Source organism: Colobus angolensis, unplaced genomic scaffold, assembly GCF_000951035.1.
Source record: "Colobus angolensis palliatus isolate OR3802 unplaced genomic scaffold, Cang.pa_1.0 Scaffold19, whole genome shotgun sequence".
Classification (NCBI taxonomy): Eukaryota; Metazoa; Chordata; class Mammalia; order Primates; family Cercopithecidae; genus Colobus; species Colobus angolensis.
Window position 1 is genome coordinate 10,063,408 of NW_012115043.1, and position 72,089 is coordinate 10,135,496.

Genomic DNA, 72,089 nt, shown 5'->3' on the forward strand with positions numbered 1-72,089 from the left:
CAGTGATTCTTCAAAGTCTTTTCACTAATGGCAGACCTAGTTGCTGAAAAATAATGGTTGCATATTAAATTGGTAGCATATATAGCCTTTGCTCTCCTTTCCCTTATTTCTACAGGGAGGCTCATGGAGTCTAATTGAGCCTTCCTTAATGATTTTTTTTCTAACTTAATAGTAATGCTCAGGGCTACCTTTCTCAAATAGCGTTTAGCAAGATGCTGAACCCTTGAGCTGTTCCTTAAGGAAGGGTCTATATTGTCTCCTATCAGTCACAGGCCAGAAAGGCAATGGAAACCTACCAGTCACTTGAACAGAAAGAATTTAATATAAAGGTATAAAATTGTTAACCAAGCAACCGAAGAGGCAGAAGAACACCAAGTTATCACAGAGGTAGCAAATGCAGGAAGGAGTGATCACCCCTAGGGCTAGTATTCCTAAATATACTAGCTGGTGTCCATAGGGCTGATTCTATTAAATCCTATAAGCTTGTGGGAAAGCACCACAGAGCTGAAGCTTAGATCTCTGAGGAGGGGGTGCCACTTGTTGGGTGCTAGACTCTGAGCTCAAAAGAAGAGAGGCACCGAGGGTCTAGGATCCAGACCTCTGAAGAAGGGATGCCAGTCAGCTGGTGCTGGCACCTCTTATGCAAGAGGCTGCTTCTGTAAGTATTGCGAAAGAAGCTATTCAGCTGGGTCTACAGAAGTACTTGCCGCTGCCAATGGGAAGCGCTGCTAGGATGCTTACAGGCAGGAAACAAACAGGAAGTCCCTCCTCCAATTCTCCGCGTCCCCATCCACCAGCACCCCCTAGTGGCTGAGTTTAACAGGGACTCTGGCGGACTGAAATGAGGTTTGCGGAGTTGAGTGGGGGTGGCGTGTAGAGCTAAGACAAAACAGTTTAATAATGGGGCACATGCCACTTGCTGTATCATCCTCTTGGACAGTCACTGTGTATATTAAAGGCTCTGAGCAGTTCTAGAGAAAAATGAGTTTGTGTAACTGGGCATTCCTCACTGTGCCAGGAGTCTTCCCATTCCCCACCCCTTTCCCCAATATAATGAAATGCAAATGTAAAATTGAATGGGCTGGATCTATACATAGTGACATAGAGACCAATTATGAATTACTTTACTTTTGTATGGAAAACAAACACATGTTTATATAAAAAGAAAGGCCAGAGGCTAAACACCAAACCGTAAACAGTGGTTATCATCTGCCAGGGCGGGTATTTGTTATGGGGTTCTGTTCACTTTCTACCTCACTTCTCTCTAGTTAGGGTTTTTCAACATGAATGTATATTGTTACATAATCAGAAAAAAAAGTTAGATCACTTTTGGCAGGGGGAAGGAAAGAATCACCTAGAACCAAACAGTCTTCAAAATGCCATCAGAGTCCCTGTTAAAATGTGGCACCCAAACCTAACAGAATATTTTTGAAGAGAGGAGAAAAAGAAGGTAAGCAGCATCTACTCAATACCTACTACATGCCAAGCTGTTGAGAATGTGACATAAATTATCCCATTTAGTCTCAGCAATCCAATTATTCCCATTTTTCCAGACAAGGAACAAGGCTCAGAAGTGTATGTATTTTGCTTAAGACCTAAAAAAGAGGAGGAGTTACTGCACGCCTATTACACTGCACTGCATCATTATCTGTCTTGTAGATATGTCTTATACTTCTTATGTATCATGTGTTATTTCTCCCTGATAATGTGGGGATTTTTTATGTCTAAGGATCTCTATCTTGGTTTTCTAATATATGTCACTCCTTTTAAGGAATACTATGGCCTAAATTATATCCACCTCCAAAATTCTTAGGATCGTTCCAATCCCCAGGGTCTCACAAGGTATTTGTAGATAGAGCCTTTAAAGAGGTGACTAAGTTAGAATGAGGCCTTTTAGAGGGGACTGTAATCCAATCTGATTGGTGTCCTCAAAAGATGAGGACATTTGTACACAGGCTGAGGGGTGACCATGTGAGGACACAGAGATAAGGTGGTCAACTGTTTGCAAGCCAAGGAGAGGGGCCTCAGAATAAACCAAACCTGCTGACACCTTGATCTTGAACTTCCAGCCTCCAGAACTGTGAGAAACTAAGTTTCTGTTGCTTAAGCCACCTGGTCCGTGGTATTTTGTTATGGCAACCCAAGCAGACTAATATGATTTATACTTGTTTAAATCACCTCCTAGTGCTTCACATACAACAGATGTTTTGTTAGCATTTTGATGATTTATCATTTTGATCCTCTTTCATCCATTTAATCAATCATACCTGAGCAACTCCCTGTGCCAGGCACTGTAATAGATCCTGGGGATAAAACAATGAACAAAATAAGAAAACTAGCTGCCATCATGAAGCTTAGATTCTACTAGGGGAGAAGATAAAAAAGTAAAATAAAAACTGTGTTTACATAGTGATAAATAATTCAAAAACATAATATGGTAAGTGGTGCTAAATGATAAAGAGAAAGAGAAAACAGAGTTAGGAAGAGGATATGGAATGTGGGAGGAGGGTGGGTGTCCAGGGAAGACTTCCTGAGGTATACCACATTAGGATAGACTTTTTAACATTAGACCACCCTCCCCTACATCCCCACAAAAATCACAGGGCCACCTTCAGTAGGTTTCCAGAGGTCATTTTAAACTTCCCCTCAAAGTCAGCAAACATGTACTTCCTACACTCTCCCAAGTCCAAAGCTGCATAGCAACAGGTCATTAACCAGCTAATAGATAAATACACAGGTCAGTCTCAGATCTGTTTTCCCCTATGAAAAACTGATTAGTCCTAGGGTCACTTTTCTAGTTCAGAAACATTCTCTTTCTCCCACTTTCAAAACATGACTGGGCAATCATTCAGGAAAAACATAAAGAGAGAGAATACCTAAAGTTATTTGCATTCAGTCAAAAATGGAAATGGCTTTTAGCATTTGTTTGCATTCCTGCTAGAAAGGACCTGTGATGTTTTGTTTGCTCACACAGCTTCCTATTTAAATGGCAGTAGAAAACAGTGAAGGGAAGTAGTTGGAGAAGAGCAGAGAGACTGAATCATTTCCAGGATTTACTGATTTGCTGGCTGACCCTGACTAAATCTCCTTAACCTCTATTTCTTGAATCCATCATTTCACACAATAGTGGGGATAAAGAAAATTGCGGTTTTGATGTTGTTATCAAATGTTTAGAGTTTGTGGTTAGAAGAGACAAAAGCCGGCTGAGGCTGCCATATTTGCATAATATTTTCCTTTTTCTTCCTCTCTGGTTTGGTTGCTCTTGTAATCAACTCAGAACAGGCAGTTCCGTTCCTCAGCCCTCCCCAGACCCCTGAGGAGACAAACTGCCTGGCTTGCTCACTCTTTGGGGACAGCAGTTGCTCAAACCTGGTGGCTGTGATCTAAGGGTTAAACCTGTGGCTGCCTTGACCTGCAGCATCCCCTTGTTTCAACCACAATTTCAGCTTCATTACACCTATCTGTACCTGCAGGGCAGTCTCCGTGACAGGAAAGGAGCCCGATGGACAGAGAGAACTAAGTGAATTTCATAGGCTCTGGTAAGCCACCCTGATTACCTTGGAATACAGGGCATGCACAAAGGAGGTAGCCTCCCAGGTAAGACCTTCTGTGGTGATGCCTCTCCCCGGTACTAGTCCTGAGAGTGGTGAAAGGAAACCTTCTGTGTTCAATAACTGCAAATGTGACATCTCAGCAGCTGGGAGGAGCTGTTTCCCAGGCTCTTCATAACAGACAAGTAAAGACAGCACAAGGTGAAGAGGCTCTTGGTAATTGAGGCCTGGAGGCTACTAGCAGCATTCCTGACTCTACCCATTCCCAGGACCTCATCTACCCCTGCCAGATTCTCTTAGGATTCCCCCAAGTGACAGATGGCTCTCCCAGATGGCCAATCGGCACAGATGTGATCCCAGCCTTTAGATAAACAATAGCTTTTGCTGGCATGTACAGTAACCTAAATTTGTCCAATTATAAAATCCAGCAAATGCCACAGTCTTGGACAGACCCTGTTTCTAGGCCTCCATGGTCAATTTAAGGACACAGGCACTACACAGAGTGGAAGAAAATGACATAATGTGTAGTTCGGGAAGCCTGAATTCTGGACCCAGCTCCTCCACCAAAGAGCTGAGTGACCTTGGCTAAGTCCCTTCCCTGCTGCAGGCCTCACTGTGCCCATCTGCATTGTTTACAGCTATGGGGCTTGAAGACCCATCATCTTTGGGCCAGGAACATGTCAATTTCATTATCTTGCCCCTTGAAATCTTACCGAAGTTCGTTCAAACTTCATCCCACTTGTGGTGAGACCCCATCCTCCCAGTGTCTGGAATTGAGAAGGAGAGGAGGCGGCTCATGGCTTTGCTCTCACCTCTGCCCCGAGCTCCTGTGTTTGGTGAATTCACTCAGCTTATTGCTCGGGTGTGCTAATTGGGCCTGTGATGATGGCCATGCAGCACTTCACTCCGTCACGGATTGCCACTGGTGAACAGTCACATGGATTTCTCACACATGGCCATTGGGTGGGAGGCAAACTTAAAACATTTAGGAGGAAAAGGAGGGAAACCATAAAGACTTGATTTTAGACACCATAGTCCTTGAAGGACCGTCTCTGCCGATCTGGGTCCCAGGCTCTGGCTATACAAGTCAGACCTCATTCTCCCTCCCCACTCCCTGTTTCCGCTGGGGAATAAAAGCAAATCCTCCAGCTCTCTGTGGAGAACAATTCACTTTTTGTTCTGTCCTTGTCTACTAGCTCTGCTTTTTCCTTCCAGACTATCGAAAGCATTATATTTTCACTCCCAAATATCCCAACAATGTATTTTTCTCCATGTCATTAGTTCCCTTCAAAGAGTAATTCTGGTGCTAGCTGTTACTTTCTCACACACACACACACACGTGCGTGCGCTCACGCGTAATCCCTTCAGACTTACAAGTCCTCGACATTTTGCTTTAATGAGAATTGGTTGAGTACCTACTGTGCTTGGCACAGGGCTGCTCACTATGAGATCTAAAAATGATGTATCCAAATTGGCACCTACTCAGGTGGGAAAACAAGATTAAAACACCCAGAGAACTGATTATAATTAACTGACAAAATGTATGCTGGGGAGGTTAAGAAAAGGAAGAACCAAGTTGATACAGGGAGATCTTCAAAGAGATGATAAAGCTTGCGAGGGCCCCAATGAGTGAGCTGCCTGCCCCAGGTAAACATTTCCAGAAAAATAATCATGTTCAGAGCCTGAGAAGCAGAGCTACCACCCTCTGAGAGGAGGACTGATATTCTCTTCAAACACAAACCCTTTTTGGGAAGTTCATCATTAACCGATGTATGTTTGCTCCAACATAGACTTGAAACTGGTCCTTACCAAGTTTCTCTCTGTTCTATTTGTCGAACATTTGCTATAAACCAGACACTGATCTAGACCCAAATCCCTGCCCTAGATAGCTCAGCCACAGGAGAGGTGGGTTGGTCTTATGTACTGGAATTCATCTCCCTTTGGAATAGGTGCTTCGAGTCGGGTTGTCAGCCTAGGTGCTGGGATCAGTGGCAAGCATCTGTGAGCACGTGACTGGGAGCAGAGTGCAGTCTGTTGAGTGTAGAAACCGGGAAAACTGAAGAGATACATCCGGAACTCCCGACACTGCACACATCCACTCTCATTCACTGTTTCTCTGGTCATGTCTAGCATGCTCAGTATGTGCTGGGGAAAGGAAAGGGTGCAAAACCTATCCTTTACCCTTGGGAACCTGCTGGTCTTTTATATCCTGAGTAATGACTAGTCTGATAGAAATGGGTAATAAGAGCTCAGAAGCACTAAGGAAGAAGAAACTAATCTTTTAGGTCTAAGGGTCTTTGGAGAAGGCTTCATTCACTACGGAGGTAACCTTTGGAGAAACAGTACCAATTCTCTAAGCAGAAATCGGGAATATGGAATCTATAAAAACCTAAAAATACTAATCTAGAATCTTTCAGAAGTAGAAGTTGAGATGGCTGGAGTAAGATTGAGGTAGAGTAAGTGAAAGAGGGCAGTGTCATGAAGCATCAATAGAGGGTGAGGTCTTCCAGTAAACCATGTTTGGCCTTTATCCCATAGCAGTGGGTCCAGCTGGAGCTTTTGAAACATATGGATTCACATTGTCTCTGAGATAACTCTAGTATTGGTGTGGAGGAGGAATGGAACAGGTAGGGCTGGTATACAGTGAGACAGGCAGGAAAGGATTACAATCCTGGTGAGATATGATGAGGGTCTGGACTCGCTGATTATGGTTGAAGAGATCAGAGTTGGCCTCAACCTGCGCTAGCTGTTGCTTTGTAAAATTAAAATGCCATCAGCTTAGGACTGCGGCAATGCTATGTGCTGACTAGGTATTAAAGGTTGTTCCCCATGATTAAAAAGGAAGACATTGATTGCTAGTACCCTCCTTGAAGGTGACCTGTAATAACTTGTCCTCGTAGTTGCTGGGGAGTTGCAAGCTTCTCTATGAGCCCCTCTTGTCTCGCAAAGATAGCCTGAAGATGTATCCGGTTGCTGAATAGAACGTGCCTCTTTTGCTGCCTCTCCTTAATATAATGAAATCCCTAAGCACAAGGGGGAAAGTGGGCCATTCGGCACAGAAGTGATTATAAAAATTGACTTTTATGTTGACTGTAGATTCTCTGACATGCCTCCCACCCCGTGGTATCTGAGAAGAAAAAGTGTGACAGGTCTCACCCCGAAGGCAGAGCCGCAGCACTTGCTGGGAACTTCTGCCAACCTGGCAATCTGGTGCCACGGCCAAAGATGTCCTCCAGAAACATGGACCCGAAGGACGTCGTGGCTAGCCCTTCTCTCCCTCCTTTGAAAGCTGCTATTCCAAAGTTAGCTCTCTCTTTGCTCCCCTAAATATTTTCCTGATGTTGTATCCTTAGGTGTGAAATTGTTTTGTAAGGGACTCTAGCTTTTGCAGCTGGATTTTAGGAGGCTATAGAAAAGGAGTCCCATAAATCCCCCCCTTCTAAGCTACAAACACCAATTAAACAACTGTGCTTCCACCTGGAATGGCAGAAATTGCTTTAAAACCTCAATCTGTAGCTGTAATTGCCAGATCATATGTAGAAATGTGGAATGTGGGAGTCATTATGGATGATAGTGAAATGGCCCATTTATTGCCGTTTCTTGGCTAGAATGTTTCTGGAGTGCGTTGTTTTCTACTTACCGGCTCTGGCTATATAATGCCAAAACATCTGATCAATGGAGCCAAAATTTCAGCCCATTGTTTGCTGAATAATCTGAAAATGAACTTAAATGAAAATAACTGGGTGTGAGGGAGTGGGTGGTACAAGGAGAGAGAAGGAAGAGGGAGGGGCAGGTTGTCTTCACTATTCCAAATATTTAGATTGGCTCCGGTTTTCACTAAATTGAAAAACTCTTTCTCAATGATGTGTTAGGGACACAACTCTTTTGCATATCTGAGTGACTCTTAAGTCTGGTTTCCTGAAAATTCAGTGGTGCCTTTCCTTCCTGTGGGTTGAGCAGTTATTTTGATCTTTCAGCTTGGGGTTTCTGAATATTTGCAGTGTTACTCTGATAGCGTTGTGCTAGCCCCAAACTGTGTTCAATAAAAATTCGGGAAAAAAGGATGTGGATTCTTCTAAGTCATAGTCCAAGAAGAAGAACAAATGAATGTTATGCCTCTTATTAGAAATAACCAGGATTTTTTTTTTTTTTTTTTTTTTTTTTGAGGCAGAATCTCACTCTGTCACCTAGGCTGGTGTGCAGTGGCGTGATCTTGGCTCACTGCAACCTCTGCCTCCAGGGTTCAAGCAGTTCTCCTGTCTCAGCCTCCCGAGTAGCTGGGACTACAGGCACCCATCACAATGCCTGGATAATTGTTTGTATTTTAATAGAGATGGGGTTTCACCATGTTGCCCAGGCTGGTCGCGAACTCCTGAGCTCAGACAGTCCACCTGCCTCGGCCTCCCAAAGTGCTGGGATTACAGGTGTGAGCCACCGAAGCCGGCCATAACCAGGATCTTAAGCAAGTGACATAAGGCAGCAGCTACTGACTTCAGCTGTTTCCCACCAAACGTCATCTGACCTGCATTATCTGTTCCTCTTTCGTCCATGTCCAAATAGCCTATCTTTCAAGGTCAAGTTCTTACTTATTTTTTGTGCTAACATGTAATTGAGCCCTTACTACATTGCCAGATGCTGCTTTACATTTATTATCCGACTTAACCTACAAGGTAGACACTATTGTTATTCCCATTTTACAGATGAGAAAACTGAAGTTTAGGAGGATCAAATAACAGTCTCAAGGACACACAGCTCGTTTGTGTTGGAACAGAATCAGAAAGCAGAGGATATCACTGCAGCTTGCTTTTCCTTAATCATTAAGCTATGTGGCCTCTGATTAAAGGCCCAACTCTTCTGAAAACCTCTCCTAATGACCCCATGCACAATGCAGTCTCTGCCCCTCTGGCTTCACTTTTAACTTACCACTTGTACCACATATCTGGAAATTTCCTCTCAACAAATATACTTTTGACGGTTTTCCTTTATTTTCTGGAATTACGATTATGTTATGAATTTTTTTCTCAAATGTGTCCTAAAATTATGTTAAAGTGCAGGCCATGTCTTAAGTAGCCTTATACTTGTCACAGCCCTCCACACTGCAAGAAGACCTAGGGGGTAACAGAGAGATGGCAGACCTATGGTATTATCGTCATTATCTGGTCACCTGCCACAGTGAAATCAGTCACATGGAGGCTGAGCTCATAGGGAGACCAGCTCCTATAGTCCTCTCCACTTGGGGAATGTGTGAATGGGTGCTCTGAAACTTCGTGCTTCTGCTCAGAAATTTGGAGGTGTGATTTATGGGTGAGATTTACCCACTTCTTAGCAATAGCTGGAACACTAGACCAGTTTTGAAAGCTGGAGGTATTTTTCTGATGTGAGTGTTGGCAAGGATTGGTAAGACCCCCAGCCCCCACTTCCTCAGAGTGTTAAGCGGGGTCTTGAGAAGTGGGTAGGCAGCCAACGTAGAAGTGTATAAGATCTCTTTTCTGGAGATTACACAGAAAATGCAAGCAAAACTTGCAAAGTGGTTTCTGTGTTCTTGGAGTTGTCATTTTTGTCACTTTATTTGGCTGTGAAGCTGATTTTCACACAGGCCTGGTGGTTGTTAAAGTAAACACAAGTATAGTATTAATATCCTCTGCATATATTTAGGTAAAATTGACATCCAGTTGAAGTCAAGAAGTGGTTTGCTTACTCATAGTTCTTGGAAACTGTACACATACTGATTTAATACTTATGTTCCCCACATATACATCCTGACTAACAGTATCTTCTCCTCAACTTTTACAAAATTTTACAAATTTAAGCATACAAAATATGCTTAAAATATCAAGTGAGTAATTTGCAGCCACTATACTTTGAGAATCTGCCAGGCCTACTCAAAGCATGATTCTGAAATATTCTGCTTTGAAGCTTTGGGAATTTGGAAATTCATTCATTCTTTTGAATTCATAGGCCGTGAGCTACTATTAAATAGACATTGCTTCTGATTGATCACCCCAGTTTTGCAAGACTCTTCATTGCCTATTGAATTGGCATCAGCTCCTTATTAGCTCTAGCCTGTTTTAGGAATGAGAGGTGGCCTCCACCAACGTGCTGCTCGGCCATAGTTGCTCTAGCTACAATAAGGCTCTGCTAACTTGCTTGGGACTATGCTTTGGCATTCACATTGCTTTGGCGGCCCCTAAACTTGACTTCCAAACTGTGATTAACTGTATCTTATTTTATTCTATTGTGATGGGCTAATGACAATTTTGTAGTCAGCCATCTCTATTTCATCCCCAGTTCCCTGCAGATGACTAGCATACGTTACACATTTGGTTCAAAGATGCATAAACCTAGTCCTTGACTTCAAGGAGTTTACGAGCTATTTGGGAGAGAACGAGTAAAGTCCCAACAATGTAAATTAATAAATTCAGTGTAAGGTAGAACCTTTGAAAATGTACAGAAATTGCCAAATCTATGGTAATTAGAGGAATCATAGGCATTTAAGGAAGGGAAGTCGCCATGGAATGAGGCTTGAGACCTTTTGCTAAGCAGCAAGTGGAAGTGAGCTGGCATTTATTAAACACCTGTTCCATGCCAGTTCCAGTCTGTTTATTCTCACATCCAATCTTCAAGTGTAATAGAAACCATTTAATTTTTTAAAAATCTACCAGTATGTTTATTGAGATTGCATGAAGGCTGTAAGGAATGTTTCCCAAGTTACCATATTCAGCCCACACTTTTAGAACCATTGTACATCTCTGCATTTATTCAACTCATCTTTTATGTCACCTGGTAAACTATTTTACTTGCCTTCCTATAGACCACAGTTCTCACCAGGTTGTTTCTTGGTGCTTTATATGTTTGGTACTATCATGGAAGGGATTCTTTCTACTATACATTATTATCGGATATTGTTGAAAAACTATTTTGTGTATTGGTTTGTATCCTGAACCCTATTCTTGATTCCAGGAGGGCTGGTCTGAGGGGACGTTTGAAGTGTCTTGCATTTTCTATGTATAGCGAAAGATCGTCTGAAGATAAATTTATTTTCCTCATCTGCAACTATACCTCTTACTTTTGCTTCTTGGCCTTTGAGTTGCTTGGACCTTTTGAAACAATAGGCAACAATTTGGGGATATTTTATAATCTATCTGGTTTCTGATTTTGCTAGGATTGATTTCAAATTTAGCGATTCTCAATTTTTGGTATATATTAGAATCGTCTGAGAGAAGAGCCTCCACGGCTGAAGCTCAGGCATACATGTTTGGGTTTGAGGTTTAGGAGAGAAAAATTTCCACAGGTAAATTCTGAAGTACATCAATTTTACAAGTATCACTACTGTTACTTCTCATCATCATCATCGTAGCACTTAATATAAAAATGTTATTATACCACTGTTACTAAGTTCCAGATAGTAAATGGCTCAAATGGTCTAGAAGGAGGCAAGAGGACTGAGCACCTAATATGAGCCATTTTAATTAGGCTCACACCAGCCCTAGGAGATAAGAAATCATCATGCCCATTTTACAGACAGAACTAAAGCAGAAAGATTAAATAACTTACTGAACGCCTCATGGCCTGAAAATCATGTAGCTGGAATTTAAACACAGGTCAGAATTATTTTTGAGCATATTATTCATAGTCAACATCCCATATGGCTAAGTGTGATGATTATGTTAAGGATCCTTCTATTCCCAGTTTCATAAAATCTTTTAAATTTTACCTACTTCTTGTTTAGTATTTATTGAGACGGTCTTTATTCTTTGCCCCATTGATGCTATTTATTATAGTAATAGTTTTCTGAAGATGTAATCATTCACTTCTAGTATAGTTTATCTAATTGCAGAGGATAACTCTTTTAGATGTTACTGAATGTGATTGGCTAGTATTTCATTTAAGATTTTTTCTATCTACATTGATTAGTGTCATTGTAGGTGAGGGGCATGTGTGCATCTTTACCAACATTGGATTTCAGGGTCCTCCTTCCTTCATTAGCCCCAGCTACTCGGGAGGCTGAGGCAGGAGAATGGCGCGAACCCGGGAGGCGGAGCTTGCGGTGAGCTGAGATCCGGCCACTGCACTCCAGCCTGGGCGACAGAGTGAGACTCCGTCTCAAAAAAAAAAATAAAATAAAATTGTGTAGCTTTTCAGCTTTTCTATGCTCTGGGACAAATTATGTGGCAGCAGAATGATGTGATGCTGCTGCTGAAGCCTCATGGCCTCTGACATGTTTTGTAGATAATTCTTTAATAACTTATAAAATTTCTTCCATTGTGATTGATCTGTGGGAAATCATTTCTTACAGGTGAAAAAGGTGTCATTGTTATTTTCTGCATCTTGCTCATTATTGAAAACTTAGAAAACACAGAAAGTCAAGAGAAGCAGAAAAATAATCACTGGAGTCCCATACCCCAGATTCACCACACTTACCGTTAGTGTATTTTCTTCTGCTTTTCTTTAAACTCAAAGTCTTTGAATTTATACTACACACAAAATTTTGTAGCCTGCTCTTTTCAATTAAGGTGATAGCATGGGAATTTTACTTTTATTCTCAAAGGCTGTTTTAAATTACCTAATGATACTTCCTTATTTTCAGGGGACTCTGTCTGAATTCAAGTTCTCCACACTTGTGGACTGATTGCATGCTGATTCAACTAGCTATAGAGCAAAGGAACAAAAGAATATTAGTGTGTAAATTAATTGTCATTGAAAACTATCCTGATCTGAGATGCTCCGCAGCAGTGAGTGCAAGAGAAGCAGGGAAGAACTTTTCTGTGTCCTCCGATTTAACTCACTTTTATTTTCATGTTAAATAACCAGTTAATTATTAATTGTACTGTTCCACTCTAGGATACAGAAATAATCAGAGTGGTAAATGACTCAAATGGTCTAGAGGGAAGCAAGAGGACTCCTGGAAGAGGAGACAGTTTGAATGTGTTTTAGAGAATGAATAGAAATGTCTAGGACAGTGGCAAATAGAAAAGTCAAAGGCAAAAAGGTATAAAACAAGGAAGGTATGCTAGGGGAATCATAAGGAGTGCCTGAAATGCAAAATGTGTAGGACAAGGGGTGGAAAATAAGCCCAGAGAGGAGGGTAGAGCTGAGCTCAATGAACAGCAGCTTTCAGACAAGTGATCACGGAAGCTGAGGGTAGGCAGACTCTGTAACTTAACTGTGGCTGTCCCCATCACCTCAGCCTGCAAGTGCTGTCACTTGTCAGGTTTTCTTTTTCTAATTATTTTAATTAGATGTCTTTTCAATCCTGATTGCCTCACATTTTGATTTAGCAGGTAATTATTTGCTGCTTAGTTGGCAATAATTGGTTAGTGTCTTATTTCGTGTTCTCTCAGACTCAGACCCTAAGACAAGGATTTGAGTACGAGTAATTTGTGAAGTGATCCCAGGAAGCACAAGTAGGGGACTGGGAAAGAAAGGGAAGGGATGGGAGCCAATATCATTAGCATGGTGGGCAACTAGAGCTTCATCCCACCTGGGAACTCTGGGAGCCCATGGAAAGCCTGCCCCTCAGAATCATCGCTCCTGGAGAGTAGGGGGACTGGGGCTTATTCACCGACTCCTCAGTCATTAGTCAACATTGCTGGGGGACAGTGGGTGGTTAGTTCCCTGCCTTTCTAGCCTACTGTGTTTGGAAGCAGAGTGGACTCTGGAGGCCAGAGGAAGTTCTTAGGTAAAGAAGTGCAGATGTAAGTCAGGCCAACAGGCGCTGAAGTAAGGCTCGGGGGAGTATGGATAGGGTGCTGACAATTTTTGCTACAGCTGAATATTTTGCACCCTAGACATAATATAAAATGAAATGCTTTTAAAGCTCTTTTGTATCTATAGGCCTTTGTTTCTTTTGACAAATACCATAGAATCTTAAAAATCATAGAGTTCAGATACCCATCTTGTCCAAAGCTGTTTGATTTCTTGTCTACAGAATGTTCATGTAACCGTATTTGAATTTCTCGTGACTCAGCATTCCCTCCCTTTCTCCTAAGGCAGCCCATCAAGTCTCTAGAGTACTCTGTGTTTTCAAATGTATCTCCTGATTGTCTGCAAAGACCTTTCTCCTATCCATTGACTTTTGGCTGCGTGCTGAAAAAACTTGATTTCTAATTTGCATGGAAGCTCCCAAACTTGACTGTGTCAAAATAAAAATCACCTAGAGGATTTTTTTTTTTGAGACAGGATCTCACTATGTTGCCAAGGCTGGACTCAAACTCTTGGGCTCAAGCAAGTCTCCCATCTCAGCCACCCAAGTAGCTGTGACTAGAAGCCATGCACCACCATGCTGGGCCCTAGGGAACATTTAAAGTATATATATATCAGGAGGGAGTTCTCCCTCCAGGTCACCTGAGTAAGAATCTCTTAGGAGTGGGAACAAAGAATGTGTAGAATTTTCCCCAGGATATTCTTATGGGGCCACTGCGGCTGTGGTCTACAGAGTAGAGTTTGGGACCAGTGAGCTAAATGGCATCCTTAGTAAATTGCAGGCAGCCATAACATCCGTCCCAAGAGTTCTCTGCTCCAGAGGAAAGCTTCTCATTCCTGCAAACATCCCTAATATAACATGGGTTGGAGTCCCTTCAACATTCTATCTCCTCTTCTGAATATAGTTATGTCTATTTTTACGTTAAAATGTGCCGCCAAGAACTGCATATAATTGTGATCTGACAGTGCGGAGCACAACAAAAATTTCCCCTCACCTTCTAAACACTAAAATGTGATTAAAGCAGCTTCATGTCACATTAACTTTTTTGAGGCCAATTAAACTATGGATTCATGAAGAACTCATCATTGACTACAGCCTCTAAGTTCCGTTCTTTGGAATTTGGACTTTTAGTTTAACTTATATTGACTCAAAGGCAGTACTCTGTTGTTCTCCCTTTTCTTCTTTTCTCTTTATTTTAATTCCAACACCTATCATAGAACAGACACTAATGATATAGAGTCAACAACATTTGCTCATCCATTAGATATTTAGGTGCAATTAACATGAAGGGTCAAAGATGACTCCAAGGGCTCCAGCTTGAAAAGCTATGTGAAGCTTCTGTTTATTAAGAATTACAGGAGGTGAACTAGTTGGAGGGTGGAGTAGAGGTGACAAATTCAGCTTTAGTAGAGTTGAGTTTGGGGTGCCTGCAGGAGCAGCGGGTGGAGATGTCTAGTGAGCAAATGTGGGGCTCAGAAAGCAGGCTAGAGTCATAAATCTGAAGCCTAGAGGTTTCTAGGTGGTAGTTAAAAGCAACAGAACTAGTCCTCCTGGCTTAGGTTATTATACACAGGTTTTACCCATCTGTTTTAGTTACAAGACAGTCCTTAAAGAAAAAAAAAAATACAGGCCAGGCGCCACTGGGCATGGCGGCTCACGCCTGTAATCCCGGCACTTTGGGAGGCTAAGGAGGGCGGATCACAAGGTCAGGAGATCGAGACCATCCTGGCTAACATGGTGAAACCCCATCTCTACTAAAACTACAAAAAATTAGCCTGGCGTGGTGGCAGGCACCTGTAGTCCCAGCTAGTCGGGAGGCTGAGGCAGAGCTTGCAGTAAGCTGAGATCACATCACTGCACCCCAGTCTGGGTGACAGAGCGAGACTCTGTCTCAAAAAAAAAAAAAAAAAAAAAAAGGACTGCAACATGGCTCTAAAGACCTTCCTCAGAAAGCAGGCTAGAGACATAAATTTGAACCCTAGAGGTTTCTAGGTGGTAGTTAAAAGCTATAGAACTGGTCTTCCTAGCTTAGGTTATTATTGACAGATTTTATCCATCTGTTTTAGTTAGAAGACAGTCCTTAAAGAAGATAATACAGGATTGCCACATGGCTTTAAAGACCTTCCTCCAGGTGGCCACTGATTATCCAAAACGTATTTCTGTGTTATATCCATTCAAATAAGAAATCCTGTCAATTTTCTAAATGACTAAATGTCTTGCAGATATATTATTTGTATCTAATTTCCCTGATGTCCCAATATTAATAACCAGGTAAAAAGAGTAAGGTCTGACTTCAGGGACAAACCATTATCAAATTATGTTTATGTTTACAATTCTAGTCACAGTTATTTGTTCATAGTTTAATGCCTTTTGGCTTGAACAAAAGTCTTTGCATATAAATTGCTTGCCAAGCCTGGCTTCCTTTAAGTTTTTGTAAATTTTTAAAACGCATTTGGTGAACCAAACATAGTTTCAATTAATGATGAACACTCTTTCTCCAAGAAGAAACTTTTAAGGAAAACACACACACACATACATACAATGAATTTATTAAATTAGAAAATAAAAGTAAGCAAACAATCTTAATGAAGGTACACACAGTTTCTCTTGCTTAACAGTCAGGTCTCAAGTTACAACATGGTTAAAATGAGAGAAAGTATTTTGAGGTTTCACTGGAGAAATGGTCCTTGGGACTAAATTCTCCTTTGACCTACAACTTCAAACAGAACTGAGCAGCAGTATGGGGTTCTCCGTGCTTTCGATATGTATGTGATCACTTCCTTATTATGAATTGCTTTTAAATTATTCCCTTTGCTCCTGTTTACCTCATTATTCTTTGAGCATAAATCTATCCTCAAATAATTTATGCGTAAAGGAATCTGATAGAGGAACGGAACAGGCTCACCAAGTGTCTCCTGCTCATTACAAGTGAATAAATAAATAGGAAGACCAAACAATCATTCTCATCAAAAGAAAGTGGTACGTTTTTTTCCTAGACATGTCTAATAATTACTGAGGGATTAGGGGACTGTAACCACTGTGAAATTTGGCAGAGGCATATCAAAATCAGCACAAATATCTGAGCTCCAACCCTGATGACATTATTTTCTGCCATAAGAAAGCTCATGATGATTAATCAGAGATTTTAAACTGTTGGGAGCCCAATTCTTTGTAGAGATAGTGTGTGGTTAGGGGTGGGGTATGTTTTATGGGGCAGGGGGTAGAGTTGGTAGTAGGGCACAGTTCAGAGTATCCATATAATTTTTTGCCTGAGATGGTCTAACGCATGCTCACCCCACCATGATGAGCAGAATAATGAATCTCACTGGCCCACACGGGCATTGCACATATACTCTTGGTCTCATTCGTGCATCCCACCGCCCAGCTGTCTATTCTCACCACTGATACCCTTCTTTCTCTGTCAAACCTAGGAGTCAAATGCCCCATCCAGGGTCTCATTTTACTCCCACACATAGGCTGCTCACTCAATTCTCTGGGCTGTGAAAGGTACCAGCTACTGACTCCTCCTTGATGTTTAGAGGAAGAGTTGGTGAGTCTACGGAGGGCAGAGTGCTGAATTTCATCCTTGCCTAAGCATAGTGCTGAAGGAATGCCAGCTATAAGTGAATCACATCTGAAGTTTAAACCCACTATGCCCTTCTGCCCAGATCCCCCCCCTTCAGAAACAAAGGGCTTTGTCCCCTCAGGTGCTGGGAGTGCTCTCAGAAGGTGGGTCTCAGCCATTAACCCTCTTTAGGGATTACCTTGGCTGAAGAAAACTGCCTTGCCAAAGATCATGCCTTTTTCCATAGGCAGCCCACACTCAATGACTGATCAACGCAGTTTTAAAGGCCCAGCCCCCTGCCCCAACTCAGGAAGACACTAGAGAGCCATCCAGCCCCAGAACTCCCCATGGGGTCCCCTGGGGCTTTCACAGGACTTCCTCACAGTTCAGCATCTTCCTCTGCCGGACCCTGGTGCCTTCTCCCTTCCAAAGGTGCTAGTCCGAAGAGTCCCTGATAAAAACACCTGCATGCTAATCTTAGGGTCAGCTTCCTAGGGGCCCACTCTACTTTGAAGTGTGTAAATAATCTTTATTTTATGTTATTTCATTGATGATCCCACAGCTTGTTCCAAAAAAATATTAATTGGGGTTAAACAAAAGCCTGAATAAGCAAAATCCAGAGATTGTTGGTTCTACTTTAGTGACAGGCTTTTGGGCGATATGTATATGGCTGGTCATCAGAATGATTGGGGATGGATGGAAAAGGCTTTTGAAATAGAGGTTTCTGGGCCCTCTTCCTCAAGAAGACTCTCCGGTAGTATAGCCTCAGGATCTGTATTTGTTCCCCTTCCCCCGGTATTCTGATGGACAGTTCCTGTTTGAAAATGACATCTCTAGACCATCTTGGCATCCTGACTTAATATGGAGAACTCCAGATACCAAGCCCCAAAACTGGCTCTTCTGTTCCCCCAAAAGAAATGTGATAGTTATTCATAAGTTCAAAATGGATCACTTGTGTTTTCTTCTTGGCTCCAGGAGAAATGTAGCTCTGGGAATGTTTCCAGGGTGTTTTTAGTTCTGCCCTCTAACAGATATTCAGATCTAGCCAACAACTGATAGGTATTTCAGACTTGGGAACTCTAACATCCACTCAGCTGTGTTGGACTTGGAGGAGGAATGCAGTCCTCAGCACGTTCTCACATATAAGTGGGAGTTAACAAAGGGTAACGTGGACATACAGAGCAGAATAATTGACATGGGAGATTACTAAAGATGGGAGGGTAGGAGGGGCGAGGATTAAGAAATTACCTATTGGGTACAATGTTCACTATTTGGGTGATGGGTAAACTAGAAACCTAGACTCCACCACTGTGTTATTATATGCATGCAAGAAATCTGCATTCATACCCCATAAATAAAAATTTTTCAAAACCACTTTTGTGGTTTTTATCTTATATTTTCCTCCTCATGCTCATCGTTGTAAAAAATCACTTTAACACGTCAATTACGTTTTTTGATTTTTGTTTTTTGAGACAGAGCCTTGCTCTGTCACCAGGCTGCACTGCAGTGGTGTGATCTTGGTTCTCTGCAGTCTTCACCTCCCAGGTTCAAGCAATTGTCCTACTTTAGCCTCCTGAGAGTAGCCAGGATTATAGGTGTGTGCCACCACACGCAGCTAATTTTTGTATTTTTAGTAGAGAGAGGGGTTTCACCATATTGGCCAGGATGGTCTCAAACTCCTGACCTCATGATCCACCTACATTGGCCTCCCAAAGTGCTGGGATTACAGGTGTGAGCCACCCCACCTGGCTGTCAATTATGCTTTTACCAGACCTAATGAGATTACATTCTAGCCATCTTAAACTGTGCCTTGGGAATTAAATCTCGTTTTGTTTTGTTTTGGAGACATAGTTTCACTTCGTCACACTGGCTGGAGTACAGTGGTGTGATCTCGGCTCACTGCAACTTCCACCTCTCAGGTTCAAGACATTCTCGTGCCTCAGCCTCCCAAGTAGCCGGGATTACAGGCATCTGCCACCACACCTGGCTAATATTTGTATTTTTAGTAGAGACAGGGTTTTGCCACGTTGGCCAGGTTGGTCCGAAGTCCTGACTTCAAGTGGTCCGCCTGCCTCGGCCTCCCAAAGTGCCGGGATTACAGGCATGAGTCACCGCACCCAGCCAAATTTTCATTTTTAAACATAAAAAAAAAAAGGAGAAAATGGAAGAACTGATGTTTATGGGGTACCTACTTTGTGCCATGTGTTAGCCTCATATTTTCATAAACATCCACCCAGGTGAACAGATGAGGAAACCAAGGAAATGCAGTGTAATGAATCCAAAGTCATGCTGCGAACAATAAATGGGCCAGTATTCAAACCTAGGATTTTAGGGCCTCAAAATCTGTGCACTGGTCACTTGGAAATAAGAATTCCTACGATTTTAGCTTTTTGACTGCAAGATGGAGACATAGTGTTACAGGCACTAGGACCATTTTTGGTTGTGCAGATAAGCTAAGGGTGACTCTTTTGTACTCTTCTGTTTCTGTGCACCAAACAATTGTGAAAATAGACTCCTAGAGGCTGTAAACAGGAGCAAGTGCTCCAGGCTCCCCATTGAGGAATCGCCAAGACTGATGGTAAAGCCTGGGGAAACAAGGGAAGATGAGGAACTGCCTTCTATATGTATATTTAAGTCCAAGACAAATAAATGAACAGTAAAACCCTTATCTCAAAGGCAAGGCAGAGCTGTATTCTCACTAACAACCAGAGTTGTACATCCTTTAACAGCCCCCCTACTGCTCACCCCATCACTCCTCCTTTTTGTGATTCATGTTCCTTTAACATTGGCCCAGATGCTAGTTTGAATTGATTCAACAAGTTTGCGGTTGGAGGAATTGGGGAAGGTACACAGTATTAATGGCCCCAGGCCTTACTCCATCTTGGGGTGGCTTTGTCTCCCTCAGCTGGTGGAGGGTCTCCTCTAGCCTAGTGGAAAGTTCAATTCCCTGGAGAAACTGGCTTGCAGAGATCTTGGGGAAGTTCAAGTCTCCTTCGCTGATTGAATCTAATTCAAGAGGTAGTCTAGGCACTTAAGAATGACTTGTATACTGTTAGTAGAGCCAAAAGATTTTGCGTTCTGGAATCCTTCCAAGTCCTAGCTATATCTTACCACTGTTGTCTCTAGAGCAGGGATTAACATGCTTTTGAATGTGTATCCCCCAATGTTAAGCAAATTGAGAACAGACCTCCCCTAGTTTTGTCTTTACTTATATGCATATTTATTTATACATTATATAAATATGCCTATTATCATTTGCTAATATTTCAAGGCATGGTAATTGTATCAAGGTCTAGGCAGTAGATATAAATATCTATTTGATAGTCTTTTATCGTGTACAATTTTTTTAGCTGACCTCTTGTTAGATCTGATAGATTGTCATTGTTTGTGTCTTAGTAAAAGGTCTGCTCATTCTTGAAGAAGTGTAAGCTCAGACATTTTCTTGTTTTCATTTGTACTTCGTTAGTGCATAATATCTGCTGTGAGACAGTTCTTCGCAGATCTCTTATTTTTCTGCATGTCTGGTAAGCAGGAGCTCTGACAACTTTGATTCTGGTCTATCTTCTCAAAGATGTTAGTATAGCAAAAAGCCTTGAAACATAGAAACCGGCTCCCTGTGGAGCAGAAAGCAGGTTTGTTTGCTGTCTAACGTTATAAAGATAATGTCTTCCTCTGGAGCAAAGGTTGGGCAGGTTTTCTAGTGTCCCATTACAAAAGATTTGGATTTCCTTCACTCAGGCTTTCAGCTGTGACACAAACACACTGTATGTGCAGCATCTACCTGCACTGTCCACACTGGCCCTGGGAACTTGGGGGGCAAGGCTAGCCAGGGCATACATGAGGTTCACGCTTGTTGTGTTTTAAGTAATAACGTCCTTTGTCTCTGACCCAGGAGTCTTGTGTCTTTTGCCAGCATCCATGAAATGTGGCAGGCTAGCTTGTTAGATTGCAAGTAGTCTGAAATCTCAGACCCTTCATGATTTTTGACAGCATCTTTAATACATTTTTAAAATTAGAGCAGAAATCTTTTTTAGACATTGGTCTATTTTGTGAGGATTAGTTTGGTTAAAACTGGATAATATTGGCAAACCCACAGAACTGCAAGCACGCTAACTCTTCCTAACACACTGACATGAAAACTAGTACAACGGCCCTCATGTCTACTTGTCTTTGTTGTGGTGAGCCCGCACATTTCTCAGGCTACCTTGCTTGCCTCCCAGGTCACTTAGACAATGTGACACACAGATGGAGGGAGGCCGTGAGTCAATCCATAATTAATAAAGCTAACTTTTTTCCTTTGGAGATAAAATATAAATTTCAAAAGAAATCATACTGTCTTCTCATAGTCCCAAAGGATGACCTTGGTATCCCCTTGGAGAACACTGCTGCTGATTATTTTTTACTCCCCATTAGTGGCCTCATTATACTTACTAAGCACATCAAATGAAACCATCACTGAACTAAGCACTTCAAGTAAAGTGGTTTTTTGCTTCATACTACATCTGAGCACAACTATATCTGTTTTACATGTGACTTCACTATAGGTTAAGTGGATTAAGTAAAATTTCACAAAAGATTTTCACAAATCACAGTGAGTAACAGCCTCTGTGACCACAGACTGTGCGCCAATACCATCTAGTTCACAGATGGCAAGACTGAAGACAGAGGTGTCAGATGCACTGAGCCCCTTTCCATCACCAATTCTTATGTACAGCAGTGTTTTCCTTCTCAGGAAAACTTAGGATAGGCCCCCTGTTCTTCTTTAAATTACTTTGTGGTCGTGAGCAAAACTTGATTAATTTCTATTTAATGAATTCTGTCTTGTACTGAAATAATGTTAGAAGAAGAAATTTAAATATGCTCTTTGTATTTGTGTTTGAAATACAAAGATTGAAATGTTGTACCTTATGGATTTCTGGGGAGAGGTGGTGGTGGATTTGGGGTAAGGGAAAGACAGATTAGGAAACAAAAGCAAAGGAAAGCCTGCCAAGTGCAGCTCAGGAAGGTAGTCATGCACGATCAAATGCGTACATGCATGGAGGATTAAACAATTAATCCTACTGGTTCCACAGCTCAGATATGATCAATTTCCCCCCTAAACAGAGACTCCAGCAAGTCAGACACATCGGATCCAAGCACTTGAGCACTGTCACGCTTCACGCCTGCTGGTCTTTAAAAAGATTGATCATCCTGACATGCTCTGAGAAGACCGCCACCACGTTCCACCACTCTGTTCCGTGGTCTAAAAACAATATTACAATTTAACAGAACACAGGGAAAGTTTCAAAAGCTGCCAGGCAATCTCCTCCTCTGAAGTTTTAGAGGGAAAATCATTGACACTTCCAGAAGTCAAGAGAGTGCTTGTGTTTGTGTGAGTGGGGAGCGGGGAGACGAGGGTGGTGGACAAGAGAAAGGGGGTGGGAGGGACAACAGGAACTTAAACAGATGTGGCAATCCACTGCACAACCTAGCCGTAAAACGCTGCTCAGATGCCTCATTGGTATGCTATGGAACGTCCTAGATGGAAATCTTTCTGGGAGTTACTAAATATATATTTGTTGGAGGCTGTGAAGGCGCATGGCAGGAAAGGTTCCAGAGATGGATGGGACAGTTCGGGGAGGGAGGATAGGCAGGAGAGCCAGGACGAGGGGCTGGGCAGCAGCGCTAGGATTTCTGAAATTGTTATTTGTGTCTGTCTTCACTTTCTTTCACATCATTTGGAATCCCGTGACATTTCATTTGCTGGCTGATCCTGACTTTGTCATTCCCAAGATGACCTAGGCTTGTGAGCATTTCCTGGCTCATGACAGTGTTATAAATGCAGAAACACTGGACACCCATCCACCTCCTGAGACTGTGTCTGACAAGAGGATGCCTGCATATTTTTGGGCCTTTTGTGGAGGAGGAAGCAGAAAGTGAGAAAAGATGCCAAGATAAATAAACCAACTCACCTGTAATCCAGGGCAGTATAAGCCAACAATTTGTCATGACCAGTGCTCAAGAAACGTTGAAAATATTTCAATATTTCTAGTTAATATTCACTGTCCTTCTTAGAATAAAGACTTTTTAAAAATCCCTGAAAAAAAAATACATATATCTCAAAATGCTCTAGATTTAAATTAGAAAGAAGCATAATGAAATCATAGAATTGGCATCTAGCCCAATCCCCTCATTTTACAGAAGAACTTAGGCTCAGAGACGTGAAGAGATTTATCTTGGTCACACAGCATACCAGAGCCAAAATCAGATCTGGAACCCAGGAGCCAGTGGTAAGCATCAACTCTTCATTTAAAGCTCAAAATTTCCTGGAAGAGACAAAAATAAGTCTCTAATATCTCACTCCAAATGAATGTTCTCCTTGTCAGGGGAAAGGTAGACAGCTGAAAATCTTTGGGTGCCAGAGAGGTGGAGGTCACAGTAAAGGTCAGCAGAAAATCTGAGAGCAAACTGCTCATCAGTATCATTGTCCAGAGCATGCCGCCCACAAAGCCATTTCCCTAGCACTTGCCTACCATTATGTTACTCTTCTGCTCAAAAAACCTCCACAGGCTCTATCATTGTCTACAGAATAAAAACCAAACTTCTTAATGACACTAAACACAGCCCCTGCTTTCATATCCACTCCGCTCCTGTAATGACTCCATACTTGATCAGGTACCTGCTTTGTGCTGGGCACTGTGTAGACAAGGGGTTGATGGGGGAGGACATAGTGGTAATGGCCAAACAAGTTGCAATGACAAAGAGTAGCTTGTGGTGGTGATGTGGGTGGCAGAAGAGGGTTCCTAACTTTCTAGAAATGACATTTGAGCTGAAATCTGAAGGTCTCAAGGGGCCAGCCCTGTGAAGAGCTAAGGAGAAGAATTTGCAGAGGGGCCAGCCTTGTCAAGAGCGAAAGAAAAAGCTTTGCAGACAGAAGGAATTGCAGTTTCTGCAACTGAGTAGCTGCTAGTGTCTGCCTGCTTCTCCTTCTTTGTTCATGCCATTCCTACTGCTAAAAAGGCCTTTCCTCCATTTGCCTCTACTGACCATTCCTGTCTAAAGCAGTACTTTATAGTGGTTACAAGCAAGTGGGCTCTGGGTTAATGTGGACTTGCTTCCGTTTTTACCACCTACGAGCTGAGTGGACTTGGGCAAGTCATTGTATCTCTGTGAACCTCAGTTTCCGCATCTTTAAGGTGGAGATGATAATAAAGCCTACCTTAGGGGGGATGACTATGAGAATGTAGCAAAATCTTTTATATAAGACACATATTAAAACATATGTAGAGGTCAATAAATGTTGGTTATTAACACTCTTTAAGACTCAGCTCAAATTACATCTTCTCTATAAACTTCCCGGACAATCCCAACTCAAACTGGTGTTTATTTCATTGGACTTGTTGTGTTTCTGGAACTGAATGTTGCTCTGCCTCTGTTTTTTTCATGTGTGCCAATATTCTCTTGCAGTATATATTTTGTGTATCACTTTTATTCATCTCCTGTAATAGATTGTGAGCCCTTCTCACAATAATTATGGCTTACCTTCATGTTTCCTTGATTATAAGAAGTCATGGCCAGGTGCCATGGCTCATGCCTGCAATCCCAGCACTTTGGGAGGCTGAGGCGGGTGGATCACCTGAGGTCAAGAGTTCGACAGGAGTGAAACTCTTTCTCAAAAAGGAAGTCACACTACATGGGTGTTCAAAGTACCTATGCATGGGTGGCTGAGATGGATGGGGAATGAAAGGAGAGGCAGTGCTGAACATAGGCATACGATCGTCATCCGATTGCTCTAGTCAGACTCTATGATGGCCGCAGTGATCCGTTCTCCTGGTATTCATGTCCTCATACAGGTATCCCCCCTTCAGTGCAGGCAGAACCTGTGACTTGCTTCTAATCAACAAAATATGGCAAAGGTGAGAAAATGCTGCCTCCATGATTAGGTTGTTTAGCAGTATTAGTATTTAGCTCGTAGAGACAGTTTTAACTTCCATCTTGCTAGCAGACTGTCCCTTTGATGAAGCAAGTGACCACATTTTGGAGATAGTTGTGTAGCAAGAAACTGAGGGTGGCTTCTGTCCAACAGCAAGCAAAGAAATAAATTCTGCTGACAATCAAGTAAGAAAGCTTGAAATTGGATTTTTCCCCAGTCAAACCTTCAGAGGAGATGCAGCCCTGGCTGATGTCATGTTTGTAGAGACCCTGATGCAGAGGATCCAGATAAGCTGCCCCTGTATTTCTCACCCATAGAAACTGAGATAATTAACATGTGCTGTTCTAAGCCATTGGTGGGATTTTGTGATAAGAGTGTGGTGATTTGTTACGCAGCAATAGGTAACTATACTTGTAGAGTAAACTTGGAAAGATAGCTTTACCTCTGTGAACTGGGGTTTCCTGCTTAAGTACCTTCTTTGTGCTGGTCACAGGAGTGGGTACCAGGTCTACAGTACCAAGTAAGACAGGCAGCATCCCTGCCCCAGTGGAGCTTCTCATCCTGCCTCAGGCCCCAAGGGATACTGCTTTTACCTTGCTGGTTGCACAGGGAACTTACGCAGTTTCAGGCCTTTCTGTTAGAAGGTCAACTGAACCACTAGGTAGAGAGACAAAAGCCAGAGCTGTTCTGAACACTCTTAGGAAGAGAAATCAAATCGAACAGATGGGGGCTTTCAACGTAAGCAGATGCATTTAGGGTTTTTTTTTTTTTTTTTTTTTTAAATACTGTGCTTTTAAAATAAAGACAAATGTGGGGCTTCTAAGAAATGAGTATATGACATGGAAAGGCATTCTGAAACCAAAGCACATTCTGTTATCTCCAGCTCAGACTGGAAGCCCTCCTGATTTTTCAAGAGAGAAACACGATTGCAAGTATCATTTGAGGTGAAGGGTATTAGAAAGTTATCTCTTTCATGGAGTCATTCTGGGCTATAGAAAGGTATCCCTGTAAGAAGACTTACTTCTTTTAACTAACTTCACACAGACTATGAGTCAGTAGGAATGACCCAATGTCCCAACCTTACAGGCCCCTAAGCGCCTCTGTTTCCTTCACACCTCTTCCCCACCTTTCTCCTCTAGGTAATACTCACTGTTTCCATAGACACCACAGAAGTCCTGACCTCCGCTCTTCTTTATTAGTACTCAATGGCCTGTGTGAAAGGAGTCATAGCCCTTGAAAAATAAAACTTGAGCCAGGCATAATGGTATGCTGCTATAGTCCTAGCTACTCAGGAAGTCGAGGTTGGAAGATCTCTTGAGCCCAGGAGTTCGAGTTCAGCCTCGGCAAGTCTATCTTGCCCAGACTAAGCTGGAAGTCCTAAGCTCAAGAGATTTAAAGAGACCTCATCTTTAAAAAAAATCTAAATTTGTTGGTCTTCTTTTAAGGATAAGTAAAGGCCTCAAGAATAAATGGCCTGCTGAGCTTCCCTAGAAAGACAATGCACGGATTTTCCCTCCTTTGAGATGCACATCCACACGCACTCCTAACACTCACAAAGGATGGGCAGAATGTTGTTCTTAAGACAATATGCAGTAGGACTCACTGACTGGGTTCGTAATTCCAGCTCAGCCACTGACAGCCATCGGGCCTTTGGCAAATTATTTAATGTCTCTGGTCTCTGCTTTTAATTTTTTTAATTTTTATTTTATTATTACTATTATTTTTTTAGATGGACTCTCGCTCTGTTGCCCAAGTTGGAGTGCAGTAGCATGAATCTGGGCTCACTGCAGTCTCCGCCTCCCAGGTTCAAACAATTCTCCTGCCTCAGCCTCCCGAGTACCTGGGACTACAGGCATGCACCACCATGCCTGGCTAATTTCTTTGTATTTTTAGTAGAGATGGGGTTTCACCATGTTGGTCAGGCTGATCTTGAATCCCTGGCCTCAAATTATCCACTCTGGCCTCCCAAAGTACTGGGATTACAGGCATGAGCCACTGCACCTGGCCTGGTCTTTACTTTTTAAATGGGGGCAATGATAGCTCCTACTATTAGAGGTGCTCGTAGAGACAGTATAAAGTGCTTAGGGTGGTGCCTGGCACATGACAAGCACTTAGTAAATTTTAGCAACACTCTTAATGTAGCAACAGGAACAAAGAAAACAGGCAGTTTTCATCTCTGATTACATTTAATTTGATCAAGACACACTAGAAAAAACAAGAAAGACTTAAATTCTCCTTGTTTGGGCAGGGAAAGGTTTGAATCTGTCCTCAGAGCCTTTGCATTTGATTCAGATCCTTCTTGACCCCTGTCTTTTCCCAACTCTCCTGCCCAAAGACCCACAGGGCAATACCTGACCTGGGATCACCTCCCCAAGTCTTAGATTTTACTGTCCCACTTCCTTCCCATCACATCTCTCCTCTCTCATGTCCTTGTCCTTAGGGCTTTTGCAAGCATCTGATCAACTAATTTGTGCCAAAATGTTAATCACTCTTCGTTTAAATCAATCGTTCTTAGTTTTTTTGAAAAATATATCTCCACACCATGTATATGAGATGCATAATAAATCCCATTAGTAACAACATCCTTCACCACCCCACTCCAGTGATCTCAGCTTAGTGTGGGGAGGGGAGGTATAGTACAGAAGAGCACTCACACCCCAGCCCTGAGCGGGGTTCTCACACCCAAGCCCCATACCATTCGGAATCACAGAAAGTGCTGCCTCCCAGATTTGCCTTTTGGCAGATACCTTCAATGCCTTAACCCAAACAATATCTGATCATGAATATTTAAGGTTCTACAGCAGCACCATATCTGAGACCTGCAAGGGGTTTTATGGTGGTAGATAGGGAGAAGATACATCTGATTACTTTCTAATTGTACAAGTAACCTATTCTCTCCATCTCTCTCCAGAAAGCCTAAATAACTGTGGTCTCTTAGCCTCATTTTCCTCTGGCTTTCCAATAAAATATTAGACTAAATAATCAAGGCCACTAATCTGCTAGTATGTTCAGAGCTGACCTTGAAAAGAGTGCTGGATCTTTGTTCATAAGTAGGAATGATACAGAAATTCTGCTGTTTATTCAAGGCAGTATATTAACTGTTTAATGGGGGAAGCCTTCTTGCCATGGAGGGCTTGGGCTGGCTGACCTGGAAGGTGAAATTGGCTGGGAAATGCTAGAAGGGTTTTCTACTTCTATTCCTTAGCCAGCCAGGGCAGAGTGACTGCTTACACCCTGGTATTGGTGGCCTATCCCAGGAAGTCCTTGATGTCCCCAAACTCCAATCCTCATTCGACAATCAATATGCAAATTTTCCCCAGAGGAGATACACCTCATTGATAACCTACAGGCCACATTTGACAGGTTTCCAAATTAACCACCTGGGGAAGGTCATGGCTTCCATCCTGTCCTTGAGTAAAGAATTTCACAATAAGTCCCTCAAATCTTATCCTAAGTTCCTCAAACTGTTGTCTTACTGATTAAGATGTAATCTACTGATGCTGAAAAGGACACTGATTTGTTCCTGAATCGTGAAGTCTTCTTGGTTATCTTGCACACAGAACATTTTACCCAGTGTGTTGTCATCTGTAGCCAATGACTGTAACCTCTGTATTGCACTCGCCAATGATAAAGGATGACTCTGATAGGAAGAGCCTCCCCTTGCTTCTCCTAAACTTTCTTACAAAAGTGTTTCCATTTGTCACAGACTTGGGAACATGCCCAACTTTGTTGGTGTGTCTTCCTGGGTCCTCAAATTTGGCCTCCAGTAAACCTTTATTAAGTTATTTCTGCTGCAACACCCTTAATTTCAGTCGATATCATGCTATAGTTCCTGTTTGGGTTGAGTCAGGGAAAAGCATGATTATTGTGTGATATCTGGCTGTGGGGGATGAGTGAAAATCACCAGGTGGATAAGTTCCAATTTCAAGTATTTAATTCTGTCTCCATAAAACCATCTAAGATGCTTAATGTTTTAGCATCAAAATGAAGTCTTTCAATTGTATTCAAGTGGCTACCTGAATGTTGCTTTAAAATATCCTATTAATAGTACAATTACTATATATATGTGTGTGTATGTATATATGGATGGATGGATATATTGGAAATCTACTGAATAGTGGTATTCAAACATTGCTATATTTTAGAATCAGCCTTCATCCAGGCCAGTTAAATGAGATTCCCTCAAGCTTTGGTATTTTTAAAGTTTCCCAACTGATTGCAGCGTGCTGCCAGTTTGAGAACCACGTGCTATAAAAAAGAGCTGTTGAACAAACCAAAGCACAAAACAAATTTCAGCCCCAATGAAGGCTTTATCTGTAAAATCCTTTTCAGCTCTCAGTTTCTATGATTAAATAAATATTTGTTGCTTTACAAAAGAAAAATACATCTACTAGACTCTCTTCTGCACCTGGCAGTTGCAAAAATATCAACAAACAAACAAAAAATCTTTGGGTTCAGAAAACATAGCCCCTAGATGGGAAACTTTGACTCTTGCCAAATACAAGTTCTGTGGATTTCTGGATTTTCCTACAGGGTGTCTCTATCTAGTCTCACACAAACATTCTTAGAGGTAAATTTGATTTATTCCAAGAATACGTCCTAACATGGACGGGCAGAGACTCTCAAAACTGGAGGCCAGGTGGAAACCAAATTCCCTAAGAGCTGGGTCCCGCCTGTTGAATTTGCATAGGTGGGAGGTCTAGGGGCTCAATTTAGGCTGCTGGAGGCATCATTAATTTCAATTAGATGTAAAGTCTTTGCAGTGGGTTGCTCGGTGACAACCATTTCAGGATGTCTCGCTTGTGTATGTGTGTATGTGTGTGTGTATGTGTGTTTCGCAAGGATACTGCTAATGGAGTTTAAGGTCCTTTCATCTCAACAGAGGCTTTATTAAGTCTCCTCACGTCCATAAGTACCTGTAGCTGCCCTGTTCTCTCTTAATTCATTTTCTGTGCTGCATTCAAGAGTATTTGGAATCTCTGCAAGAACAAATAAACCTCTGAACTCTGATACACGTGTAATCTGCCAAGGTCCACCCCACAACTCCAGACTGTCCCCAAACGCGGCTGAAACAACATCAGAAAGCATCAATGTTTCCTGTAATCCATTTGCCAAAGACAATGTACCAGACGTGTCGCATTTCCTATTTCAGCTGTGCCTGGCATTTCTTTCCCTCTGGTAACTGGGGCAAGAGGTCAAGGGAGACTCTCAAGGTGACAGATTTGTTACAGAAAAAATGCAGTTATTTCAGCTTTCAGGGCTCAGCACTAACCACTCACATATTTACCTTTCTTTCTCTTTGTTTTTACTCGGTGGATGAGTGAAGACCTTTTGTGTGATGGAAAGCACAATTAAAAGTTCCTACTTAGCCAGTTGTATGACCATGGGCCTCAGTGACCACCTCTGCAATGTAGATGATAACTCAGCAAGCTTTAAATTTCTATTTTAATATGCATAAGAGGCAAAAATGGGGTTATTTCTGTCACTATAGGCACCCTTCTGACTACACTTCCCTCTTGACAGTGAGATTGTGGTGTTAAAGACACAGCTTTAGTAGACACCTTTCCAAATACTGACAGAGGTGACTGGCTTTATCAGGACCCCCACAGACCAAGAACTTGAGAGATGAGGGCAACACGCTCTTCCCACTTTTTGTGTAAACGATCAGAAACCAGAAACACTGGGGACGCTTCTCCCTCTCGTAATTACTTACGAAGGAATGTCATAGCCTCAAGCGTAATTAACAGCATTTTAATTCACTCTCTTTTTAGGCTGCTCACATACTTGCTGTTGCAAGAATGAGCACAGCATTATGGTGTGTTATCTTTTTAAAATGAGGCCAGAGATGTTGAACTGTAGCCATCCCCATAAGGAACCTTGCTCTCAGCTTAAACACAGGTTGGGGAATGCACAGGGAGGTTGTGATGAAGTGCAGGCAGAGCTGCTATGGTCCTGCGCTCTCCGAATGATATACAAACAGTGTTTAGCTATGCTTATCTGAACAATCACCTGCTCATTATCTGGCCAGCAGGGAAAGATTCCACAAATAAACCACCCACTGACAAAGTTATACAGTTATTCAAGAGACTTTGGGATGGCGCATCCGTGGACTTGCTTCCCTCCCTGGAGTCCTCCTCATCCCTAAGGCCAGCACATCGCCCAACCTATGATGGCAGCCATACTCACCTTCTCTGCCTCAAATGTTAATGAAGAAAAAAGATTCCTGTGTATTTGCTTATGAGAGACACTGAATGTTATTCCATAAAGTGGAAGGTGATGATCTCCTCCCTTAAAACGTTTTCAGCTCCTCTTAATATCTTTCCCTCACTTAAAACACACAAAGACACACCCCACACCCATCTACACACACATGCTCACGTTGACTTCACAGAAGCAACTGGTTCTGTCTGGCTTTTAATTTCATACTTAATGCTAATGTGTTATTTCATACAGGAGCAGTAAAATGTGAAACTGACATTGGTTGAAATTTAGGGCATTCTGCTTTCCTATACATTATTCCTAGCTTCTAAAATATTCATAACCACTTAAAGATGATTTATAGATATATGTCTAGAATTGTGTCCTGATAACAAGTGCTTTACATATTTGTATTTCTCAGAGTATATATAGGTTTGGTAGCAATTGGAGACCAAAATGCAGTAAAATATTTGTATGTGTTAATTATGTAATATAAATATACATGTAATATATATACATATATATTGGCCAAAGCTCTACAGTGAGAGATACCATGTCAAGAAGCAGTAAACGGTCAGGAATCTATGAATATAAATAGTTTTTAGCAATAGCATATTATCAAGGCATTCTTAACTATATTTGGCATTTTTGGAGCAAGAAAAATGCTGGGGTTTCATTAAACTGCAGCACAAAGGAAAGGGAGAATTTGTATCCTTTATGGGAATGTCCTTGAAATGAACAGACTGCATATAAAAACTGAAAGGTATGTTCATGTGAAATCAACCCCTTCCCTAAGAAAAGCCCCTCAATTTATTTTTAAGTACCAAGAAATTAACAGAAAAAAAGTAGTAAATAATTAAGAGTATGTTTAAATGTCATATATAACATTATTCATGATGAAAGTAAAGTTCATAAAAGATTCATTTGTTTTCTTACTCATGTAAAATAGCAAGATCAAATGGAGTGAAAAACTATTTTTGTGATCTATCTCAATAGGGTATATTCTTACTTGATTCTAAGAGAGCAATAATGATGTTTAGTTGTTTACTGCTAGAAAAATATGTTTTTCTCAATTTAAAAAAATGCTAAAGGTATATAGCAAATTGAAATTATAAATGATTCTTATTATGAAACACTCAGGCAATATTTTTGCTGTATATTGGGTGCCAGGATATCACCCCAGGTGCCTCATTTAAGCCAACCAATCTGTGCTGTTCTCAGAAAAGAAGAATGCTTTTCTGGGAAATTCGCCATTTGAAATTCCAATGGTTGCTTATCCCCTTCTGAAGCTAATGGTGCCAGTTGCTAAGAAAACAGCGCTTCTTGGCTGCCCAGAGGACATAGCTCTTTCTCTGTGTTGCTACAGGATCAAGGATCAACTTTGAGACACTCATTGTCCTGGAAAATTAGTGTATTGTGAACCTTCTCAAACTTGGCATCTAAGAGGTATAATCCTTATTGCTTGTTTTTTTGATCCCTGGGAAGGTGCTGATAACAGTTTTGAAGTCAGTGTGTGCTTTCTCCCAAGACACTCATAGTATAAAGGACTTGAGGTCTGGCTAGCTTGTGGGAAGACTTAGGGGAAGAATTTCTCAAGACAGAGCCAAAGAAGAGGCTCTGGCTATGGGATTTTAGTCATATTTTAACCCCTCCAGCCTTCTTTTTCTCCCAACCCTAATAAGGTACATTAATTTGGGGATATGCTCTCTGTCTAGGGACATGTTCTCTTGGGCTCTGTGCTGGACCCCTGAAGATGATGTTGAAAATGCACTGTTAGGAAAGGATCTCCTTACTTTCTGTGCCTGAACAGCATGCCAAGTTCTCTAAACACTTTCTCTAAACCCTTCTAAATGTGAAATTCAAAGCCTTGCAGACAGTATGTTAAATGGAAGAAGTTGAATGGAAAGGTTCTAGAGGAAGACAATGATTTAGCAAGACCTGTGGAGTGAAAAGTGAAGAAATACAATGCAGACCAGAGTTTTCTACCTGAGCAATTGCTATCTACTCCCTGATTAAAAACTCTAACCTGCTTAGTTGCTGCCATTAACCTCCCAGCCCTGTGGCAATGATCTCTGTCTGCTCTACCCACCTTCCTCCTTCACAAAATAATAATACACATTTTATCACTGATTACTGTTTACTAAGTATCTGTTATGTGCCAGGCAACGTATGTATGCTGTCAACAATCCTTGCATAGGTCATTCAAGGAAGGTAAAACTTTCCTCTCTTTACAGACAAAAAATTAAGACTAAAAAAAGTTTAGTAACTTACCCAAGACCACAGAGTTGGAGGTGGTGTAGCTGGTTTCCAATCAAGTCAGTTTCGAATTTAGTCTATCTAATCCCAATCTGCAGTGGTAACCACTACACTATATTTATGCCTCTGTAGTGGTACTTACGAAACTTTATTTATTCTTGCTTCTTCTCTCCAACTCTGTTCAACAGCGACAGCTAAGGACCGCCCCCTGCTCCAACCTGAGACCCCAAATCCAAGTGTATCTGACACCAGAGGCTTAGCATTTTCCATTAAATGCATACTGTCCAATACAGTAGCTATTAGCCACATGTTTTGAGGACTTAAAATGTGACTACTCCAAATTGAGGTCTAAGTGTGAACTATGCACAGATTTGAAGATTTAGTATGAAACAAAGAATATAAAAAATCTCATTTGTAATTTTTATATTGATTTTATGTTGAAATAATATTTTAAATATACTGGATTAAATAAATTGTTAAAATGAATATTACCTGTGGCTTTTTAAACTTTTTAAAATGTGACTCATGGACAATTTTAAATTTACATGTGGTTCATACTATATTTCTACTGGACACTAGGTCATTCAGAGTCTGCAGGGAAGGGCATAGTAAGAAGCTGCTGCCAACCTCCTTCAAGAACTTTACAGTCCTATCACTCTATGTCCTGACTCTCCTGCCTCAATATTTCAAAAAGTTATTGCTTCTCACAAAAAGGTTGGGAGGTCCTTACAAATATCACAGAATTTCAAGGCTAGAAGGATACTTACAAATTGTGTGGCTGAACCCACCCAATTTGCACTGTTACAACCTCTAGTATAGCACTGACATCTTGATAGCTTATGTCACTGTTCCAAAGATTCATTGTCCCTTATTCTTCCCTGCCCCACTGATACCAAGCTTGGGCACAGGACTTGCCTTCCTCTCTCAGGGGGAATTATATATCTCCCCACTTTTTAACTCAGAGTGGCCATGTGACTTGACTTGCTTTACTCAATTAAATACGTGCACAAATGTCACATCTGAACTGTGGCTTTAAGAACCAACTCATGGTTTGCCGTAACTCTCTTTTTGCTCTGATATGAAACCTGCAGTGTCCTGGTAAGGACTACTCTGTTAGCCTGGGACTGTAAGGGAGGATGATGTAAAGGGGATTCACGATTAAACCATGACATATGTATACTATGTAACTTGGGTGACAGATAAGCTTGAGTTGTTGCAAGTTGCTGAGGTTTTGGCTGTCTTTGTTACTGCTCATAACATAGATACTGAGGTCTCCTCACCAAATCATCACACAACTGTATTTGAATCCCTCCAGTGACAAAAATTATTACTACCACCCCAGGCAGATCATCCCATCTTTTCATAGCCCTGACTACTAGAAAAATCTTCCTCATATTGCACCAAGATGCACTTCCTGGGACAAACTTCTTCCTATACAACAGAATGGGTCCCCTTCCAATTGTCAAAACAAGTGAGGAAGTAATTAGCAGAAGACCAGGTTTTGCCTAAGGTCAGATACTAGCCAAAGTAAAAGAGGTCACTGAGGGTGCCTTCATAGGGTAGCAGGAAGCAGACTTGTGGGTGAGCCAAGGGACCACATTCACAGCAGAAGGGGAGAGCACAAAAAGCTGAGCCCAAGAGATAGGGTGAGCTCAGAGCCTATCTTCCACTGCTCAGGGGCAGAGGAAGAAAAGCCGAGGAAAAGAAGACGTCCATACGCAATTGGTTTGCTGGAAGTTGTCAGGATGGCAAGGTGGCATGACAAGCACACTTATGGACACTGTCCCACAGGAGAGGCTCTGGCAGCATGAAAAACCCCATACACTGAATCTGACATTGCCACCCTCAGTCATTTACCTCCTGGTTTCACTTTTGAAGCCATAAGGTTTTCTTCTTCAGCATATATTTGTAGACAGTTTCATTTGTTATCTGAGCAGACTAACATTGATGCTCACTTCGTAATTCAACTAGAAGAACTATGGGGAAGTGGCTCAGAACTTGGATTTTGGAATGGAGTTCTGTCTGGAGTTATACATCAAATTACATTCAAATTATGACCCCCATCAATTGTTAGCTGTGAGACCTTCAGAAATTTTCTAACCTCTGTACGCCTCACTTATCTGTAAAATAAGGATATTCCCAACCTTGTAGGGTTGTGGCTTTGAAGATTAAATGAAATACTATAAAATATTTTCTGCTGTATCTGCCCTTCAATAGGTGGTAGGTATATGTTTTTCTCTGGTAAAAGCAAACAAAAAATTAAAAAGATGGATTTTGAGATAGGAACCATATTGATAGCACATTCTATGCCTCCTGGGACTCATCTGAGATCTTGCAAAGTGCTAGGTAATGATATTGGTCCTTATATTTTAGGACTGAATCATCTGCTATTGAAATTTTGCCACAGGATCCCTTAAAGGTTCATTTGAGGTAACTCAGAAAAGCAATGCATTCCTTATTTCTATTTACACTCTATTTTCTGTTGTATTTCCTTATCTAGTTTCTCCCACTTTCTTCTATGGAAGCCAGTACTGAGAATCAGCACCTTAAAACAGCATTACAGCAAGGGAGTATAGATATTCCAAAGCCAATTTCATATAATTATTTGAAAGTACAAGAAGCAAAAGGTGACAAGAACACTTATCATGTACTGTGCAGTCATAAAACATCAGAGATGCTGCAACAAAACTTGTCTAGCCATCCAGCCAGCCTGGGATTCTGTCCCTGGCACCCAAGGCTGTCCTTTGCCAAGTCACCTTGAAAAGTTTGTCTGCCTCCAACAACTGTGCTTCCAGCTAATAGACTATTAAGCCCATTAATAGAGCCAAATATATTGTTTTAAGAAGCATTCGTGTGTGTGTGTGTGTGTGTGTGTGTGTGTGTGTGTGGAGAGAGAGAGTAAATCTATTGAAATCACTCTGCAGTGTTTGAACTTACACTCTCCTTTCACCAGCTCTACCCAGTCCTGTGAGCAGGAACCCTAGCTGTCCATTTCTCATTCAGTTCAGATGTCCTGCAAACTTCTCCAGGTTGTTATGTTTTATTGAGGCCCAGTGACCAGAACTGCACTGGGTGGTGGGGCACAGTGTGGTATTTGACTACTTCCCTTGCTGATGACTTCTAGCATCCAGATCTCTTTCTGAGCCCTACCATATTCATCTCACAGTTCCAATCTACCGTAATTTGTATGCAAATAATACATATATGCAAATAATATATCTACATAATGCAACCTTGGGTTCTATAGTTCTGGAAGTATACAGAGGATCTTATATTTACATAATTCATTTTGTAGTACATTTCCAAATTTCTAACCCAATTTAAAGTGTCTTAGCTATCACCATTTGTTAACGGAAGTTATTCCCCAATTACATTCTGCTTACCTTCAGGGGGTACAATAAAATAAAGTGCCTACATTTTTGTAAAATTAGGGTTTTTAATTCCCTTGTACCACCTTCAATTAGCCCATTTTCTGTCTTTATTCATTACAGACTTTTAAACTCTGATACATGTATTTCCTGAGTGGGAGATTTGGAGAATGTACATATGACTCTTTACTTCTGAGTTGTCATCGTGATAAATTGAAAGTGCCCAGTAAGTCTTCTCCTAACTTCCTATTTAAATGCTTCAAAAAATATATAAAAACATGGAAACTAGTGACAGTGTTATCAACTACATTTGCCGTGGTTGGGGAATTTACATTAACTGATTCACTGGTGGAAACGGATTGAGAAGCCCATTGTAGGATTACATATAATAAATCACATCCTGCTCTGTGAGAACAGGACAGGTACTGGCTGTGAAGGGTGTAATCACGCCCACTGACCAGGCTTGACTGGCACTGCCCTGCCCAGGAAAACAGGGAGGTGCAACCCAATTAAACACAAGCTGCCAAGTCCAGAATCCTACTCTTCCCCACCCCATCAGCTGTTTTTTTTACATTCAGTGATAGTAACTCAAAGCTCACATTATCCCATGAAGTATTAGCTCTTGGTTGTCTAAGGAAAAATATTGCAGACAGGACTGAAGATGAAAGATTTATGAATGGTGGATGTTGTTTCAAACTGTGACTGATTTTCTATGTCATGTCAAAAAAACAAATGTCAGATCAAGGCTCAACTGAACACGCTAGAAGGAGGCTGTCCATGGCATATTGTGTAAGGGCACTTTATATCAAACTGAACTGAGAAGCAGGCGTGCCAGCCCCCAAGTGGGCAGTAGAAAGGTCTAAGGAGGTCTGAGGACTCAACCTTTACTGTTGATTAGAAACTAGCCCTGGAGAACATTTTCTGTCTTTAAGGATGAGTAAAGAATAGAAGGAAGAAAAGGAGGATAGAAAGGAGGGAAAGAGAGAAGATGGCAAGCTCTGAAAAGCAGAAAACAATAGATACAAGCCTATGGAGTATTAAAGGGTAAAGTTTATGATACATTTCTAAATCCAGAACTCTATATGTGAAAGCAATAGTAAGAAAATTCTAGAGATACCTCAACAAATAAAGTACACCACTTATATCAAAATTAGAAACTCAGGAATCAGGTAGTTATAGAATAGTATGAATAGTGCTAGGCTTTGAAAACACTTAAAGATACGGGGAACAAGTCCTCTCATGCTGAGTATATATTTTTACAATTGTCAAACAGGTTCTTGCTTCCACTTCTGATCTCCTAAATCAGAACCACTGAGAGATGAAGCCTAGACATGTGTGTTTTTCAAAACTCCTCAAAGGATTGTGATGCAGAGCAAGTTTGAGAATCATTGTAATAAATGGACAATATCTCTTCTTGAATTTGAGTTTCTTGACCAATGATAAAGTTAAATTTTTGTATGTTTATTGCAATTTTTGTTTCTTCTTTTGTGAATTATCTTTGTGTCTTTGACTATGTTTCTATGAATGTGCCAGTATTTTTCTTACTGTTTTAAACATTTTTATTGTATGTTAGAATGTTAATAAGCATTTGTCATAAATGTGGCAGTTACTTTCCTATAGTTTGTCATTTGCCTTTGAACTTTATTAAAAAGTCTATGCATTCACATTCATAGTCACGGATTTTAATTATTCTGGGTTTTCTGGGTCGCTATAGTATTTAAAATTCTTACATGTCTTTTCCTACTGTCTGGCCTTCATACAGGAAGAAAGACAAGGGTAATACGCACTTCTATAGGACAGCCATAAGCACTACACATAGGGAAAATGCAGTATATGGTGGAGACATTCAAAAGGAATTGGGACAACAGGAAAATCAATATGCAGACATTAGGACTTCTTTTTTTTTTTTTTTTCTTTTTTGTATTTTTAGTAGAGACAGCCACAGTAGGGGCCACTGTGTTAGCCAGAATGGTCTTGATCTCATGACCTTGTGATCCGCCTGCCTTGGCCTCCCAAAGTGCTGGGATTACAGGCGTGAGCCACTGCACCGGGCCAGACATTAGGACTTCTAAGGCCATTCCTTATTAAAGATATGGAATATCTTGGTCCATTTTCTGTTGCTTATAACAGAGTGCCTGAAACTGGGTAATTTATAAGAAATGAAATTTATTTCTTACAATTCTGGAAGCTGGAAAGTCCAAGGTTGATGAGGTACATTTGGAAGAGTCCTGAGGTAGTGCAGGACATCCCATGGCAAGGGGGCTAAGCATGCTAACCTGCTTACTCAGGTCTTCTTCCTCTTTCTGCAAAGCCACAAGTTCCCCTCCCATGATAACTCATTAATCCATTAATCCACAAATGGATTAATGCATTCATGAGGGCAGAGCTCTCATGATCCAGTCACCTCTTAAAGGCCTCTCTCCATACTGCCACACTAGGGAAGAAATTTCAACATGAGTTTTGGAGGGGACATTCACACCACAGCAAGGAAACATACCAAATCCCTGCTCAAACGTAGAAGAAAAAATAGCAATTTTTAAGGCCATACTCCCACATAGCTTACCCAATTCTGATTGAGAACTTTCTTTCTAAACCCTTGGAGAAAGATCCATTGATCTTTTTTCTCTTTCGTTTCTCCTTTGTTTTCATGTTTAGAAAAGCCTTCTCTAACCAAAGTTCATTTTTAAAAATTCATCTATATTTCTCCTAGCTTTATAGATTGGTTTTTTTCACTTTAACTCATTAATTCATCTTTGCAATTGGTATAGTGTTATTATCCTTTCCATTTTTCAGATGACACCATGAAAGCTCAGAAATGATTTTAAAACTCTGGCTCAAAGTCAGATCTGATTCTGAATCAGTTACCCTAGGATATGAATTTGATTTTCAGCCGTGGTAGCTTCACACAAGTCCTGCCATCATAGGAAGTGGGCTGGCATGGGCCAAAGACAAGAATGGGAATAATGTTTGACACAGCAAATACCCCTCCAGCCAGTGCAGCCACAGTGATTGAGAAATGTTCAGACACTGGCCAGGGAAGTGAGCTGTGTCCCGCCCTAAGGACAAAGTGGGGGCCACCACGTAGGTGTTCAAACTTCAACAGAGCCTTTTCCAGGAGGGATCTGTGGAATCTTCTAAATTTTGCGTCTAATTATTTTTCTATTTAATGCATGCCTTAGCTTTTCAAGAAACTATAGGACTAGTGGTCTTTCAAAGATAAAATCTTTCCATATACAGTGGATACAAAAGAAATGAATCAATCTCAGTTGTATTAATTGATCATTTTATTCCAGTGCTTGTTACAATCTATTCAGTAAAAAAATAATTATTTTCAGCTTTCAGAAATGTGCTCCATTCAATGTTGGGAGTTGTTAGGAAACATTATACCATGAAAAAAATAGGCTAGTGTCGTAAGTTTATTTCTACCTTTTCCAACATCATTTTGCTAACTAGAAATGTGGATACACAAGTATTCTTTGGACTAAGAGTGACTCAATATTAAATGTGTCAATTTGTCAATACAGAGGCTTACAAAAGGACTGAGGAGGGATTTCTTTATGTTGTTTGAAAAGTGGAATTTAAGGTTTTAATCAATAAATCTCTACTTGGTGTATTGGATTTTTATTAAGGAGAAGGAAAGTATTGCTTTAATTAAAACTCAACTGTGCAATTGTTCTTTCTTCTTTGAGAATGGAAACAGAGAGAAGTAGTTAAATAGAAACATTCCATTTTATAGACACCGTCTTGATAGCTCATTCATAAGAATACATGGTTCTTAAGGTATCAACATAGGCTACTCAGTTTTGCTTTGACTGTTTTTAATTTTCTATGGTACAGATAAATTGCAAATTGTTTTGGACACTATCTCTTAACCCATCCCCTGTGAGCAAAGCACATTTTTGTGTAAGATGACTAAGCTAATTAAATTAGTAAAATATAATTTTTTTTTTTTTTTTTTGAGATGGAGTCTCACTCTGTCGCCCGGGCTGGAGTGCAGTGGCCGGATCTCAGCTCACTGCAAGCTCCGCCTCCCGGGTTCACGCCATTCTCCTGCCTCAGCCTCCGGAGTAGCTGGGACTACAGGCGCCCGCCACCTCGCCCGGCTAGATTTTTGTATTTTTTAGTAGAGATGGGGTTTCACTGTATTAGCCAGGCTGGTCTCGATCTCCTGACCTCGTGATCCGCCCGTCTCGGCCTCCCAAAGTGCTGGGATTACAGACTTGAGCCACCGCGCCCGGCCTAGTAAAATATAATTTAACAAACATGGCCAGTGTTCCAAATTCATATGCATGGTCTGCAAATCACTCATTCATTCATTCATCAAACACTTAGTGAACATGTAAATAAGTCAGGCACTCGGCAGGACACGTGGAACAGAAAAATTCAGACAACTGCTCTCCAAAAGCTCACAGCCTAATAAGATACCTTGATGAGTGAGATGCGAGGTGATAACATGCTATAACCGAAGCACATATGAAGTATTAAGACAGAATGGAGGAGGGAGGGGCCAGTCTGTCTGGGGAGAGTCAGGGAAGGCTTCACAGAGAAGATAATATTTGGGTTGAGACATAAAGAAAGAGAGGGAGCTTACCAGTTTTAGCAGCAAAATATGAACTTTCGAGGAACAGAGAGCAATGTATTCAGAACTGAGCATTCTTAAAAGACAGTGGTATGTTTGGAGAATAGTCAGTCTGGTGTTAGAGTATAGTGAACTTACTTTGGGGACAAACAGCAAAGGAGACTGAAAAAGTGAATTGAGGCCTGGATCAGGGTTGTTAAACATTTTCTGTAAAAACAGTAAATGTTTCTGGCTTTGGGGAAACTTACTCAACTCTACCCTTGTAGTATGAAAGCTGTCATAGATAATATACAAATGAATAGGTGTGGCCAGGTTCTAATAAAGCTTTACAAAAGGAGTTGGTGGGTCAGATTTGGTACATAGTCTGTAGTTTGCCAATCCATTGCCTAGAATGTGAAGGGTGTTTTAATGTTATGCTACAAATTTAAGTCCTATCTTGTGGGCATCTTTAAGCACAAGATGATCAAATGTATTCTCTAAGAGCTTAACTGTTGCATCATCATGGAGTCAAAATGGAAGTGGATATGGATGTTAGGACAATGAGTGCTGGGGGAGAGATATGGAGGAGGCAGAAAAAGGGCCCTATGTTTGAAGTATGTAGTTCCAAAGTAAGATGGGCAGGTATTGAAAGTAGAGTGGGGAGGGAAAGGCTGACATTGACTTTCCTCTGAAGACTCCCCATGTGTCTTGACAATCAATACAGAGAGAGTGGGATTTTTCACTCCTACAGCCCAATTATTTTTGAAACTATTTTAAAGGTAAAACCAGTAAATCAGCCCAAAAGGTCTGTATCTAAAATAGGAATTATCTGGGTTTAGGCCTTTGGTCTTATTCCAGCGATTAAGGTCTACGTTAGGAAATTCTTGGAACTGGCCTCAGATGTGGCCAAGCCAAAGACCAGCAGATCAGTTTCCCTGCTGAATCACTGACGATAAACACTGTTTTCTGAAAAGTCCTTGGTGATCTTAGAAGCTAAATAGATGGTGTAAAGAAAAGACAAATTTCACTGGCTTTTTAAAAATGCTTTTATCATTTACATTCTTGTTTTACAATCTTGTCATGGATGTTAAATGTTCCAAATGGCTGTATTTTGACTATGAGATGTCCAGAGTACATTGGAACTTAAAAATAAATCAGTGACATGACTCAGAATTGAAATTAGCATATCATAAATTTCTTAGTAATCTGTCTGTCCCTGGGCACCTGGCCTTGTCATCATCTGTTTAAATCCTATGATTTACTCTTCACCCCTCCTCTGCTATCCCACCTCCACTTTTACTTTAATAGACAACAGTCAACTCTTATAGACAGGACATTTTTATTCACCATTAATGTTTTGCTTTAGTCTTGTAGACATAGATCAACTCAGAGGTTTCCCAAAACTATTTTTATTTATTTATTTATTTATTTTTAGACAGAGTTTCGCTCTTGTCACCCAGGCTGGAGTGCAATGGCGCGATCTCAGCTCACTGCAACCTCTGCCTCCCAGGCTCAAGTGATTCTCCTGGCTCAGCCTCCTGAGTAGCTGGGACTATCAGCACGCACCACCATGTCTGGCTAATTTTTTTGTATTTTTAGTAGAGACGGGGTTTCATCATGTTGGCCAGGCTGGTTTCAAACTCCTAACCTCAGGCGATCCACCCACCTTAGCCTCCCAAAGCACTAAGGTTACAGGCATGTGACACCACGCCTGGCCCTGAAACAACTTTTAAGAACAGAGATGTTTGACTTTGGTCATTGTTTTTAAAATGTGACTCATCAGTCAACCTCACTTGAGCACTTTTCCTATGTTTTTGTCATTACCAATCGCTGGCTTTAGGACTTCAGTCTTCCTTTGTCTTGGGTTCCATTATGGTGGCCATCTTGCTTTGTGGGATTTTTGAGAGCCCAAGTTGTCTTTGTCTCCTGAAGGTATCAACTGGCGACCCTAAGACCCTGAGCTTCACAGAGCTACAGGTGGGTGTGCTTGATTACTTTGTCTTCTGTTCCTTGGAAGGTACAGATCACCTCACAACTTCAACCTAAGTTACAAACACTAAATAATAAGTGAACATAGGTAGAATTTATACATGGAAGTCTTCCCTCTGTAAGTTACCCGCATGTCAGTATGAAAATTGTGGCTTATGCACTTAAGTGTATGCCCTGTTTTCTTGATGAGATAGATACGTAATTCAAGTACTTTTTTCGCAGAGACTTAGCTTTCAAAATTAAGGAAAGAACAAACACATACTAGGCTGTTTTTTTTTTAAATTGTTTAATTTACCTAAAAACCTTATGAAATAGAAAGACTTTTAGGACAATATACTAAAAATATTTTACAGAGAAAGACCCAAATGTAACTAGTGTTAGAAGTTAGAGAAATAGGTTCTTGTTTCAATCACTACCAAAAATTGTGTGTATGGCAAAGTATGTAATTTCTTATTTGCCTGATAATAAGGTTGGAGTCCCAAACAACTCTTAACACTTTATATTTATTTGTGCATATAATTATAGCAACTTTTAAAATTTGATAGTGCACTCAACTGTTCATACTAATTGTGTAGCAAAAGTCATATAAAATGAAGCCTGATTGAGAAAGTCAATATTAGGCTGCAAAATTATTCTAAGATATTTCTGTCTTATGGATAGAAGCATTCTAAAACATAGTGCTATGCAAAAAAGATAGATGGGCCAGTAACTTCTAAGTCTTATGATAGATTATGTTATTCCTTCTTTTCCTATTCCTATGATAAAGAAACAATTCAGACATTCAGATAACTAAGGTAGAGGAGTGAAATTCAGTGTTCCTCAGGGTTATGCTAAGACCACCTGCATTCAAATCACCTATATATTTTTTTCACTGAATACTTCTGGCTCCCATCTTAGATCTACAGAGCTCAAATCTCTAAGAGTAGAGTGTAGGTCTTTGAATTTTAAACAAGAACTCCAGGTGATTTTTGTGCAAGCTCAAGTTCAAGAACCAGCAGTTCGGTTGTAAAGGACTAGAGTTAACTGATTAAGGGCTTTGGAGTCTAGTAGACTCATTGTAAAAATGACAGTAATTAAACTACTAGAAGGAAACATTGGAGAAATGCTTCAGGGCATGGATCTGGGCAAAAATTTCTTGAGTAAGGCTTCAAAAACACAGACGATCAAAGCAAAAATTGGCAAGTGGATTATATCAAGCTAAAAAAGCTGCTGTACAGCAAAGGAAACAATTGACAAAGTGAAGAGGCAACCTACAAAATGGGAGAGAATATTTGCAAACTATTCATCTGACATGGGATTAACAACCAAAATATATAAGGAACTCAACAGCAGTAATAATAATTTGATTGTAAAAAGCACAAAAGATCTGAACAGACATTTCTCAAAAGACATACAAATGGCCAACATGTATATGAAAAAATGCTAAACATCACTAATCATCAGGGAAATATGAATCAAAACCACAGTGAGGTATCATTTTAACCCAGTTAAAATGGGTATCAAAATGACAGAAAATAACAAATGCTGGCAAGGATACAGAGAAAGGGGAATGCAACTATACTGACAGTGAGAGTGCAAATTAGCGCAGCTGCTATGGAAAACGGTATAGGGGGGTCCTTAAAAAACTAAAATTAGAACTACCATATGACCCAGCAATCCCTCTGCTGGGTATATACCAAAAGAAAGGTAAGCAGTATATCAAAGAGATATCTGTACTAATATAATTGTTGCAGCACTCTTCACAATAGCCAAGATTTGGAAGCAACCTAAGTGTCCATCAACAGATGAATAGAAAAAGAAAATGTGGTACATATACACAATGGAATATTATTTAGTCATTCAAAAGGATGAAATCCTGTCATTTGCAACAACATGGACGGAACTGGAAGATATACATACAGGGAAATAAGCCAGGCACAAAAAGACAAATATCAAATGTTAGCATTCTCATGTGGAAGGTAGAAAATTCCATGGAGGTAGAGAATAGAATGGTGGTTACTAGAGGCAGTGGAGGGTAGTGAGGAGGAGGGAATAAAGAGTGGTTAATTAATGGATCCAAAAATACAGTTCAATAGGAATGAGATGTAGTATTCAGCAGCATCACAGGATGACTATGGTTAACAATAGTTTATCACAAATTCTAAAATCGCAGGAGGAGAAGATTTAGAATGCTTCCAACACAAGGAAATGACAAATGCTTAAGGCAATGGATATCCCAATTACCCGGATTTGATCATTCTGCACTGAATGCTTGCATAAAAATATCCTCTAGGCAGGGTGTGGTGGCTCACATCTGTAATCCCAGCACTTTGGGAGGCTGAGGTGGGTGGATCACTTGAGGTCAGGAGTTCGAGACCAGCCTGTCCAACATGGCGAAACCCAGTCTCTACTAAAAATACAAAAAAATTAGCTGGGTGTGGTGGTGTGCGCCTGTAGTCTCAGCTAGTTGGGAGGTTAAGGTGGGAGAATCACTTAAGCCTGGCAAGCAGAGGTTGCAGTGAGCTGAGATCACACCACTGCACTCCAGCCTAGGCACAAAGTGAGACTCTGTCTCCAAAAAAAAAAAAAAAAATAATCACATGTATCCCATAAACTTGTACAACTATTGTGTATCCATAGGAATAATAAATGATAAACTCCACATCACTTTTTAAAAACTCCACATTGTTTTTTAAAAGTCACAGGTTGGGAGGCTTCATGTACCTGAGACATGGTAAATACTCAGTGCATGATAGTTATTAATGTCATGATTTTTCGTCTCAGTCATTTAAATATTTGACCTGATTCTCCATTTTCTAAGTGGAGAAAGAACTTAGTTTTGTATCATAAATCTTTATCATTCCAAATGATTCTTGATAATTTGGCATGCCTCTTCTGACTGTAGGTCTTCCTTCCTCAGAGTGAGCTTCTCAACCTAGCTCTGTCACCCTGTGATTTGTTGTGGAGGCAGAGGTCCTGTTACCCACCGTGTCTGTGCATAGTAGAGGATGCACCCCTACCATTTTAGGGAACCTTCGTTTATTTACCTTATTTTGCTGGATCTAGAGCTGAGAGACCTCAGGAAATGAGGGGTTTGGCTAGTCATTCCCCTTTTCCCACTCTCTTCTCCCTCATCTGAAGGATTGAATGGTCCCTGGGGCCTCTTCAACTTCTGAAATTCAAAGAGAGTATATAGTCTAGTATTACTGAATCACAGTGTTTAAGAACTAGAACAGAATTTAGAGGTCAGATTCTGTGACATGCAGTGACATACTATCTCTGTGAAAGCTGGTTAAAGCAGAGAGAAAATGAGAATGATTTGGGACTATTAGACATATTATTGAGTGTCTTAGAACAGCAGCCCTTATTTCAGTCTATATTCTGCTGGCCTAAAGTGTTTTTGTGACAGAGTCTAACTAGAAATGACAACGTTGTGCTATTATATAGCAGTGACAGGGAATGCTTTCTCTTAGGAATAATCTAGTCAGAAAATTTGACACAGAAATGTGTTCAACGTCTTGGGTTGGGCTTCCTAGAAGCAGAGTCTGAGTGGTGGTTCCTCAGGCAAATGACTTATGGAGGGATTGCTTCCGGTCAAAACTTGCAGGGGAGTGGGGCAATCAAAAGAGGGCAGGGGAAGCAGGTAGGCAGAGGTGTGGGTTGAGTTGACACCTGGCCACAGCCTGACCTCACAGGGAGTTAAAACCTGACTAGCATCTCACAGCTATCCCTCCTGGAAGCAATGGAGCCCACCTGTTCTACTTCTACCAGCCAGTCATTGGCTGTGGCCACCATCCCAGACCCCCCTTGCCTTATCCTTGACCTTCAAATATTTCATCATTCAATAGGTTTGCGCTAGGTCTTGAATCCTTTTCTTTTTTTTAATTGTGGTTCATGGTATTTTTCTTCTGTTACTAGTTTTCTAAGAATTTTATTTTATTATGTCACTATTCTGAATTTCATGAAATGCATTTTCTGTATCCAAGATAATTATCTGTTTTCCTCAAAGTTGTTAATGGAGATTAATCGTTTTTCTTCTGTTAAAGCACCCTTGCATTTCAAAGACTGTCCTTTCTTAGGTGTAGTATTTTACTTTTCATATGCATTGTTGTATTCAAGATGCTTATGTTTTGTTTGATAGTTATAGATCTGTTTTCATCAATCAATTTAGTACAGAGGTTGTACTGGATCACAAAATGAGGCATAAGCATTCTCCTTAAAAAATGTAGAATAGTTTTTATAATATTGGAATCATTTGTGAATTTATTTCCTGTGAGTGCTGTAACAAACAACCATGCACTTGATTGTTTACAACAACAGAAATTTATAGTTCTAGAGGCCAGGCCTGTGACATGCAGGTATCAGCAGCGTCACGCTCCCTCCAGAGGCTCCAGCGGGGATTCCGTTTCTAGCCTACTCCAGTGTCTGGTGGATAGTGGATGCCTCCATGGTTACGTTGCCTCTTCCTATTCTGTGTGTTTCTTCTCTGTGTATCTTTTATGAGGACACACCACTGGATTTAGGGCCCACCTGGACAATCCAGGATGATCGCTTCATCTTAGAATTCTTAACTCAGTTACATCCACATAAGTCCTTTACCCAAATAAGGTAACATTCACAGGTTCTGGTGATTTGATGTCGTCATATTTTTTGAGGGGCCACCTTTAAACTCTACAAACTGTTTCTTGAAAGCATAGTAGAATTTGTCCCTGGAGGGGATTTTAGGGTTACATTTCTGAATACTGACTCAATTTCTTTAATGAGTTTAGGGCTATTCATTATTTCTTTATAATTCTCTTCTGGTACTTTTATTTTTTAAGGTGTTATTTTGTCTACATCTTCAAATTTAACTGTGAATTTGTACCTTGAATTTTTTTAAAGGTTTTCTAGTCAAATATTTTGTATAAATATTTATGTGATCTAGTACATTTCTAATAATATTTATATACTTCTTACTATGTATATATTCATATACAATATATACTACTATTATGTAATATATAGTTGTATTCCTGTATAAATAGTTCTGTGATCTATTTCAGTGCTAATGCTGTTTCAGCACCCACTATTGCTGTCCTTTTATTAATGCTTGATTAGGTTGTCCAAAGGTATCTAATTGTATTCATTTTTTAAAGAGTCAAACCACCTTTTGAGATCTTCCCTAGCCATCACCTATAACATTTTACCTGACAGTCTCCAGGCAATGTCTGTATCCGATTTTCCTGCTTTCTCGTTTCTCTCTAATAGATATCATCATCTAGCATAGTATACATTTTATTTATTTGTCCCTCTCATCTGTCCCCAAAATAGAATATAATTTCCATAGAGCAGAGATTTTTGTTCATTTAGATCATTACTGAATCCCCAGTGCCTGTGTCAATCAATAAAAGTTTTTTGAACGGGTGAGCCAAAATTTACTTTTAATGTGTCAGTCTCTATCATTGTTTTGTTTTTTATTTCATTAATTTCCGCTCTTTATTAGTTACCCTTTCTTTTCCTTACATTTTCGTTCTTTTTCTTATTTGTCCCAATTCTTAACTTTTGGGTTGACTCATTCATTAATTTCTAATCTTTTTTTCCCTAATATAATCATTGAGGATAAGCATGTTTTGGAGGAAGGTGTGCACTTGAATGTTATCCTAAACTTTTTTATTTGGAGAGTTTACACTGCCATTCAGTTCTAGATGTTTTATTGTTTCTTTACGATTTCCTCTTTTATTCATGAATAATTTAGTAATCTGTGGGTTAGTTTTAAAGTTCTTAAAGAGAAACAGCTATTATTTTATTGATTTATAATTTTATTCCACATTGGTGAAAAATATGCTCCAATAACATTAATTTACTGAAATTTGTTGAGATTTGCCTTGTGGCCTAGTAACACGTAAATTTTTATAAATGCACCATGTGTGCTATGGTATTACAGATATGGAAAATTCTCTATTACTTTACTCTCCCTGTACTGGCACACGTGATTGTCCTTAGTGACACTGGTATTAAAAATCTTATAAATATTTCCTCTAATCTCACAGACTTGTCTGAGACTTCTGGTCATGACATTGCAATTTATCAAAATCCACTCACTATAATGAAAACAATTTTTTTTTTTACAACATACATGAAAGAAAGTTAAGTTGTAGTTGAATACCAGTCATCAGGCTATTGATGTCAATAGTATTAAATACTACTCAAAAATGTCAAACTTATATTTCAGAAAACATGTGCCTTAATATTTTCCCACAGTATATTCGAAAATATCCAAAATGTTTTTCCTTACTGTGCCAACTGGAAAACCTCTTATAAACATTATTTCTTCTATTTGATAAAACCATGGAATTAAAATGAAAAAGTTTGGCTGTCTATATATTTACATAGTGCTCTAACTTTTTAAAGCTTAAATAAACTTTTAAAAAGTAAATTTTTTTACATTTAAGAAGGTAATTCTTTTCTTGGAGAAAGACATTTTCATGGTAAAATGAGAATTTTTAACCTGAAAACAACATTGCCTCCAATTTAAAGAATATTTTTGTCAGTCCGGTGAGTCAAAATGAAATGTCCAAAAGACGAAACATCAGTAAACGTCACCAGCACCTAGGGACCCCAAATGTTTATATTTGAATATATATGTACATATCATGATATTTAAGATAGTACAGGCAAGCCTCAACTTAGAAAACATGATTTTGAGAAACTTTCTTTATGAGCCAGTTTTTGAAACTTAAACCGCAGTGGCTTTCAAATAACATTAAAGAAAGAATAAGAGACTAGGCTTGCTCCTTATGATCTACTGAATCCGAGTGTACCGGGAATACAGTACTATGTGAACTAATCACTGATTAAAATAATGTTTCTGAAGGAAAATATGTTTAGAGTTCCACCTTGGGATGCCAGGCATCCATCTTCCCATTCAGCAGAGAGGTAGAGATGTCCCTTCCTGGGCCCTCTCAGCCTCCAGCTGGTGGGAAGGGATTACTCAGCACGGGGTCAAGATCAGAGTTTGCTTGGGAGGTTGGGCTCATTGCTGATAAAATATCCTCCCTTCCTAGTCCCAGCCACAGTGCCCTTCCCTCTTCTTTTCTTATCTCATTGCAAGTACTAATTATGAGTAAGTTGGAAAGCCTGTGCTGAAATAGCAATGGAGACCAGGAGAAAGGCAACTTCATCTCCTGGTTGCAGTCTTCCCTCTGCCCCTTGTCCAGTCTCAGATTTCAATGTACTCTCTCAAGCAAAGGAGCCTTCTCTTTGAACAGACTCTTGTACTCTTGGACCAGATGATTTTGAGCTCCCTACTAGCTCTTTGAATTAGAATTCTCTCCCTGTGAGTGTATTTCTCGTAACTTGTTTTTGTTAGCCCTTCATGGCCAGATTTGTGAGAATCAGATTTCATCAAATCCAGACTGATGCTCTTGCTTTTTGGATCTATCCAAAGGAGAGCAGCTAGTCCATGCTTCAAAGCACTGCAATATTTTGGTCGTCTTCAACTTTTGGGAGCAAATTTTCCAACTCTTCAGTTGAAATTTGGGGGCAAATCAGAGATGCAATGTTTTTCATTTGTGTAACTCCCTAGAACCGGTGCCTGACATAAAAACAGTGGTAATATCAGTTAGCAGTGCATTAACTACTAGTAACAGAAAACCTGACTGCATTTGTTTTCACATATAGGGGTTTGTTTTTCTCAGATACGTAGTCCAGGGGTAGGCATCTGTCCGTGTTGGTTCAGCTGCTCAGCATGTTGCTGGGATCTGGACTTTTTCTCCTCCATTCCCCATAGCATATTGGATTTTTGTTCTTATACCTTTTAGCCATGTCCACAAATGGCTGCCCCAAGGTCCTGGCATCCCAGGGCAACAATGCTAGTCATCTCCTTCCTGACATCCTGCAATGATATCCAGCCCACCTCTCTGCTCCTGTTCTGCTGCCACCACCAAGTCCATTTTCCATGGAATAGCTAAGATGATGTTTATAAAACAAAATCCAACTCTATTTCTCCATTACTTAAAACACTCCAATGCCTTCCTGGTAGATTTAGAAGAAAATCCAAACTTTCAACCACAGGCTTCAATGTTCTAGACATCCAGCCACTGTCCCACCTTTGAACCTTATCTCCTAGCATTCATCCTCTCTCTCTCATTATACTGGACCACACTGCTTTCTTGTTTTTCAGAAATACACTGCTTACTGTACTCTAGGCCCCTTGCACTTGCTATTTCTTCTGTATGCAATGCTTTGCTTTTTACCTATATCTCAGCTCAAAGGCCATATATTTATTGGAAGCTTTCCTGATCATCCAAAATAAATTAGCAGTAGTGCCCCCTGCCCCATACCTCCCTGCCACCTAGCCATTCCCTTTTTCCTTGACATCGTGGTTGCTTAGTGATTCTCACTCCATGACTCATGTTTGAATCATATGGGAAACTTTTTAAAAATACCACATTCAGTCTCTATTCCATTGATTCTAATTTAATTGTTCCAGAACGGTCCCCAAGCATTGATTTTTTTTTTAAGTTCCCCACGTGATTCTACTGTATAGCTTGGATTGAGAGTTACTGGGCTACATGGTTAAAGGTAAAAAACTGTTCACAATAGTTTTGGATAATCTCATAATGCTGACCTACTATTTTCTTGATGTGGCTTAACCTGAGGAAGAGGTATTAAGAACATACCTATTCCTGGTATATATTCCCTACAGAATTTAATGGGTATTTGTATTCAGTCAAAGCTTGCATAAAATAATTATTTTCTTGCAAGAAGATGATCCAAATGAGAAAAGAGTGTTTGGAGTGTGTGTGTGTGTGTGTGTGTGTGTGTGTGTGTGTGTGTGTGTGTGTGTGTGTTTTGCCATCGAGAGCCCTGTTTCTCATCTTAGCTTACCCTCTGCTCCCTGTCTTCTAACTGCCTGGAGTTGTCAGTCAGGTTTGGGAGATGGACTGTGGAGCCGGGGACCTCAGAGGCTCTCAGGGAGCATAGAGCCAGCTCAAGTGGTCCGTGAGACAGGAAGGCACGGGTCAGAGGCTGACAGATGGTCTTTCTGCCACACGGACTGCAGGCAGACGGTTCTGACAGTTTGGACAAGGCCTGAATGTTGGGCTGCTGAGGCAGAGCTCTAAAAAGATGCTTAAAGAAGCTGCCATGACATCCCTCTCTTTTGCAGTGAGCAGACATTGAGCCCGAAGATGCTCAGGAGGTGAGGAGGAGGAGGAGAAGCAGGAGAATGAGGAAAGGTGAGAGCACAGTCTCTCAAGGAAGGCCTTTCTCTTACCCTCCATTCTCATGCTGAGGTGCTTGGAATTGAGACCAACCCCTGGGCCAGGAGGCCATCTAGGTAGTGGTTAAGCACACGTGCTGTCCACATGCACAGCTCCCTCAAATTCCAATTCTGCTGCTCTCTACGGGCACCTCTGAAGGTCACCCAACATCTTTTCGTTTCTGTTTCCTCTTAATAGTTGAATCTAACTCCAAGTGTGGCTTTGTAGGAGCAATGTTTGTAAAATACTCATCATAGGGCCAGGCCCACAGTAAATGCTCCTGACTCATGTAGCAGAAGTCAAACAAGGAAGTAAATCCAAACCATGGCTTCATTGTCAAAACCTCTAATGTATTTACTCTTGTTGTGTGACAGCAACATTTTCTCTTCCCACCATGTGCTCTTATTTTGTCAACAGTTTAGATTTCTCCTGATAGCAAGGAGGTGAGGTGGTGAGAAAGGGGAATGAAGAGGTAGAAGGCTCATCCCATTTTTACCTCTTTTTAGCAGGAGGCCCAGGTATGTTACTCAACCCTTCTGTAGCAATTGTTTGCGTTGTACAGGATTTTTTTTTTTCTTCCATTATCTCCGTCAAGGGCCCAGTGAAGATTTTTATGCCTCTCCCGCTTTCGTCTATAGACACCTGGGAATGGCTGCTGCGGTCAGCACGCCTGTCCTCTTTTTCCCCACGTACCGGATTTTGCAAGGCCTCTTGGCACATGCCTACAGTAGACATTTAATTAACATAAAACACTATATAACACCATTAAGACAGAAGCTAAATTGGGAAGCTGGCAATTCCCCAACCCCATGCAGCCAAATTCCCAGACACAGGTACGTCCTTCAACTTGCTCATGGCGGTTAGAGTCGCAGGAGGTCTTTCCTATTGCAGGCCTATTGCCTCTGAAACTTCCCCACCATTTTCTGGCAGACGCTTTTGGATGGAAGCTGAGGACACTACTTCACCCTCTCCGTTCATTTATCTTTTGGGACTCATTATGTGCTTTGTGGTTACTGGGACTCCACAACTCCGGTGCTAAGCAACCTCTGAAGTCTGCAGGACCACTCCAGGACCCAGTGGACTTCAGAGTCTCACCATCTTTCCTTGCTTGCATATTTATCTTCCTCAAAGTTCATTCCAAGCCCCTACTCTCCAGCTTTCACCCTTTCTGTGACCACAGCCTGATGTCCCTTTGGACACCGTCATGTCACACCTAACTTGCATATCACACTGTATTCTCCAGTTTATTTGATCATCCATATTTTAAGTCATGTTGCATGTAAAACAAGAGTTTGTTTGTTCAAGTACTCAACAAAATGTAACTGGCCACGTGCTGTGTGTCCAGCAACTAAGAATTCAAGGCTGCATAGGATGTAGATGTGGCTCCTAGAACTGAAAGGACTTAGGGTCTGGTGAGAAGTCCCACACATTCCCCTGACTTGAATGCCAATAGGAGAATGTACAAAAAGTCTTGGAATCAGAGACCAGGCATGGACTATTCTGCCAGACAGGAGTGGCGTGATGAAAAGAAGAAGAAGCAAAGGATTCTGAAGCAACAGTTTGAGCCAAGGGTCTATGATGGTCACACCCAGCCTTCTTCTTTCTTCAGGTACAAGTCTTGGCCTTTGCAAACACATAGAGTTGAATGATTAGCGGTGTCAAAAAGGGCTTGGAGAAGCCGTCCCTCTGTGCAGTGGCCTATATCTGAGATGCAGCATTTGACAATTTTCTTTTAATTGTCATCATTTAGGAAGCAAATACTCCCTGAAAAGGAAGCACATTCACTCCACAAGATGCTGTCCTTTTGGATCAGTTTATTCTACTCTTCCTCTTTTGTTTCTCTTTGGTTGTTCTTTACTCCCAGAAGGACTCTGATGAAATCTTATTGGAAGATAGAGGTGTGAATAAAGGTTTGCTTAGAGTTAGGCCTACATATGGGCAAATTTCCTATTCTCTTTAATTCAGCCAAGAAAATTGTATGATTTTCTAAAAGTTACTTTACTATAACAGAAAAGCAGTGACTAGGGTGGGAGTGGTGGGTGAGAGAGGAAATGTTGCAGATGGAAGCATAAGCCAAAGCCAGAAATAGTAGTCCTGACAAAGACATGATGAGTAAGGAAATGATGATTTTGAGTATGGGAGGCCTAGGTTGAGGTCCTTATCTTACTACTAACTGGTTTGTAATGTCTCTGAGCTTTAGTTTTCTCTTCTGCACTGTCTACCTTCCGATTTCTTTTGCAGGTCAAATTCTACACTGTTATATGAATGACCACAGTTGGCTAGATAGGCACAACTTTTTCCCATAGATCTTATTCAAAGTGTGGTCCATGGACCAACAACATGAGCCTTACCTGGAAGCTTGTGAAGAATGCAGACTTTTGAGCTCCACTCAGACCTAATGAATCAGAATCTGCATTTTAACAAGTTCCTAGATGATTTATTTGCACATAAAAATTCAACCCTTGTCTAGACCACTAGTTCTCAAATGTGTCTGCCCATGAGAATCATTTAGAGAACTTTAAAAAAGTACTGGAGTTTGAAGTTCCTCTCCCAGAGATCATCATGTAATTGTAACAAGGTCAGCCTGGGTGTCAAATCTTCTAAAAGCTCCCCAAGTGGTTTTAACATGAAACAGATTTTGAGAACCATTGCTCTCCACCAAGGCTTCTCAAACCATCTCCAGCGCATGACCATTCTGCTTGTTAATTTGCAATCCATCTGGTTGTAAAATTTAAAGGAACCACATTCCTTGGCTATAGCAGCAATGTCAAATTGGTATAAAGGCTGATAAACGTCTACTCTCGATTTGTGCCTTAACTTGTCACAAACCTATAACAAAGGGTTCTAGGAGCAACAATGGTTCTAGCACTACACTCTGAGTTGCACTGTGGTCTAGATCACCCTTCAACCTGACTAGGAAACCAGCCTTACCCCATCCCAACCCATTCCCTCTGGCCTCTCTCCCCCAGCTCAAGGGTTAGATTTTATTTTATGGAGCACATGCATAGAGAACTTATTTTATGCCAGATACTGTTCTGGTTTTTATAAGAGTTGATTTTTATCAGTATTGAGCTAATTTATTTTTATTTTTATTTATTTATTTATTTTTTGAGGCGGAGTCTCGCTCTATCACCCAGGCTGGAGTGCAGTGGCGCAGTCTTGGCTCACTGCAACCTCTGCCTCCTGGATTCAAGTGATTCTCCTGCCTCAGCCTCCCAAGTAGCTGGAACTACAGGTGCCTGCCTAAGCTAATTTTTCATTATCCCTTTCTCTTTCGTGGGAGCAGAAGCGGATGCCCAAAATCACTGAGTTGGTAAATGGCAGCAACTGGGTGACCTCTGAACCCAAGTCACCTAGCTCTGAACCACTGTTGTACTGCCTCACCCACAGGTACTTGTGGGAGGAAGGATTAGGCTCTGACGTGCACCACATCCCATCGGTGATCTGTCCCTTTGACTTCTAATGTGTCTGCATCCCACCCTTCCTCTTCATTCCCTTGCCGTCTTCCCACCCACTGCTTCCATCCAGGCCCTCAGCATCTCTCTCCTGCATCATTACAATAATCTTACCTTTCCCTTCTCATGGGTCCTCAAAACCTTGATCAGGGTGACCTTTCCAAAATGCAAAGCTGAGCAGGTTCTAAATCCTTAAATGACTCTAAATCTGATGTCTGTCAGTAAAGTTCACATTCCTTAGCACTGCACACCAGCCACTCTGCAACAGAGCTCTACCCCTCCAGCCTTCTTTCTTGTGCCTTCCCCTTCTCTCACTCCAGCCACACAGGGCCACTCTGGTCATGGGCTTAGCCTCAGCCTCTCATGCATCAGGACCTTCACGCATGTGGCTTCCTGGATAGAGGTCCTCTGTCTAAAGGCAACTCATCTGCCAGAGCTTAGCTCAAGTATGGCCTCCCTCAGGAAGTCTTTCCTGAATACCACTTCCCACTCCTGTGGTTTCTCCTTACCCCTTGACGCTTATTTCACAGCATCCACGACACTGTGTCATGGCTCCTTATTTCTGTGCTAGCATCCCTCTTGATTATGAGCTCCTTGTTGCAGTGACCATGTCTCAACTTTGTATCCCTAAAAGCAATACAGATCCAGGATCACAGCAAGTGTTCAACTTATTTGGAGTGAGTGAATAAATTCAGGCAGAGTCATTATACCTCTTTAGAGACATGGTAGTTGTCCTCTTGTTCCTTTTCTCTCCTCCTCACCTCACTCCCTCAGACCCCCCACCACCCTCTGCCTCTTACCAGGAAAACTATATGTCTTCTTCTGGCTTTGCAGAAGCTCTTCATGCTATGTCAGCTTAGGGAATCTTCCCCTTTCTCCTGAGAGCATCAGCCGCTGGGCAGCCAGCACCAAACAGTGGTCTAGCTTCCTCTTATCGCTTCCTTGCTCTGTGTGCCCTGGAGAGAATATTAAATGTGTACACAAAATACATGCTAAAATATTCATGAATACATTTGGAAGGTTTTAAACTTTTTTTTTGCTTAAGCCCCCTTTGTCTGAAAATAGAACAGAAAAGACAAACAGACAAATGTGAGACACAAAAGCGTGGAGAGAAATATATGATAAGCAATCATTGGAACTGATTACCTTGCAAAGGTTTGTCTAAAGACCAGTCTTAAAACATGCCACCTGAACATCAAAGAAGAGGTATCCATCCATCATTGAAATAATATGCTTTTTAATGAATGGCTTCCTCACATCTTGATGACCATGTGATCTGTTACAACCTTGCTCTGCCTTTCTGCCCACCTTGCTAACATCTGTCCCATTATTTCTTAAGGCAATCAGGCCTTAGTAAACATGGAGAAATGGGTCATCGTGGGTGCTTGGCCTCAGCTTCCCTAATGTTGTGCATGGGTGGACGATGGAGAGCCCCTAGGGCAGGCAGCTGGGCAGTGACTATGGCCAGTGCTATCAGGTAGCCTTAGACAGAAACAGGAATGGGCATCTTCACTTGAATTGGGGGCAGTGGAAGCAGTTCTCGGTCTTTAGGAGCCTCTCAAGTATACTCTTTGTCTTGCAGGTTCCCACAGAGAGACCTAGTTCCCACATCAAAGCCTCCCAATGAGCCTTGACTACAGGCATGTCTCACCCTTCTAACCCCAGTAATGGAAATCACCTTGATTACGCATTTACTTTTTTCCTTATCTCCTCCTTGTCTTCCTCCTTCCCCTCCTTCCTTCTTTCTCTCCTGGCTTCCTTTCTCCCTTCCTTCTATTCCTCCTTACCTCTGTCTCTGAAGAATTATCTATCACTGCCGTAATAAACTTGGAATAATAGATATATAGCAGCTGCTCTTTCAACATTCATTAAATGGATTGGAAGTTAGTTCAGTGAGGAGACTCAAAGTCCATTGCCCGCTAAGATAGAGTTCTCTTTGGGAACTACTATGGTGAGACTATACTTACAGTATGTGTAAAAAGACGACCACGGTGACATAAAACTCTAACTTTGGGAAACATACTGATGTCAGGCTTGGGACCGAGTCACCAGGTTACGAGGGCAAGGCCGCACTCTGGAACTGGGACAAGGGTGGAGTTTCTCACAAAGATTGTGGGTTCTTTCACTGTGTCTCATCCTGGAAGAACAGTCTTAGGTCAGGAAATAAGAATTTGGAAGGCAGGACTTAGACTACTCTGAAGAAAAAAGAACAAATACCCCCTTTTCCTGGCACAGGGGTCGGCTCAGCTCAGATTCTAAGGCCTGGGGCAGTTCCCACATTATGGGGCAAACTGCCCCCAGCAGAGGAGGCAGGCTGCAGACCCAGGAGAAGTCTCAACAATTGGGATGTTGCTCTGCATCGTGTACATCCATTCCATTTTCCTCAGCTTTTGGCCAGTTCTCACTTGGACTTACCATTGGTCTGTATGGTAGAGTGAGGAGCCAGCAAAAGGGTTTAGGAGCAAGCAGGGTCCTCTCTTCTGAGGCCAGGGGTCAGGGTAGAAGCAGCTCCATTACACCCAGCCAGAGTCGTGGGCAGCCAGTAAGTGAGAAGTGAGGCGTGACCCAGGGCTGCAGAGGGAGTCCAAGTATTCAGATCCTGCACAGTGAGAGGCACGGTCCAGGGCAAATGCTTGGATGCAGCTAAGGGCCTCTTGAGCAGGCTTATTTCCAGCTCCACCTCGTCAGGGGCTGTGCTTCCGTCATTTGTGATCAATGTTGATTTGACATTGGGTAATGATAATTCCAACTTAAAGGAAGACAGAGCTAATGCACTGGATGGAGCCAGGACCTCTAAGTTAGGGAGAGCAGGGTTTGAATTCCAGGCCAACCACTGTAAGTTAATATTCTACTATCTTCATAACAGTGATTACAGAAAGTTACATAATGTGTCTGAGTACCAGTACATGATCAATAACATGGGATCAGTAACACATAAGAATTCAGGTTAGTATTAATGAAATAAAAACAAAGCAAAATAGCCATAGAACCACATGTGTATTATTATCTGATCTAGATGATCAATGTATATGAGTTTCTTTTCTCTCATATCCAGAATGGCAGCTCTAGGGCACTTGTCTTCTCCTAATGGTGGGTATCCTCAGTCATAGTTTTTTTCATAGTGTCTGGAAATTCTTCATAATCCTCAATAGATAACAAGGTAGCTGCTGCTAATCCATGAAATGAGTGTGAGAGATGGACTTTGCCATTTTGTCTGCAAATAATACTATTTAAGCAAGTCCTTGTTTCCCATGTTAATTACTGAAGCTATTTATACGCCTTGTTTTTGGTTGTAAAAAATGTGGCATGCAGGATCTCCTACTTCAAAGCTCTGGAGGCTGAGGATGCTGAGAATAGTCCCTGAGTTCTGTAGTCGTCTAGTGGCAAGGACAAAATTTCACATTGTATAGTACATGCTGTGGCAACAGTATAGATAGTGTCTTAGGGAACAGCAGCAGAGGGTGGGGTGGGATAGCCAAAATGCTTCCTGGAGAAAGTAGCACCTGAGCTGAATGTGGAAAGGAAAAATGAGAACTGGCCAGATGAAGAAGGGGGTAGGCATGATAAGTAGGTAAGGAGACATTCCAAGCAGAGGAATGGGGATGAAAGAATATAGTGTGTGCAGGTATACTGGAAACTACCTGAAGAACAATGTTGCTGGTACATCAAATTCAAAGGCAGGAAATGAGGTTTGAGCATTCTAAGGAGCTAGGTCATAGAAAGCCTTAAATTTCATGTTAAGGAGCTGGTAACTTCAGCCATAGGCAATGGGCAGCCACTAAAGGATATTTACCAGGGGAGGAACATGATCAGAATTAATTCTTACATCTGGAGAGGGACATGTGGACTGGAGAGAGAAAAGATTGGGCCAGGGAGGCTGGGCACAGTGGCTCACACCTGTAATCCCAGCACTTGGGAGGCCAAGGCAGATAGATCACCTGAGGTTGGGAGTTCGAGACCAGCCTGACCAACATGGCGAAACCCCGTCTCTACTAAAAATACAAAATTAGGCAGGCATGGTAGCACATGCCTGTAATCCCAGCTACTCAGGAGGTTGAGGCAGGGGAATCACTTGAACCCAGGAGATAGAGGTTGTGGTGAGCTGAGATTGCACCTTTGCACTTCAGCCTGGGCAACAAGAGCAAAGCTCCATCTCAAAAAAAAAAAAAAAAAAAAGGTTGGGCCAGGAAAATGAGTTTAAGAGGAAGCTATTGCCATTAGGATGGGGGTAGAGAGGAGGGGACTGATCTGACAACTATTCAGGAGATAAAACAAGGAGTGCATGACTGATAAAAGGTTGCAGGAACAAGTCTTGAAAATAGAGGGGGCACAGAGGGCCGCAGGATTCCTACCTGCCTGAAGGCAGTCAGTAGGAGATCCTTGTAGGCAGAAAACTTCAAAGTTGTTACAAGTGGACCTTGAGCATCCTAACAAAAGAGAATAGCTTTCTTCATGTGGAAACTCAGAAACTCAGGGAATAATTCTTGCTACATGTAACAAGGGAATTAAGAAGGGGCAGAGGAGTATTATTCTGTGGTCAATAATCTGTCAGAATATGGGCCCTGTGATTGCAGGACACATGGTATGTTCTGTTTACCTTCAAGGTAGTGTTAGTGTTAAATTTTTTGCCAAGAGTTTACCATCACAAAATATATAAGCATAATATTTTAGAGCAAAAGAATAAAAGAAAAGCAAAGAAAGGAAGGAAGAAAATTGAACCTGTGTCTGCTGTGTGTAAAATGAGGATACTTCTACCCATCTTCCCAGCCAGGCCTGCCTCCATCCATTCTACTCCTAGACCTTGCATTCCCTACGGGGGGGAGGAGTTGATGAGCTCGTTGATCATAGTGCAAAACATTCATGGGGCTATATTTTACCAGCAAACATGGCTACTGTGCCTTAAAAGGCAAAACCCAGAGCTCTCCTCTTGCTCTTGCACTCAACTTCCTCCTTGCAGTGGAATTGGAGTGGAACTGGTAAAGTGAGACAGCCCCTCGGAGGTCTTGTGTCCCTCTCTCTTTTATTTCCTTATGGCTGGGTGGATAAGTTGACCCTGGCCATCTCTCTCCATCTTCACAGGCTCATGTGAAACTCACTGGTCCCATAGTATAGGTGGGCCTGGGGATTAGGAGAGGGCTGGACGTTTGTCCACTTTGGCTTCAGGCCTAACCCACCAGCTGTAACAAGCGTTTTTATCAGCATTTTAGTTTGGGAGTTAGACTCTCACACAGCTATCAATGACCTGGCACTTTCATTCCCTTTCTGCTATTCTGTCTCCTGTGTACAACAGTCTCAGGACAGAGAGTGGAGTATGGAGAGGATAAGGAAGAGGGATTATCTGGAAAGCATATAACTATTCCTGGGACTCTGGTCAAAACATCTTCATAGTGGCCAAACCCCTACATCAATCCATAACAATTATGAAGAGGAAATCTGTTCAAAGTAAAGGTGAACACCATTGTGGAAACTTGATCTGGAATTGAAGTTTCGGGCTCCAACTTTTCTTTTGGATCACAGGCCATTCTCTTTCTGGTGTGTAGAGCTATTTGTCATTCTCCCTTTGGCCTATGAAGCCCCAGGTCATGCACTGCCCAATCCCATGTTCTGATCTTGAAACCATTTTGGTCAAAGGAATATATTGGGAGACCAAATGTGATGGCCAGTCCTGCTTACTTTATTAGGCCCTGTGGTTAATAAAGGTTATGGTCTACTCAAATCCTTTGAGCAAGAGAGAACAGTAAATAATACATGAATAAAAAGAAGCAGAAGGAAGTTTATGTATCAAGTGCCTATTATGTGCTTGGCATATAGTTATTTAACTTATATCCTCTCATTAAAAAGTATTATTGGAAATGTGCTTTGTGTATCACAAGGCATCAAACTGATGTCAAGTATTCCTATTATAATAGAGAGGAAAGCATGGATTCCAGGGGGAAAGACTTGAGTTTAAATCCCAGGTCTGTCCCTACTCATCACAGGACTCTGAGCCACTTCCTCATTTTTCTGGATTTCTGTATATCCAGAATATCTTATATATCTTTGTCATATTAAGTGTTCCAACCCACGAAAGCAATACATACAAATGAAACAGAATGATAACCTATCTTGTGTGAGATAATATCTGCAAAAACTTTGTAAAATAGAAACATAATGAAACATTTTAGAATACTGAGTTTGTTCCTTAGGTTTTTAGGGGTCATGCTTTCCCTATGAACTGGCACCCACTGAAGGGGTACATGGAGAAAGACCATTCAAAGCCATGGTGTCCATGGAGTCCACAGACGATTCCTACCAGTGTGTTCAGCTGCAAATGAGTGCCCTGGCCTCTAAGCTCCAGATTTTGCTAAATCATTTAGGAGTTACATGCCTGCCAAGGAGGTGCCAGAGGAGCATAACTTGCTACACTGCTCTTGTGAGTGTGAACTACACTTCTCGGGTATGACAGGGCTGGCAGGACTATTATAATATTTGGTGTGATGTTGCCTTCTATTATCACCCCCTTGTCTGCTCCCCTTTTCCCCAACTGTGAGAATGGGAGAGGTGCTATATGGTTCATATGACTGGGCTGTATTTGAGGGATCGGGGAAAAGATAAACATGCCTTGTATCTTAATAAATTATCCTTAATGTTGTTAGGGTCTTTTCAGAGTTTGGTGGTGCTGGGACCACCTACAATTTACCAAAAACTAGAATATGTATTTGTTTAGGGTTTTTTTCATCCAAAGACAAGTGTTATTTGTGTATTCAATAGTCAGTAAATAAATGTTGGATAAGTTTGTTAATTGGACTTAGCCATTTCACCAAAGAATTATCCTCTGGATGTTTAAGAGTGACATCTGTTATAGAAAATCACCAGTAGGTACTGGCAGTGCTGAGAGTGGTGGCTAATATCAAGTAGAAGGCCTAAAACCAGTGGTTCCCAATCCTGGCAGCATTTTAGAATTACCTGGAGAGCTTTGGGAAGATAAGAGTCCTTAAGTTCTATCCACAGAGATTTTGGGTTAATTTGCCTAGAGAGGGCTCTCAAAATTGATGTCTTTAATGAGCCACCAACCATGAAGTCTTGGTTTTACTTAAAGCAGAGGCTGCCAACATTGACTCAGCCTTAGAATCACAAGGGAAATTTTACAAAGTGGTGATGCCCCAGCTCTGCTCCCATTGGTTCTGATTTGATTGTTCTGATGTGGCCTGGGCATCAGGATTTTTAAAGCTCCCTGCTTCTTTCTAATGAAAGCCAAGATTCAGAGCTAATGACTTAGAAGGCAACAAAAGAATCCGTGTCTTTCCTTACAAAAGTACAACTCATAATTAAAACAGCCAAATATAAATATGAGGATATATAATGCTACACCTACATTTTTCAGTGTTCAGTGTTCACTGAAGTATATTTCATAAAAGCTATTTTAAAAAAATCAAATACCTGGACCTCTTGCATAAATCCTAGCCCTGAATATAACCTTAGACTTGAATAAACTGCCTCTTTCTTAACTTAAATCTTAGTTCAGACTCCAACTGAGATGACTCATGACTTCTGGTCCAGTGTGCTGTCAAAAGTCTCTGGAAATTTATTCTCAACCTCCTGCCCCATTTTTTTGTCTCAACCATTAAGAGCCTATTGCCCCCTTTTCGTATGGATTTATAGTGCTATTCAAAGGCACCATTTACCTCGCCCTTCTGTCTGAATTTCAGTTAGGAAAATCAGCTGCTTCTCTGATTCCCCATGGTCCCCTGTTCATAAAGCTATAACAGATAGTTAGTTCCCAGCCATCAACATTTTGATATCTACTTTTAAGTTCAATCCAAAATCCTGTCTAGATTTTGATAGGGATACATTGAATGTGTAGATCAATTTGGGAAAGAATTGGTATTTTTGCTATATTACGTGTTCCCAATCCATAAAGGCCGTATATCTCTCTATTTAGATCTTCTCTATTCTTCAATAAAGTTTCATAATTTGCTCTGAAAGGTCTTGAACATCTTTCATTATGTACATTTCTAAGCACAAGTGAGCCTTCAACAGCATGGATTTGAACTGTAGGGTCCGCTTACATGTGGATTTTTCTTCCATTTCTGCCACTCTTGAGACAGCAAGACCAACCCCTTTCTTTCTCTTCTAACTCCTCAAGATACTCAGTGTGAGGATGATGAAGATGAAGGCCTTTATGATTATCTACTTCCACTTAATGAACAGTAAACATATTTTCTCTTCCTTATGATTAGCTAATATTTTCTTTTTTTCTAACTTTATTGTAAAAATATAGTATATGACACAGTTAACATATAAAATATTTGTTAATCAACTGTTTATCTTATTGGTAAGGCTTCCAGGTAACTGTAGGCTCTTAGTAGTTAAGTTTTGGGGGAGCCAAAATTATATAGAAATATTCAACTGCACAGAGGGGTCAGTGCCCCTAACCCCTATGTTGTTCAAGGGTCAACCGTATACTGTATATTGCTGAAGCATTAATTGCATCTTTTGAAAATGTATTTGTTGGTAGTACATAGATTGCTAGTGTATGATTTCCGTACATTGATTGGTCTCTGATATTCAACAGAAATTTCAAATAAAAATGGTAATGGAGGCATCTTTATATTCTCCCTATCTCAAAGAGAAACTATTCAATTGTCATAGCTATGTATGTTATTTGTTGTAGATTTTTGCTTACTTTATATAGTTATCCTTTATCAGTTAAAAGAAATTTTCTTGTATTTCTGATAAATTGCATTATCATTCCTAACTTCTTACTTTTCCCTATATCCATATCTTTTGCCATGTGACACTGCAATTCTTTTTGCTTGAGGTGGCATATATTTCTCTACCTCATTGACAAATAGGCTTGTCTGTGTGACTACAGTGACCAAAAGAGCATCAGTGAAAATGACTGTATGCCACTTTCATCCAAACTTTAACCTTAGAAATATCCTGTGCTTCTACTCACTCTTGTATTGCTTCTGCTATCCTCATGAGAAGAACATGTTCCTTGATAGTCTGATACAGTCAGCCCTCCATATATATGGGTTCTGTATCTGTAGATTCAACCATCCATGGATGGAAAATATTCAGGAAAAAGCAACAAAAATTAACAATACAACAACAAAAATACAGTACAAATTTTCAAAATATAGCATAGCAATGATTTATACAGCATTTACATTGTGTTAGGTGTTATATGTAATTTAGAAATGATTTCAAGTATATGGAAGGATGTGCATAGTTATATGTAAATACTAGGTGATTTTATATGAGTCTTGAGTATCAGTGGATTTTGGTATCCATGGGCTAGGGGTCCTGGAACCATTCTCCTGTGGATGTGTATTTTGTAACTACCATATAATTAGCTTTTAAAAGTCCACTCTGATTTATCTTTTATCTGAAACATTTAGTCTATTTACCTTTAATGCAGTTGCCTGTATATTTATATATACCATCTTATTTTATGCTTTTTATTTGACCCTTCTATATGAACTTCTTTTTCATTATTTTTACTTATTCAAGTTTTCCCCACTGTTAGAATTTATGTTCTATGCTTCTCTTCTTTAGTGGTCACCTGGGAGATTACAATATGTATACGTAATGTGTTGAAGGGCAAAGTTTATACCTCTATCGTCCCTTAGGACAGATAAAGAATCTCAGAAGAGTTAAGTTTCATATCTACTCATACCTACTCCCCAACTTACATGCAATTGTTATATTGTGTTCTGATTCAGAATCTTGTTTTAACCCTTCAGTAAATGTGTTAGTTAGGTAATGCTAGGGGTTCAAACAGTTAAATCCTGGAATCTCAGTGGTTGTACTATAGAAGTTGGTTTCTTACTCATGCTGCAGTTCAGTGGGGGATATTTCTGGTTGAGCAAACTTTTATGTGGTCATTCAAGGATCCAGGCTTCTTCCATCCTGTGGCTCTACCTGCTTTTAGTTCTTGGAACACTCTTCATTAAGCCAGCAAATAAGAAGAGTCCATGGGAGAAGGCACACCCATTTCTTTACCTCTTTATTCCAGAAGTAACCCACATTACTTTTGCTCAAACACTAGCAGTCAAAAGGCAGTCACATGCCTATAACTAATTGCCAGGCACCCTAAGAAAGGTAGCCTCACTGCCTAACTAAAACGAAAAGTAAACAGAGCTTGAACAAATGCACAGGAGTGGCTGCTGCATAGTTATGATTAGACTTACCTATGTATTCACTGTGTACTTTGCCTTTCATGTCTTCCTGCAGCACAGAACTAGCATCTGGGATCATTTTCCTTGTACGTGAAGTCCATCCTCTAGAATTTCTAGCTTTCATTGCTGTTGTTGAAAAATCAGTTGTTAGTATCACTATTGCTGTTTAAAGGTAACCTATCTTTTCCCCCAGATGCTGCTAAAGTCTTTTCTTTCTATTTGTTTCTTTTGCATTTCATGTTTATGTGTCAAGATGTGAATTTTATTTTTTTATTTATTCTACTTGGGATTAATTAGGTCTCTTGAAACTGTAGATTGGAGGGGTTTATCACTTTTGAAAGTTTCTCAACTATTCCTTCATCTAATAATGTCCCTTTCTAATGTCCTCTCTCCTTTATTTCTGGAATTTATTTAGTTGGATGTTCAATATTTTCACACTATTTTTTGCTTTTCTGAAACTTATTTCATACTATCTGTCTTTCTGTGTTACAGTCTAAATTATTTCTTCTAACATACAATTCAGTTTATTATTTACTCAACAGATTCTAATTTGATGTTTAACCATTTAATTGATACTTATTTTCAATGATTATATTTTTTATTTCTAGAGGCTTAGTTTTGTTCTGTTGAAAATCTGCTTGACTATTGTTTGGAGTTTCCTATTCAAGAAAATTAATATGTATATTAAACACAGTAAACATGGCTATATTAATTTTGTGTGTGACAATTCCAGTATTCAAAGTCTCTTTTTCTTTACTGTAATATTACCGTTTGTCAAGAAAATTATGTGTAGGACTCCTTTGAGGCTTAGGACAAAAGATCAATTTTTCTATAGAGAATTTGCATCTGCTTCTTACAGGTGCCTGGAATATCTACCACCTAGGTCTCCTTTCAGCTAAATTCACAGCTTAACAATTTAAAACCATCTAGATAATGTAAATTTGGGCTAGAAATAAATTTTAGGAATGACTCATGGTGACAGCTTCTCAGGAGCTTTTTTCATCATTGCTCAGCATCAATGCAACTTTTCTTGCAGTTGGTTGAGGTTTGAAAGTGAAGTGGATTTACTTTTGGTTATCTCTTCCATGAAAGTTGTAACTCTTAATGGTCTTAGCTTTGTGGCAGAGAGTTCTGCTATCAACCTCTTCATATAGAGGCACATGCTATAAAATATGAAACTCAAGTTGTTCAATTTTATTAAATACTCCAGGGCACAAGTTCCTAAGTGCAATGATTATCTGTCTGAATTCCTGCCTTCACCTAGATTTTGACCTTAGTCTCAAAAGAGTTTAAAACATTTTTAAACTAGCATTTGTATTGTTTTTAAGGGTGGGCTTGGTCTGAAAATCTAGATACTATATTAAGAGAAGCAAAATCTGAACTTAGGAAATATTTTTTGAAAGTAGAACCTACAACATGTCAGATGAGCTGGATTTGTGTGTTGGGAGGCAGAGTGTAAAGCAAAGAGAGATATTAAGGATGTTTCCAAGGTTTTTGTCCTGAGCAACTGGGTGAGTGGTGGTGCCTATGACTGAATTGGAGAGGACTAAGGGAGAAGGTGGTTAGGGTTTGGGGGAGGGTATCAAGAGATTCATTTTTATATGTTAAGTTTGTAATGGCTATTAGACAGTCAACTAGTAGGCTATTGTATATACAAGTCTGGAAATGGGGTTGAGGTGAGGCCTGAATCTATAAAATTGGGAGTCATTAGTATATTTAAATAATGGCATTGAAAAACAAGATGACTTGACAAGAATACCTAGGGATAGGAGCTAGAAAGAAAAGTAACCTGAAGTGTGAGCCCAAGTACACTTGAATATTTGGAAGTTTCCAGAAAAAGAAAAGGAGAATTTAGCTAAATAAGTGAGGTCAGTGGCTAGTAAAGTAAGAGAAAAAGCAGAAGAGTAGATACCCAGAATATTTCAGCAAGTGAAATTCTTAAGAACACTTAAAGAAAATTGAGTGGGCACTGAGAATTAATCATTAGATTTGAACAACATCAGGGTCTTGCCAAGAGGAGTTCAGTGGGTGGTACGAACAAAGACCTGAGGCGAGGAGATTCAAGATAGAATGGGAGGTGCTGGAGAAGAGATGGATGTTCATTATAGATCACTCTTTTAGTGGTTTGCTACAAATAAAACTGTAAATAAAGGGGATTTGGACCCAAAGGCATTATGGTTGGTTTAAGATTGCAAATATGGAACCACAATGGTTTGCCTGTGAGGATAATTTAGGATATAGGGGAAATTTCATTTAGGAGAGAATATGGGCAATTGCAGAAGCAGTATCTTCGAGCTGACAAGTAGGCATATGATCTGGGGCTGAGCAGAGTGTCTAGACTTGAAAGCATGGGAAGATAGAGAAAGTTTTCTTAAACGAAATATCTTTCTCACTGATACAAGAGGGAAGGCCATCTGCTAAGCCTAAGGATGGGATGTGGTGAGGAAGATATAAGGAAATTGGAAAAGGTATAAAATAGTTGTCTAGGTGAGACAAAGCATGAATTGACTAAGGAAATATGTAAAATTTGTGGTCATACATTTAAAGTGTGACCAATCAACGATTTTTTCCTCCAGCCATGTTCAATTTCTCAGATGCAGATATGGAGTATGGACATCAAATTTAACCAGAGGTGAGGATTTTCCAGGTAAGCAAGAAAACGGAGAGAAGAGCAAAGGGCAGATGAGGCAATGTGCAAGGGAGTGATGGGTCATGGCACCTAAATTAGGTAAGAAGAGATGGGAGGGCACGTGGATAGTGATGGACAAGGAGTTGGATCAACAGATTCAGGGCAGTGAAAAATGACTTGAAGAAATTAAGCTACAAAGACTAACGGGGGTGGTGTGAGGCTGGGATGTCTGAAATTGAGTTTTCCAAGGTGGTACCATTATTCAAATTATAAGGTTTAGGATTTGACCATGAGAATAGGTTGGTGAGGTTAAATGTAGAAACATACAATAGATACTAAGGTCACCAGTATCTAAGAGCAGTTACAGAAGTGGAATTAAAAACTAACAGGATAAACTTGGGGCTCATAGTTTTAATGAAAGAAATCAAGCCTACAAGAGAGAAAGTCATTACAATTAAAAGGTGTGAGTGGTACAATTTGATGACATGTATTTAAAAGAGCATTTTTAATGGTGGAGTAGTGCCTGGAAGCAGCAATGGTGAGCAAGGAGGACCCCGCCTCACCCCAGGGCCTGTAGTATATAGGAAGTAAGAGAAAAAGGAACTTCTCCTAGTAGAGGGGGCTGGCACGGAGGCGAGGTCCAGAGGGGAGAACCAGGTATCAGCAAGAAAGTGGATAAGTTATTCAGAAGTACATAAAGGAGATTTCATTTATGCCAGACCCTGGTTCCACAGATCAGAAGATGTATACAGTTGTAGGGTACAAGAAGAGTCCAAAGGGTCCATTTGAAGAGGGAGTCTAATTTGAGGCCGGGAGGCACAGACTTCTGCGGAGGTGAAGGTTCCCAGGGATATAAAGTATGGTGGTTTCCTTATTGTCTCTTAAGGGGAGGTGAAGAATCTATTCTAATTATAGCCTGTGTCCGGAGACTGTTCTCTCAGGCAGTTGCAGGGGCTCAGTGTTCAGTGGTTGGTCGGTTAGGCAGTGGTTGGTGGGTTAGGCAAAGGTAGGTAAAAAGAGGCTCAGTGGTCATCTTCCCAGTAGCACAAGGAGCTCTTCGAGCCTCTCTCTGACATTAGAAGAACAGATGCTCCTCCACTGCAATGGGGTCATATCTCAATAAACTATCATAATTTGAAAATATGTCAAAAATGTACTTCCAACGATATTTTCAACTTGCAGCAGGCTTATCTACACATAGTCCCATCATACATCAAGAAGTGTACTGAATGTGTATTGCTTTCATACCACTTAAGTTGAACCATCCTAAGTCAGGGACCATCTGCAGACTCTTTAGGAAGATAATCCTTCAATGCTAGACAATGCCAGGAAGCCTTTTCCAAGTCCTCCAGTGCTTACTTATTTTCTTCTCCTAGTTCCACATCTAAACCATACTATTTGCATTTATACAAGACACGTTGCATGGCTCTCTACTTGTTCTGTGTGAGACAGTGTTTTCTTAACTAAATGATGACTTACCTTAGAACCATGTACCATGTCTTACACTTAATTTATCATCCCCAGGCTTGAAGCTCAGAACATTGTACACAGCAGGGTCTCTACGCCTATTGTTGATGTCTAATCCTTCACACTTCTTAACATGGTGCTGAGTGCACTGCATAAATTGTGTTGATTGATGGATAAGTATATGTTTAAATGAAGGAGCTGTAAAATGTCAGATAGCTACAGATAGAATAATGGACTAGAATACCATTAATTAATTATATGATTTTGGATTTTAATTCCCTGGGAATTCCTCTTTCTAATTTGTAATATCAAGTGTCTGAACTTAATGTCATGAGTCTCTTTTAACTCTAAAGTATCATAATTTTGTGAAATTTGGGGGTGACAAACATACTATGTTTTTACTATGTGCTACCAGATACATTACATAATGAATTCACTTAATCCTAACGACAAATCTATGTGGTGAATAATATTATCTCAGTTTTTTATATAAAGAAATTCAGGGCCGGGCGTAGTGGCTCATGCCTGTAATCCCAGCACTTTGGGAGACCGAGGCGGGTGGATCATGAGGTCAGGAGATCGAGACCATCCTGGCTAACATGGTGAAACCCCGTCTCTACTAAAAAAAATACAAAAAAATTAGCCGGGTGTGGTGGCGGGCACCTGTAGTCCCAGCTACTCGGGAGGCTGAGGCAGGAGAATGGCGTGAACCTGGGAGGCGGAGCTTGCAGTGAGCTGAGATCCGGCCACTGCACTCCAGCCTGGGCGACAGAGCAAGACTCCGTCTCAAAAAAAAAAAAAAGAAAGATAAAAGAAATTCGGGCTCAGGGAGCCTATCTAACTTGCCTAAGGTCACACAGTTAAGTAGAAGAATTAGAATTCATACCAGGGGACCACACAACCCAAAGCACGTGTTCTTCCTGTTTCCCCATTCTGCCTCATAAAAACCTCTGCCTTAGCAGTAATGGAAGATTTCTATCCGACTTCCTTTAACTGCTTTTCCTCTAAATGAACTGTCTCAGGCTTAACCATGTCAGAGAAAATCCTAAGGCTATTAGATCAGAAATCCGTCTCTGGCAGCCCTCCTTGCTAGGTACATGTTTGGCTCACTTTAATTTGTCATTCGTTAAGCCTGGAGCAATGGAAGGAGAGACATCTTTGACTTTGCAGGAGCCAGGAGAACAGAGTTATTACCCATCCTCAGTGTAAGCAGCTGGGTTTCACTTGGGTTTAAGATTTTGGCAAAAGTTCAGAGCTTTCCATTTTCTGTGAAGCCATTGCCCATTCCTGTCAGGAGATCAGTACATTTTGAAAGAGATTCCGGGGCTGATGGATGAGTCAGACATCCGGACTCCATACAGCCTTGCTTGCACAAATGAAGTGACCAGATAAGATCCTGCAGTTTCTTTGTGTTGCATGGACATTTGCCATTAAACACAATATAGAACTGGGCTCTTAATACCCATGGATGGGAGGATGGAAAACTGTAAAAGGGACATTTAGAGGAGTGTCCAGAGGATCTCCTGAGACTTTGATCTGAGTGTACTTTAAGATACTTTTGAATGCTGTAGAAATATCAAGGGTATGTTAGAGCTCAGGATAGAGAGTAAGCATGTGGAATTTGGAACAGGCTGGCTTGGGGTTGAATCCTTGCCCTAATACCTATTCATGAACTTGACCAAGTTGCCTAACCTTTCTGAGCTCCAATTTTCTCCTCTGCAAAAGGAAAATAGTATCAGTGGAACGGGCTATTGTGAAAACAAAATGAGGAGATGCAGAAGTTAGCATAATCGAAAGCACTCAATAAACACTACATAGATGTAGGATCCTTAAAAATGTTAAAAGAGCAGGTTTGGAAAGCCTTTAAGATCATGTGGTTCACATCTTTTTTGGATAGCTGAAGAGACCAGGGACCCGGCAGTCACTTCCTTTGACGAGTGATGGCAGAGGCAGGAAGACAATTGATGTTTCTTGATACACAAAATATCTTTCTTCTCTTCCTTGGCTTAACTAGCTGGAGAGGTCTGTTATCTTCCATCCTTCACTAGTCCATT